Source organism: Castanea sativa, chromosome 6, assembly GCF_040712315.1.
Source record: "Castanea sativa cultivar Marrone di Chiusa Pesio chromosome 6, ASM4071231v1".
NCBI lineage: Eukaryota > Viridiplantae > Streptophyta > Magnoliopsida > Fagales > Fagaceae > Castanea > Castanea sativa.
Window position 1 is genome coordinate 47506467 of NC_134018.1, and position 72089 is coordinate 47578555.

The following is a 72089-nucleotide window of genomic DNA, read 5'->3' on the forward strand; positions in this document are numbered from 1 at the left end:
TAGCTGTGGCCGTCCATGCAGTCAGCCTGGTCCTTATAAGGGACGACGGCGGGGTGCAAAGACCGATCTATTATGTCAGCAAATCCTTGAATGAAGCTGAGGTGCACTACTTGACCTTGGAGAAGGCACTTTTGGCCATAGTCCATGCCACGTGAAAGCTTCCTCACTATTTCCAGTCCCACATTGTCGTGGTTTTGACCCAACTGCCTCTTAAGTCAGTGTTACGTAGTGCTGACTACTCCGGAAGGGTAGCTAAGTGGGGAACTATATTGGGAGCTTTTGATATCAAATACATGCTGCGCACCTCGGTGAAGGGCCAGATTCTCGCAGATTTGGTGGCGGAGTTTACTGAACCATTGTTGGAAGAAACTACGAAGGAATCACACATGGATGAAAAATCAGTTAGCATGATCATAGACAAAGGACCTCCGATTTGGAAAGTGTCCGTTAATGGGGCAGCTAACCAGAGGGGATCTGGTGTCGGACTTGTTTTGGTATCCCCTGAGGGAATTGTTTTCGAAAAATCTTTGAGATTAGCATTCTCGGTGACTAATAACAAGGCCGAGTACGAAGCAATCTTGGTCGGTATAAACATGGTGCGTAGGATGGGCAGAAGGGAAGTTCATATGTTCTCGGATTCTCAGTTAGTGGTCGGACAAGTGACGGGGACCATGGAGGCTAGGGATCCAAGAATGCAAGAGTACTTGACCCAGGTCAAACGTTTACAATCTGAATTTGATTCCTTTATCCTTTCTCATGTTTCTAGAAGTGGAAACACACATGCAGACTAGTTAGCCACCTTGGCAATGTCCTCGGCTCAGTGTTTGGCTAGGATTATCCTCGTCGAAGACTTGCTAGAGCCAACTCTGACCACTGCAAGTGCCGCCCGTATCCACCTGATAAGGCCTGGACCTAGTTGGATTGACCCTGTGGTATCTTTTCTGAAAAGCGACATTCTTCCCGAGGACAAGTCTGAGGCAGATAAGATTCATCGAAAGGTGCCTCGTTTCTGGCTGTCCGAAGATCAGAAATTGTATAAATGCTCCTTCTCTGGACCATATTTGTTATGTGTACACCCTGAGTCAACAGAGGCACTTTTGGAAGAATTGCATGAGGGAATTTGCGGAAGCCATACTTGGGGAAGGTCCTTGGCCCATAGAGCTCTAACTCAGGGATATTGGTGGCCCAACATGTAGAGGGAAGCTCAAGACTACGCAAAAAAGTGTGACCAGTGCCAAAGGTTCGCTCCTAACATTCATCAGCCTAGAGGAGTCCTTAATCCTTTTTCTAGTCCTTGGCCTTTCGCTCAGTGGGGATTGGACATAGTAAGGCCTTTTCCGAGGGCTATGGGAAACAAAAGGTGGCTACTCGTGGGGACCGACTACTTCACCAAGTGGGTCGAAGCTGAGCCCTTAGCAAATATTAGGGATATCGACTCCAAGAAGTTTATTTGGAAGAATATTATCACTAGATTTGGGGTGCCCCACACGCTTGTTTCAGATAATGGCGTTCAATTCGACAGCAGAGCTTTCAGGAAGTATTGCAATGACATGGGCATCATAAACAGATACTCCACCCTAGCCTATCCTCAGGGAAATGAGCAGGCCGAGACCGTTAACAAGGTCATAGTCAGTGGACTCAAGAAGAGGCTAGATGACGCAAAGGGTAGATGGGTAGAGGAGCTACCACATGTTTTATGGACGTATCGAACTACGCCGCGCAGATCCACTGGAGAAACACCATTCTCTATGACTTATGGGGCCGAGGCAGTGATACCTTTAGAATCTGGTTTCCCCACGCTAAGGACGAGTTCTTTTAGTCCAAAAAATAACGACGACCTCTTAGAGAAAAGCCTGGATTTGGTTGAGGAACGGCGAGAGGCCGCTATGGTCCAAATGGCTTATTATCAGTAGAAGCTTAAACGCGGGTATGATGCCCATGTGAAGCTAAGGCCACTAGCGCCTGGGGATCTGGTGTTGAGAAAAGTTGTAGGTACTGCCAAAAACCCCACTTGGGGAAAGCTAGGACCAAATTAGGAAGGACCCTATCAGATCATCTCTGTAGCAGGCATAGGGTCATATCGACTAGCCGATCTAGATGAAAAAATTGTACAACGCCCCTGGAATGTAAACAACCTTCGAAGGTATTATTATTAATAAAAAGTGCTTTTATCGTTCGTGATTCAAATTATGAATATGTATTTGAGTTTATCTCTTACAATTTTTAAGTATCAAACAGAAACTTGGTGATGTAGGGTCCTCGGACCACATACCTTGTGGAAATTGATATCTTATTAAGTATCAAACAGAAACTTGGTGATGCATGGTCCGAGGACCACATGCCTTGTGGAAATTGATGTCTTATCATTTGTTAAACAGAACCTTAGTTATGTCGGGTCCACAGTCCTTCTACTTTGGGAAAATTAACATCTTAAGTTACAATTTTTAAGTATCAAACAGAAACTTGGTGATGTATGGTCCTTGGACCACATACCTTGTGGAAATTGATGTCTTATCATTTGTTAAACAGAACCTTAGTTATGTCGGGTCCATAGACCTTCTACTTTAGGGAAATTAACATCTTAAGTTACAGTTTTTAAGTATCAAATAGAAACTTGGTGATGTATGGTCCTCGGACCACATACCTTGTGGAAATTGATGTCTTATAATTTGTTAAACAGAACCTTAGTTATATCGGGTCCACAGACCTTCTATTTTGGGGAAATTAACATCTTAAGTTACAATTTTTAAGTATCAAATAGAAACTTGGTGATGTATGGTCCTCAGACCACATGCCTTGTGGAAATTGATGTCTTATAATTTGTTAAACAAAACCCTAGTTAAGTTGGGTCCATAGACCTTCTACTTTGTTGAAATTAACATTTTTAAGTTACAAGTTCTAAGTATCAAGTAGGAATGTGGATATGCATGGCTCTCGGACCATATACCTTGTACAAATCGACATCGTACTTATCATTAAGACGAAATTTGTTTATGTCAGGTCCTTGAATCCTTTACGTTAGAAATATTAGCAAAAATCCATGTCATATTAATGTTGTGATGTTTATGAAACATTTTTGATCACTTTATGCCCCGAATTGAATTCTAAGTTAGGTTGTTAATTGTGCATTATTGTGTTACACACATTATACTCTTTAGGCATAACTTGTAAAGTAAGAGCTAAGCATGTGTACTGTTGTTATGGTTATGATAGTTCCAATATTGAAAGTGGAATTGATTGTTCCACTCATTCATTTCTTTTTGTTTGTGCTGATGAGAACTCTTATACTAAGAAGTACAAGTCAAATGAAGATTAAACCAGACGGTATTTCATTAATCACTTCTAATATACATTACAAAGAAAGTCTTTGTTACATAACAAGAAAAGGGAAAATTCCTAGGCTCGGCCCTAAGCTTTTGAAGGAGGGTCCTGCTCGGAAGTGCTGGCCGCTTTAGTGCTCTTCAGCTCTATTTCAAAGAAGGATTGAACTTGTTTTCCTTTGTTTGTTGCCACTGGTGGAGGGACGATAGGCTCGACACTTTGGCTCGCGACCTTCTCAGCACCTTCACCCTGTTCCTTCTCTTTATTGGAACTCGTAGGCTCTGTAGGAGCAGGAATGGGCTCTGGGATCACAGGAGGGGGCATGAAAGGTGCTGTCTCCAGGGTAAGGGCGACAGGAGGAAGCTCTTCTATCTCCTGTATGTTTAGGGGAAGCCAAATTTTCTCGGGCTTCTTCAGCTCGAAAGTTGAAGGAACCCCTGCTACATTTAAGGCTTCCCCCCAAACTTGCTGGCAGTATTCTCGGCACAGCGCGGCGAACTCCTCTGTCAGCTAGTCTTCTGTCGCCGCTACCCCTTCCTTGTAAGCAGCCTTCTTCACGGCCTCCAACGAGTCCTTGAAGGTGCGGGCCTCGTCCTTCATCTTGGCAAGCTCCTTCTTCAAGTCGGAGTGATCCTGCTGAGCTTTGGATAACTCTTCATCCTTCTGACGAAGAAGCTTGCGTTGCCCCTCTACCTGAGTCTTCATCATCTTCAAGCTGGCCTCGGCACCGTCCCTTTCCCTTTTTAGCTCCGCCAGCTGTGTGGTGAGCTTCTCATTTTGCGCAAGGGCCTGACCTAGGGACTTCTCGGTCTCCAACCGAAGCTCCAGTTCAACCCAGCCTTCTTTCGAGAATCCTCCACCCACTTCTCGGCAGCAAAGACTTCCTGGACGGCCTGTGACAAGATATCAAAATATCAAATGCATAAAAATGTCTCCTACAGTGAGGTGTGATGAAAAAAATAAGGTGAAGATAAGATTTAAATACTTACCAAGCCCAAGTCCCTTTTTAGCGAAAGGAACAGCTGGGACTGAGTCATCTTGTCCAGGGCTTCCATGTCCCTGGGCAGCAGGAGAGGACGTTCCAAGGCATCGGCCAGGTGGAGGGCATGACCTTGTTGGAACATCCTAATGTTGGACTGGCAAGAGATTGGGGCCCTGTCCAACTTAAGCTCGGGAGACCAGTTAGCCTGTGCACGGCGCACCTCGGCAAAGTCTCTGATCTCCCCACTTTCCACTGACAAGGCACGTCCCTTGCCCTTGTCATGTCTTTGTTGGGGTGGTTGTTGTTGTTGTTGTTTCTGCTTCTTCTGCCTCTCCCCATCAGCCTCCTCGCCCTCACCCTTCCTTTTCTTCCTAGGCTCCGCAACAGGAGGCTTAGGATTGGACAGAGGAGGGGGTGGGGTCAAGGACGGAGGGGCCTGTGACCCACTTGCCCCCTTTTTGGAGACTCTTTCGCCCTTCTTCTGCATCAGTCCCTTCAAGACGTCCATCTCTTCTTCTTCGGAGCTGGAGTCAGGGCGGGCGACTACCAAACCTTATGTCCCCGAAGTCTTGGCGAGCTCGTCCTCCTCGTCCGAGAGAATGACAAACGGGTTTCCTCGAGGCCTTTTGATGTCCTCGAGTTAAAACTGGTCTATCTCCTCGTCCAACGAGTGCGGCAAGGACGCTTGCTCTTCTTGGACGGTGGTTGTCTAGGAGTGCGCCGAGAGGGGAATTTCTGCGATAGGGTGTGTGTACAGAATGGTGGTGGGATCGTCGGGAAGATTGTGGTCGGAGAGGACGCCTGATCTTGCCACGTTTATCCTTCTACGTCGCTTATCCCCCGCGATGATTGCGTTTTCTATCTCCTGGAAGTCCATTGATATAGGATCGTATCCTAATATCAAGTGTGCTGCTCTCACTTGTAAATCTTCACTCACAAAGACTTCTCAGCGGAGGACACGATTTAAGTCGGCAACGTTGCAGAAGCTCAGGCGTGGGCGTACGTGCTGTTTATCTGTGAGAAGAGGCATCCGAGAAGACAAACATGGTCAAATTCGTAATAAACATAAAGACCAAAAGCAATAGTGTGCAATAAGAATTAAAGCAGTAAAGGCAGCGGGATTGAATCACGGGTTAAGAAATTTAACTCCTAAGGAGTCACACCTGGATCTCCCCATACGACTGGGCAGTGAGGGACGTCATGCCAGTTCCTTGAGGCGATGAAGTAGTCGTCCTTCATGCCCTTGTTGGATTTAGGCAGACAGGAGATCAGCCTGACTATGTTGGACCATGATTTGATGTAATATCCTACGTTTTTAAGTTTGTGGCATTAGTACATAAAGGCAACGTCGTGCCATGTGAGGTTTAGGCCCATTTGCTCTTTCAGAGCGCCGACACTACCTAAGACCCTAAACACGTTAGGTGCGCACTGGTTTGGGCATAACCTGTGGTTGTGAAGGTATTCCCTGGTCACATTTCTCATAGGGAGAGTCATTCCACCTTCTATGAAGGCAATCATTGGAATGATGACTTCTCCCGTTTTCCTAGTACCGCCTACGGCTTCTACTGGGCAATACTTTAGACCTACGTCGTTGGGAATATGGTACTTGGCCCTAAACCCTTCCATACCGGCGTCGGTATCAACCAGGCACTTAAATCTACCCATCTAGGAGAAGCAAAAATGCGAGTTTAAAGAAGAAAGAACTTTAGAGGGGAGCCGAGGATAGAATCCGAGAAGGAAGGAGTAAAGAAAAGCAAAAACTTACTAGAGTTGGTTATGCGGTTCTTCACGAATTTCTGGAGAGAAAAGGTGATGATTGATACTTTGATACGATTGATTTCTGCAGAAATGAATGAAGGCGCAGGTTTCCAAGCGTTTTGACGTGCGGGAGGCGGCCTCGAAATTGAATTTGTCCTGCTCAAATTTTCAGGGGGCAACTTGGACCGTTGGATGTTCATCTTACCGTTGAACGTGGGGAACTGGATGTAACTTGCGGTCATAAATGCGCGCGTTCCGGATTTTGAAGCGTCAGAAGCATTTTTCAGGGAATGAAAGGACCCATACACGCGGTCTACAAAGCAACTGGGAGGTATTCTGTTTGGTTCAAAACTCTATCTTTCTCCTCGGATGGGGGGGAAAAATAAATTTTTGAGGGGCTATTGTAGGGGGTAAAAACTCCCGAATAAACATTTGGGTTTTGGGCTTTATTGACGGGTATCAGTTTGTTTTTGGTTAAGGCCTCCAGGCCCACAAGTCAGTATGCACTATAAAAGTTCGAGGAGTTGTCCGAGGATGAATGTCTCCTCGGACTGGCCCGGCAATAACCCTGAGACTCGTCAAGAAGGTTAAAGGCAAAATTCTAGAAAAACTGATGGGTAAGAGGGTGATCCAAGCACCCTCTAGACGCAAGGATGTGATAGAAATATCTAGGGAAAAGGCTGCTACCTCCACATTAAAGACCCTGCATTTACCTCCCGGGCCGCATTAATGGGAAAATGACCTTTGAACAATAGAATTGAACCTTCCTGCTGTTATTTAAAGACTTCAAGAAGGTGGTGGATGGGACAAGTATCTAAGGGAAAGATTTGTATGACACGTGGATGAACAGTGAAGAGGAAGAAGTATATAAGGAGACGAGAGAGAGGAAAGAGAGAGGGATCGGCCCTTAAACTAAAAAGAGAGCTAAGAATTGTAAACTTTGGCCTAGAAAGAGAGTATTTATGCAAATCGTCCTCGGCTTACGTCCAAGGAGATCTATTTGTCATATTCGTTCATCATTTACACAGATTGTAACATTCTAGCTTGCTAATCAAACCTCCAACATTCCGAACCTAGATCTCAAACCCATACTCTACAAATTATATTGTATAAGGCTCATTGGGCCTGAGTCCAACATTCGTTTTAGGGTCCGGGTACAATTGTGCACTTACAAAAGTTATTTTTTGCAGTATCTAAAATTGTCTGACAAATTTTTTGTAAGCCATTACATGTTCAAGTAATGATTTTTTCATCAAATTGTAACACAAATTGAAGTCATACAAGAGCAAATCATGTAATGGTGTAGTTTCTTAATCAATTTAAGATTTTATAAATTTATTTTAGTCTACCTCACAAATAGGTAAGTTCCCTTGCATAGCACAGGTTAGCGACTAGTATATATATAAAACCGAAGCCTCTGAAACTTCCATAATTTTCACGCCAGCACAATATTTAAATATAATATAAAAAAATTTTAAAAAAAACATAAAAATTGATGCACTGGAATTTCAGCCACTAAGTAGTAATATATAAATCTCTTCAAACCTAAACCTGAACGTAAGGACTAAGGCAACATAGAAAGCAAACATCAAAGCGAGGGGAAAACTCCTTTAATTCGACATGGCCTTTTCTCCATGAAATTTTCTTTTTTCAATCACCAAGTTTCAATGTCTTTGTAATTTTCTCTTTTTAATCAGTGTTTTTCAGATTCATGGTGATGGGGTTGGCCTCTCTTCACAGAGATATTGATTTTTGTGATTATGTGAAAAGGACTTTGGGTTTGAAATTTTTTATATTTTGTTTGTTTTGCTTCTATTTCATAAACACTGCCTGCCAAAATCTGTTTCGTATTTTTCAATGACTTCTTTGGATCGCCTTTTCAATGGGTCTATTGAGTGGACTCATAATCTCAATGATTTTCGATAGATTATGCTATTTTACCGTGTTTTATTTTCTTTTGTAGCATGCAGCTTATCCAAATTTGGACAATTCCACCTTTCTTTGGTGTCTATGATGGTCATGGAGGTTAGCATATGGCTTTTATTTATTTTTCCATATTTTCCTCCCATATCATTACAAATTTCTTCCAATTAAAATTCCTTTTCGAATTGAAGTTTTTGTCCTTTTTTTGCTAGCGTTGGCATCTTTTTGGGAATTAATACATTCTTTTGGGCGATATTTAGATTTGCTTATGAATCTTAATTCATTTTCTTAGGAATCTAGATTCATGAGGTCTTGGTTGGCTATGTTGAAACACTAAAATTGTTTGGATTCAATAATAGTTAGGAAAAATTGAGAAAATAAATTCATAAAGTGCCGAATTGTAAAAAGAGTAGTAGCACTCACAAAAGGAACTTGTAATTTTTTCGAATGTTTGGATAAAAAGCTTGCAATAATTGAAATTATTCTCTCGAATGTAACCCATCTTTCTCTTATATTTCTCTATTGTTTAGTCATATATATATATATATATATATATATATATATATATTGTTTTGTTTCAATAATTTCTAAGTAATGAATCATCTGATTTTTTAAATATTTTTTTGTCTTTCAGAAGTTTTAATATTTGAATTTTTAAGGGTTTTTTTTTTTTTTTTTTGCAGTAGCTGAAACTATCTGACAATTTTTTTGTAAGCCATTGCACGTTCAAGCAATGACTTCTTCATCAAATTTTAATACAAATTGAAGTCATACAAGAGCAAATCATGCAATGGTGTAGTTTCTTAAATTTTTTACAAAATTATTTTAGTTTACCTCACAAATAGGTAGGTTCATGTAAATAGTACGGGTTAGCGATTAATAATATTAATAACAAAGTCCCACTGCTACTCTAGAAACAAAAACAACTTAATTAACAAAATAACAACAAATAAAATCCTAATTCAACTAGGAAAAGGAAAGTAATATAAAATATTTAAAAAATTATCTTCCACTCAATCAACTAATCTGATCAATTTCCTTGAGTTGAAAAAAACATGTTCTAGAGTTTTTAGGACAATATTCCATGATCTATTAGAACCCCAAATAATCATTTTAAAATGCTATTATTTTCTGCAAGACAAGACGAATCAATATGCTATTTATTAATCTTTTCACACTCATAATAAATCATATTGAATAAATTCTTATTCTTGACATTTTTTTGGGATACATAATGGATATTCTAAAGATGAATCCATGCATACATCTATAAAATACTCTTGCACACAGCTTGTTAAACTCTATTGATTCTTGTTCAAAAAAATCTTCCCAAAAATTATTAAGAATTTTTTCCATTAATCTTTCCAAATTCATACTAAGTTTATCACTAGCGAAATTTGAGAGAAACTCATCACCCCTAAGGAAATCATAATGTTGAATGTGTTTAAGTTCAAAGTTCAAACAATGGGAGATGGAAACTTCGTTCATCAACACCCCATCGATCTACACCTATTGAACTTCGAGAGAAACCCGTCAACCCCAATGAAATTGTGTATCCACACATAATGATTCTTGTACTATTGAATGATTGTAATCAATAAAATCAACAACCTTTTGTTCTTAAACAGAGGAAGCCTCATCATTGGTATTAGGTAACAGGATCACCTTATTTGTATATGACTTCGTCTCCATCAAATCCAATCTTGTCCCATTGACTATTCTCTTTAGGATAGTTGTCATAAATTGATGGATAGGATAATCCTAGTGTATGGCACCAAATCTTTGAATGTATTGATCCTCCTTTTCGACATTGCAATCCACCTCCACCACAACATAACACGGATTTGGATGACAGTTTTGAGGCCAATTTCCAACAATTAAGGTAGCGAGTTGCATTGACAGCGTATCAAACCACTTCTCCATTCATTGAAAGAATACCTCTAATTGTGTGCATTGTGTGTGCAACAACATACATTTACAATAACAACCTTTCACAAAACCTAAGTTTTACAAGAACACTAGGCTAGTAGAAAAAAGAATAGATAAAACCTCACAAAATAAAATTTTATAGTTTTATTAATAACAACTTAATATACTAAATACATTTGTGATTTAGCTTCTTTAGTGTAAACTACTTGTAGTTTAGGCAGCAAAAGCTTGCAACTTCGACACTGCTATACTTTCTATTCATCTCAACAATTTTAGTGTAAACTACTAATGAGGTAATTTTGAAAAGGTATCAAACTCGTTCACAATAGATAAAACTGTCAGGCTCAATGAACTCATCGGCCATACTTTACAATTAATGAAGAAGGCGACGTATATGCACTCAAAGCCGATGGCTCTGATCTTGGCTAGGGATGGCAATAGTTACCCGACCACGGGTACTCGGCTTGGCCTGACCCGATAAACAATAGCGTTGGGTTTGGTTTTTTAAAATAAAATCCGAAGCAGGTCCGGATTTTTGCAAAACACGGCCCAAACCCGACCTGCTTAAGACTAAAATTACCCAAAAAACCTACTATATATATATATATATACTTATAAACCCTAATCTCTCATTTCATACATACAGCCCAGCCACCCCACTTTCCTCTCCTTCTCTCTCACAATCCTCTCCCACTCTCGCTCACTCTCCTCTCCTCTGACCACCACAGCCACAACCAAACCTCACTCACTCTCCTCCCCTCTCACGGTCTCACCACCACAGCCCCAATCAAGATCAAAAAACAAGATCCAAGAAAAAAAAATTTCTTCACCGATGAATCATCCCAAATCCTCACCGCCGACAAGTCAAAACTCTCACCAATCGCCGATCCCACACCACTCCGTCAACAGCCACCGACAGAAGCCCACGATGTCCATTGCTAGCTACGGACTAACATCACATGAAGTTGTTGTTGCGCCGAGAGCTTTGTTTTCTTTTTCTCTATGTAAAGTGAGGAGAATTTGTCTTGTGGTTGGCTAGGTTTGCCATTATTGTGAGCCAAATTTGTTAGTTTTTTTTTTTTTTTTTTTGTGCTTTGTTGGTGGGATTTTTAGATTTGCTAATTTTTCTTCTGGGTTTGCAAAATTTCTGGGATTTTTTGGATTTTGGGTATGGGTTGGTTTATTAGATCTTGGCATCCATTTGGATGGCAAGAAAATAGCCAAGAAAATGTTGTAATTATTTTTATTTAATTTTTGGATTCATTACATATATATTCAATGATTACTGTGATTTTGGGTTTGCGAATCGTGATTTTCTGAGTTTGTGATTCTGTGTGTTTATGATTTTGATTTCTGGGCTGAGTATTACGGGACGGGGCTCGCGGGGCCCATGGAGCCCGACTGGGTAGGTTTGGGTTGAAAATAAAAACCCGTTTATTAAACAAGTCGGGTTTAGGTAACGGGTAGAGACCCGCGGGTCGGGTTCAGGCATAAAGAAACCCAACCCATTGACATTCCTAATCCTGGCCCGTCGACTCCTAGCAGACGGCATGAGAGCCTAACAACTAGAACATCCAGACAAGAGGGGAAGTGGACGAGAGTAAGCTAACAGGGATAAAGAAGCCCTTGACGGATCCAACATGGCTTTGCTTGGACTTCACGAATGAGTATATATAGAAACATCTTGTGCCCCACGAATAACCCTAATCAAGAGGATCTTTAAAAGGAAAAGATCTCATAAGATATGTGCATTAATAAGAATTTTCCCTACAAGGAAAGATCCTCTTTACCAAGGAATGAATGTCAACTCTAAACTACTATAAAAACCCCCAAAGCCCTCACGAACTAAGGTACGCATAATTCACCCCAGCTCTAGCACTCTAGAGTTGTGAAAATTCTCTGACTTGACCTTCAGATGGTATTTGGTCGGTACCACACTGGTACTCTTTATAGGGTCTTCTTCTTCTCTTTGTGTTGTGTAGGTCTTGTCTAAGGCACGTGAGGACCGTGTAGCTTACTGACGATTTTCAACATCTTCAGTTGGTGCCGTTTGTGGGAAGGAAGTAAGCCATACTGTCGCTTCCCGGACAAAAAGTTACATGGTACTTACTCGCTCAATGGCAACCACCACCAACAATCAAGGGGACGAACCACGTACCACCGCCCTCGAGAGACAAGTTCAGACTCTCACAGTCGCCATAGAGTGCCTCACTAAGCAAAATCATGACCTAGAGGAGCAACTACGCCAAAAGAACACAGCGCATAACACTCAGGAGGAGGACCAAGAAGGAACCAGTGCTGAGAGGAGGAACCAAGAGGGGCCGGAAGGCAGAAACGCCCAAACCAGGCAAGAACGACATGATACAAGTCGTGCATCTGCCGTAGATATGGCTCTACCACCGCACTTGGTAACGAAGATGCAGATGATGAAGGAACGGAGGGACTTCATGAAGAACGCCTTCAGAGGACGGGTATCAAGTGACCTTAACGAGTTGGTCCATCGGACGGGTTCACCCTTTACTGCTTCCATTACCTCGTTCCCCTTTCCGCCAAAGTTCTGCATGCCACAAGTAGAGGCTTACAACGGATCTAAGGATCCCTTAGATGACCTAGAGACTTTCAAGACCTTGATGCACTTGTAAGGGGTGGCGAACAGGATCATGTGCAGGGCTTTCCCCACTACGCTGATAGGGCCAGCAAGAGTTTTGGTTTAGCAGGTTGACACCCAACTCCATTAGGACCTTCAAGGAGTTGAGCGCCCAGTTTGCCTCGCACTTTATCGTGGGACATAGGTATAAAAATTCCTCTATCTGCCTAACGAACATCAAGCAACGAGAGGACGAAACGCTAAGATCTTTCATTACCCGTTTCAACAAAGAGGCCCTCTCGATTGATGAAGCTAACGACAAGATACTCGTGGCCGCATTCACGAGTGGATTACAAAAGGGTAAGTTTCTATTTTTCTTCTACAAAAATGACCCAAAGCCTATATTAGATGTACTTTACAGGGAAACTAAGTATATGAACGCGGAGGACGCACTGCTGGCCCGAGAAGAGAAACCTAAGAAGAGGGAAAGATAGGAGGAAGCGAGGCAAGACAGGGGCCGAAAGACAACAAGGACTGGAGACCGCCGGAAGGATAGGCTCTCTAAACCCCCCACGGGGAGGTTCAGAAGCTACACCCCGTTGACCGCCCCGATCGACCAAGTCCTGATGCAGATCAAGGACGAAGGATCCCTGACATTTCCCGGAAAGCTAAAGGGAGACCCTAGTAAGAGATCCAGAGACAAATAGAAGCTCTTATCAGACACATCTAATTGCTACGATTCTAAACAACAAATAGAAGCTCTTATCAGACAAGGAAAGTTTCAGAAGTTCGTCAGCAAGGAAAGAGCGGACCCACCACAAGAGTAGGTCGCCCAAAGGGAAAACAAACGTCCTAGGCCACTAATAGGAGACATAAGAATGATTGTGGGAGGCACTGCGGCTTCTGGCTCGTCCAAAAAGGCCCATAAGACTTACCTCAGGATGGTTCAGAACTTCCAGCTGACGGGCTTCATACCAAAAAGGAAGATGCTCAGGGCATGGATCGATAATCCCGTCATTTAATTCTCAGAGGAAAATGCTCAATGTCTCCACCATTCACATGACGATGCGCTCATCATTAGCATACGGGTAGGAGACTACAACACACACCGGGTCCTGGTTGACAATGGAAGCTCTACCAACATCCTCTACTACCCGGCATTCCAGCAAATGAGGATTGACAGAGAACGACTGGTTCCAACCAATGCCCCACTTATTAGATTCGGAGGGAGTGAAGTATACCCCCTCGGCGCAGTCACGTTGCCCGTAACGGTTGGTGATTACCCCTAGTAGATCACTAAGGATGTCACATTCCTTGTTGTCGACTACTCGTCCACCTACAACGCCATCTTAGGGCGACCTACCCTTAACTCATAGAAGGTCGTAACTTCGACCTACCACCTAATGATCAAATTCCCCACCGACTATGGAGTAGGAGAATTATGTGGAGACCAAGTAGCTGCGCACGAGTGCTACATAGCAATGTTGGAAATGGAGGATCACCTACAGACAATGAACATAGAAGAGCAACGAACGGTGGTAGAGCCTGTTGAAGGATTAGAGGAGATACCCCTTTATAACTCTAGGCCCAAGCGAACGACCAGGATCGGCAATCTCACTAGTCCGCCAAGCACTCACTTCATTCCTAAGAGAGAACCAGGACGTCTTTACCTAGAGTCATGAAGACATGCCTAGAATTGACCCTTCAGTCATAGTGCACAGGTTGAATGTATCGTCTACTTTTCCCCCTATTTGTCAGAAGAAGCTAGTATTCGCCCAAGAACGAGACCGAGCCATAGCAGAGGAAGTCCGTAAGTTGCAAGATGCAGACTTTATTAGAGAAGTTTACTATCCCGACTGGCTGGTCAACGTGGAGGATGTGTGTAGATTTTACGAACCTAAACAAGGCATGCCCCAAGGATAGATACCCTCTCTCGCGGGTTGACGTACTAGTAGACTCTACAACCCGACACCAGTTCCTGAGTTTTATGGATGCTTTTTTCTGGCTACAACCAGATAAAATTGGACGAAGCTGATCAGGAGAAGACTTAGTTCGTCACCAGCCAAGGCCTTTTCTACTACAAAGTAATGTCGTTCGGCCTCAAGAACGCGGGCGCGACGTATCAGAGGCTCATGAATAAGATGTTTTCCCATCAGATCAGAAGAAATGTCCAAGTCTACGCTGACGACATGCTTGTGAAAAGCCGAAGGGAGGATGACCATTTGGACGATCTCAAGGAAACCTTCGACACCTTACGCTCTTACAACATGAAACTCAATCTAAGCAAGTGTGCGATCGAGGTGACGACTGGAAAGTTCCTGGGATTCATGGTATCTCAGAGAGGTATCAAAGTTAACCCAGACAAGATCCGGGTCAAAATGGAGATGGCACCACTAAGGAATGTGAAAGAAGTACAAAACCTCAATGGTAAGGTATCCGTCCTAAATAGGTTCGTGTCAAGGGCAACGAATAAGTGCCTACCTTTCTTTTGCATGCAGAAGAAATCGTTTGAATGGACGGCCGAGTGTCAACAAGCATTCGAGGATCTGAAGGCCTACCTATCTTCCCCACCGTTGCTAAGTCCCTCCAAACCAGGGGAAGAACTGTTCCTTTACCTAGCAGTATCCCCAGTTGCTGTAAGTGCGGCCTTGGTCAGAGAAGAAGACAAGGTGCAGAAGCCCGTGTACTACACCAACCGGGCACTCCACGGTGTGGAGGAGAGGTACCCACCAATGGAGAAGCTCGCCTTCACTTTGGTTACAGTGGCCCGCAAGCTCGAACTATACTTCCAGGCCCACAGGTGATCGTCCTGACTGACAAGCCCCTACGGCGAGTAATGAGCAATCCCGAAGCCGCCGGACAAATGGCATTATAGGCAATAGAGTTAAGCAAATTCAACATACATTACTGCTCACATACTGCCATTAAGGTGCAGGTGGTCACTAACTTCATTGCGGACTTCACTAACATGAAAGGCTAGGGAGCAGAAAAGTATCCTCAGTGGAGTATACACACAGACGGATCGTCCAACAAACAGGCTGGTAAAGCGGGTATTGTACTTCATTCTCTAGAAGGGAACGAGATTGAATGCATGGTTCGTCTAGACTTCCCATCGACCAACAATGAAGTGGAATACGAAGCTCTAGTGGCAGGATTAAATCTCGCTAAAGCAACAAGGGCCACGAGTGTGGTTATTTATTGCGACTCACAGGTCATCACAAACCAAGTGAACGATGATTACAAATGTAAGGGTGAAAGGATGAAGAAGTACCTGGAGTAAGTAAAGAAAAGGGTGGACGACTTACATGCCAAGATTTTTCAAATCCAAGAAGAGAGAACGAGCAAGCCGACTGTTTGGCCAAGGCCGTGTCAGCAGAGCACATGATCACCTCTGGCAAGGTACTTTCCTTTGTTCAGTTTTCACCATTAATAGATGCCATCAATGTGCAGTCTCCTATTTGAAAAACAACACATTACCAAATGATAAGGAAGCCACAAGGAAGTTGAGGGTCCAAGTAGCACAATTCATTCTAATAAAGGACGTCCTGTACAAGAGAGGTTTCTCCCGTCCGTACCTAAAGTGCTTAAGCCCTGAAGAAGTGGACTATGTCATGAGAAAAGTTCATGAAGGAATCTGCAGGAACCACTCAGGGTTGCAGTCATTGGTACACAAACTAATTCGAGCTGAATACTACTGGTCTACTATGCAGAAGGATGCTCAGGCTTATGTTAGAGCCTGCGACCAATGTCAAAGGTTCAGCAACGTCATCAAACTGCAAGCAAAAGAGCTCATCCCAATAACAACCCCATGACCTTTTGCTCAATGGGGATTGGATATCATGGGACCATTCCCAATAGCAATGAGACAGCTAAAGTTTCTGATAGTCGGAATAGACTACTTCACAAAATGGGTAGAAGCTGAAGCCCTGGCCACTGTCACAGAGAAGAACGTACGAAGCTTCGTCTAAAGGAACATCATTTGTAGATATGGAATCCCTAGAGTCTTAGTCTCAAATAACTGGAAGCAATTCGACAATGACTCATTCAGGGACTTTTGCTCACAATTGGGGATCAAGAACCACTACTCCTCACCTGCCCACCCTCAGGCCAACGGGCAAGTTGAGGTTATGAACTGCTCTGCATGACAACAGGGGTCAATAATCAACTCCTAGATGAAGAGATGTAAACACTAGAGCTAACCCGCTCTGATACCACTTGTACATTTTTAGACCCCTTAACACAAGTTGTTTAACCTAATTATTTAACCAAGTGATTACTTAGATAAATTATTCAGATCTCGGTTAACACAATAATATCATGTCATATCATGTAAATAATGCGGAAAAATAAAGAACACAACAATATGATAACCTAGGAAAACCTAACCAGTAAAAAAATTTAGGGAGGATTTAACCTAGCTATTCTCAAGGTAAAAACAGATCCATTATAAAAGCATTGAAGTTTGTATAATAAGACTTAGAACACTAACATCCTATTACTACCTCGTGTAAAAAACTTACTACCACAACCATGTGACAGCTCCGAGTCCATGGACTACTTCTTTCCTTAATCTGCAGCAACCACAAGTTCACCTACTTGTGACTTTGAGACTCCACTCAAAGGTTTAATATCTTCTTTAAAGTTCTTTATGCAGCAACTGAAACAACCATCAAGTTCTTGATGTGAATCTTTATCTTGATAGTTTAAAATGTGTGTATGAAGGTAAAATCCTCTAGATCTCACAGAAAATTCAACACACAATACTTTAAAGACTTCTAAAACATAGCTAGGGTTTTTCCTTGTATATGTGAAGTAAAACACTTAACCCTACATGTCATATGGGCTTAGGCTAAATTAGAATTTCTACAGAAAATTTAACTTGCACGAGATTCGATCGATCGAGTCTAATTTTTGATCGATCGAGTCTTGCAAATTTTGACCAATAAATCTTACAATCACTCGATTCCAATTTTACATAAAAACACACTTTGAGCAAGCCTAAATCTAGACTCTATGTTTTGATCATGGTTTGCCAACATAATATATATTAAAGTTCTAATACATTAGTTTCCAAAGTCTTAGAGCCTAACATCATTAAATTGTACTTCACGATGATGTGTGTAGATTTTGAGGACTACGCACATTTTGGAGCATAATTAAGTGTTGAACGTACATTCGTACTATTAAATTGGAATTCTTGTCCTATTTGGGCATCAATAGAATAGTGCATGAAACTTTTATTATTCAACCAGAACATTACAATTCGAAATGGAGGAAATTTCACATCAAAGAGAGAAATTATCACTACAAGTCAAGGGGCTAATCACTAATTTAAATGCCCCCAACTTTAAAAAACCACAAAGAAAATTGCAAATATGCATAAATCAAAATCATAGAAAGAAAAAGAAACTTCAAGCAATAAGATTTGATAGAAATTGCTTTCTCCATAACAATCAAACTTTCTTTGGAACTGCATACGAAGATATAACTGATAATATAGCAGTGCACACGAACGCGAGGAGGAGGAGGCTAGCTGATGCATATGCCTTCTCATAAAATGATTTGTCAATAACTAGCCCAATTGCATCAAATGTTGCCTTCAAATCTACTGTAACTCCAAATCCTGCAGCAGCACCTGTGGCTAATAGGTACGATATAACCTATACACAAGTAATTTTGGGTCAGACTCTACTGCTCTTTCAATTGAATATCAAAAAAAAAAAAAAAAACACTTTGGATTATATTAACTATGATGTCTACCTGAGCAAACTCAACGTCATCACAAGGCAAAAAAAATAATAATAATTCGAGTTAAAATTCTGCCATGTAACGCTATGCAATTCAACCTCAACTTATTCTAGCAGGGCACTACTGTTCCTAGTTATCTTGTTTTGGACTTGTTAAGACTTAAGTAAAAAAGTACTGTATCTAATTTTCTTTTTGGGCTGAAAAAAAAAACTGTAAATCCTGACTTTTTAAAAGATCATGCATCTATTCAGCCAATAATAATCCTTAGAGAAACCAAGATTTCCATAACAAGATTGATGAAAAAGAAAATTGTGGAAACTAATATCATTCAGACACAAAAGAAATAGTTATATGATGATAAGAATTCCTTATCACATTTAGCAACAAAACAAAGCCCAAAAAAAAAAAAAAAAAAAAAAAAAACTATACCTTATCACCATAGAAGTCAAGTAGAGCGCCGCCATCCCCAGTTATTAAGTGATTTCCCTTTATAATGTGAAAAATTGAGAATGCAATTTGTAAGAGGGTATATACGACTCCAAAGACATTTGTAGCAAGCATATACCTGCAATAAAAGAATAAAGAAAAGGTCGGTTATGTATTATCAACTGATTAATTAGAGTCAATTAGGTATATTCTTTTTAATTTTTACCTTTTTTTTGTGTGTAGAATTATATGCTTTTTTATGAAAAAAATTTACTACAAAAACAAATAGGACAAAGGTTAGCTACAAAATTAGTTGTAGCCTTAAACTACAACCTAAGGCTACAACTAATTTTGTAGCTAACCTTTATCCATAAAAATATGTACAATAATGCTATATCTATAAAATTTTCACAACAAATCTTAATTGACATTCTATATATTAATGATAATGAACCTAGATTAAATATATAAAAAAATACTGAAAGTTTACAACACTTACCTGTAGGCATAAATCCCATTAAAACGTACTTTGAACGTTAGATCTTCGGTATATGCCGTTGCTGTATTGGTGGTAAGAACTATAAGTGATATAAATAAAAGAACAAAATTGAAGAATTTCAATAAAAGTGTGACAATACGCGAAGCTGAGGATGTTGGTGGTGCCATTCTCGACTCGACCAAAACTCAATATTCCACTCGACCAAAATTCCTTATGCTGGGATTGGCATATTTAGCTCTCAATTTATATCCAACTCAAGTCTTAGTCACTGCTGAGTTTGGCCTTATGACCAAGAATGCTGCCAAGTCCAACTAGCACCAAGTGCCCCCACACCAAGAATTTACTTTGAAATTCTGGCAGAGTAACGTACAAGAGCTGAAAGCTAAATTGTCGAAATAATTGACCCAAAAATTGTACGCACATATCACATATCTAAAAGGAGATCGATCATTGAGTCGTCATTGACCCATCCCCACTTGCGGTATAGACGTCTATAATTCCAAGCACCTAGAGCTAGAAATTAGAATTTTCAAAAAATGCTGTCGGTGCAATGAATGTTTTGCAATAGGTCAAGTGTGGAATAACGGAACATCTATACGTGTTGAATTTTCTAAAAAATAAAAATAAAAATATTAATTGCAAAGTCCTACTTCTACTATAGAAAGAAAAACATAATTGCTCCGCGACACTAACTACCGCATGCAGTTTTGGTGTTGGCGTATGAGTATATTCTCTTATCTCATCTCCCTTCCCTTATATATATATATATATATGTGTGTGTGTGTGTGTGTGTGTGTGTTTCTCAACAAAAAAAAAAAAAAGATACTCAGTGTTGTTGAGTCGTCCTACATCGGTGAGATGTGATATTGAGAAAGAGTTTATCACTTGCTCCGTGATACTAACTGCCGCATGCAGTTTTGGTGTTGGCGTGTGAGTATATTCTCTTATCTCATCTCTCATCCCCTATATATATGTGTGTGTGTGTGTGTGTGTTTCTCAAAAAAAAAAATACTCAGTGTTGTTGAGTCGTCCCACATCGGTAAAATGGTGTTGGCGTGTTGTTAAAAAAGTCTCACATCGGTAAGGTGTGATATTGAGAAAGAGTTTATCACTTGCTCTATAACACTAACTGCTACATGCAGTTTTGGTGTCAAAAAAAAAATATTAATTGATTTTTTTTTCTCAAAAAATTAAAAAAACATAATTAAGAAAATAAGAATAAATAAAATCCTAATTCTACTTGGAAAAAGGAAATAACATAAAATATTAAAAAAATTGTCTTCAGCTCAATCAACTAATCTACTCAATTTCCTTGGGTAGAGGAAAACACGGCCTAGAGTTTTTGTGACAATCTTCCACGAACCCCAAATAATTCTCTCCATATCTTATTATCTTCCGCAAGACAAAACAAATCAATATGCTACTTTTTTTTTTTTTTCTTTTCTCACTCATAATAAATCATATTGAATGAATTCTTATTCTTGACATTTTTCTCCGTGGTGGGATGCACAATGGATATCCTAAAGATGAATCCATGCAAACATCTATAGAAGCTAGATTGCCTTATGCACAAAGTTTACCCAATAACACTCTTGCACATCGCTTGTTCACCTCTACTGATTCTTGTTCAAATAAATCTTCCCAAAGATGATTAAGAATGTTTTCCATTAATTTTCCTGAATTCATACTAAGTTTATCACTAGCAAAGTTGAGAGAAACTCATCACCCCCAATGAAATCATAATGTTGAATGTGTTTAAGTTCAAGCTATGGGAGATGAAAACTTCGTTCATCAACAACCCATCGATCCACACCTATTGAATTTGAAAGAAACTCATCAACCCCAATGAAATCGTGTATCCACGCATAATGATTCTTGTACTGCTGAATGATTGCAATCAATAAAATAGACAACCTCTTGTTCTTAAACAAAGGAAGCCTCATCAACGGTATTAGGTAACGGGATCACCTTGTTTGTATATGACTTTATCCTCATCAAATCCAATCTTGTCTCATTGACTACTCCCTTTAGGATAATCATCATAAATTGATGGATAGGATAATCCTAGTGTATGGCACCAACTCTTTCAATGTATTCATCCTCCTCCTCGATATAGCAATCCACCTCCACCTCAACATAAAATGGATTTAGATGACAGTTTTGAGGCCAATCAAATCACTTATCCATTCATTGAAAGAATGCCTCTAATGGTGTGCATTGTGTGCAACATCATTGCTTCCATACACATTATCTGTGTCAACATGCCTTTACAATAACAAACTTTCACAAAACCTAAGTTTTACAAGAATACTAGGCTAGTAGACAACAAAATAGATAAAACCGCACAAAATAAACTTTTATAGTTTTATTAATAACAACTTAATATATTATACACTAGTCATTTAGCTTCTTTAGTGTAAACTACCTGTAGTTTAGGCAGCAAAAGCTTGCAACTTCAACACTGCTGCACTTTCTATTCATCTTAACAATATATTGAATAGAATCACTATTCAACTAAAAAAAGGGAAATAAAGCCTAATTCATTAAGGAAAAGATAAGTAACATAGAGTATTAAAAACTATCTTCCACTTAATCAACTAATATGCATCACTAGCATATTCAATACAACACCTAAACTTTCTTTGGCAGTGCGTAGGAAGAGAGAATTGACAATATAACGGTGCATAAGAATGCTGGGAGAAGGAGGTTAGCTGCAGCAAATCCCCGACTTAGATAGTTGTTGAAATGATCGTTTGATTTATCAATTAAGTGTGACTTTCCATCTATGCTAACACCAAGTCCTGCTGCTGCTCCACTGAGTAATAAGTATGATATAACCTGCTAAAGCTATTCAAGATTTCAAGGTCAAACTCTAAAATTAAAATATAACAAAGTTGTTGCATAGGGCTTTTTTTTTTCTTTTGCTAAAATAAAAGTTTTTATGGGCCATTCTTCGAAAGTTTATTACTAAGAGTAGGAAATTCTTTCAAATTGGTATAGAATAAAACTTTATCCATTGATCAAACAATAAGCTATGATGTTTCCTTTTTCTCTTTTGCAAATATGAAACTTGAAATGAGTAATGCCGACTTAAAAAAATTAAAAATGGAAGCTATTTAAACACAAAATAAACATAAAAAATCGAATAATTCCATGCCAAAATGAAATTAGCACCATAACAATATGATGATGGTACCTTGTCACCATAAAATTCAAATATAATGAATTTATGGCTCTCCATCATGATTTGGAAGATTACAAATGCAATTGTTTGCAAAATGGTATGTCCAATGCCAATGATGCTTGCAGCAAACATGTAGCTGCAATTTAACATGAAAAGTTAAATTGTTAATTTTGTTTTAGTAATCATTCCTGTTTTTTCATTGGAATGTATATTTCAATACCGGGTATTATTTGTGTGCCAATTTAGAATTACTGCTAATATATATGATAATTATTGTTGGGTCAATGGGCTCAAGAATATGTGTGGGGTTAGTCCAAGAGTATTTTTAGGGCTAAAGGCCCAATCCGAGGACACAGAATGGTCCAAAGATGTAAGAATGTCAACTCACAAAGCAATACTCATAGGTAAAAAGGTGATACCTGAACAAGTATATCCAAGAGGATAGTCCAAGGAAGATTATGTCATCGGCTATGTAAAGCCGAGGTAGGAAAGACCCTATAGGTAAGGGTAGTCATGGTAAATGTGGAAGATAAGAAGAAGGACAGTGAAATATCTAAGATAAAGCTGTTACCACCGCCCCACATTGAATGCTTTGCAACTGCTTCTCTGGCCACATTAATGGAGAAGTGATACTTGAGCATCAAAGTTTAGCCTGATACCTTCCTCCAAAAACTTCAGGGGAGGTCAATGAGACAAGTATCTAAAAAGCAATTGAACCCTTACGTGGAGGATAAGGAGAAGAAGAGGGATGATATAAAAGGAAGAAGGGACCTTCAGGAGAGGAAAGAGAGAAAAATAGACATTGTATACATCAAAATCTATAATTGTAACCTATCTTTGGAAGAGATTGAGGGAAATAAGCAAATTCATCCCTTGCTTATGTCCGAGGACGAATTCTGTCATATAAACTTTTCCTTGTTTGTAGTGTTTGAGTCGAGCCCATCATTTTTGTTATCCAATATCCCTAGAACCTAGATTACAAGCCCACTCTCTACAAATTTCATTGTATTGGGCTTTTGAGCCTATTCCCTTCTCACTATTGAGTTTGGACTTAAATTGTGACCCTAAAATTATAATAATAGAAAAGGGGGAGTTGAACTCTGATTTTTCTAAGAAATAAGAACAACTTTGGTTACAACACTCTTCCTCTCAAAAAAAAAGTTACATTACTCTTGATTATATATGTACATTTATAATACCAAATAAATTTACCTAAGTCTTCATCACATAGTTTTGAACAATATCAATCTATCAATTCAAATTCTAGTAATACACATTCTTAATATCATTATTATAGTATCCTATAAATTTATGATGGATCAAAGCTTAATATAATAGGACTATAGGAGAGCTTAATAACATTTATTTCAGCTTGTATACAGGCTTTATCGTTTAAAAGTGAAAGAGAGATACCCCTTGACTGAAATAATTCCAAATTAAAATACTTTTTTCTTCTTCTTATTTGGGAAAGAAAATACTTTCAATTAAGTGTACGTTATTATAAAATAAAATGATTTTTTTAGCCCAGTAAATGATATCGTTTCATGATAGAATCAGTATATTATTATATTATCATTAAAAGTAAATGGTAGAATAAATCGTCTATGTATAGAGCAAAAAAAAAAAAAACTAATGTTATCAACAACAAAAAAATAATAATTACTGTAAAAATAAATTAATAATGGACCATGGTAATCGAATTATAAAACTAATAATAATAATAATAATGGACCATGGTAAAGAAAATAGCTAAAGATAATTCTGCATAAATACTAGCGCAAAAATGATGATATAAATACTAGTGCAATAATGGTGATGTAAATGAATTTTTCAGTGCTTACTCATATCTTTCATACTTCGAGAAGATATAAGTTAGGCCATCTTGTTCATAGGTATTACCATTGATAAGAAGGATTACGAATGATAGTAATAGGAAAAGTAAAGATATGCCCCTCAACGAAAAAATAGCAATAAGAAATTTTTGTAGTGCCATCTTCGACTAGTTAAAGCTGTTCTATGCTATAAAATTGGGACCAATTGTCCTCACATTTTATATATGAGACTCGAGTTGAAGGTTGTGCCGTGCATCCACTTCCCCCTCGATCGTTACCTTTACGTAGTTCACCATGATCATTACGACAAACTCGAGGACTCCCCTAGAAATCATTGAAAAAGACAATTATCTATGGACAAAGCCGGCCCGTGATAAAACCAATTGCTCCTCGAATATTTAAACCCCCCCCCCCCCCCCCCCCCACTCCACTTGGCTTGGGGGCCATTTTTTCTCTCTAAAACTTTAAGCTTTTACCGCTCTTGCTTGCATCTCTTTGGACCATTCCATCTGTCAGGACTCAGGAATCTGTTTAGTTTCTTGTTGTTATCAATAACTAGCTTGTAACTCCATGTATATGCATGGATATACTTAAAGATATACAATAAGATACATAATATAATTCCTATATATATAATTTAAATACCACTGATAGTCATTTTTATATTTTGTTAACTCTTTAAAAAAATTTGTAAGGATAATATTAGGTATAAAATGTAAATTGTCCATATTTTGTTTATTATTATTGTGAAGCATTTTTTTTTTTTTTTAAGATTCATTTATTTTAGACTCTTTGATTTTTGTACTTAATAACTCACTTGGATGAATATTTATGATATGGTCTCACATTTGATTCTAAAATTAAGAAATAAAACTCTTTAAGAATAAATAATTTTAGATACATGACACAAAATTGGAACTCTAAGTTAGAATTCTAATCTGAGTTTCTCTCAGCTTTACCTATTATTATTATTGTTATTATTATTATTATTATTATATAGATATATATATATATAGATGACTTATAAATTTGAATTTTTTTAGTTATATGATTATGTTTTTTATGATTTATTATATTGGATTCTTCATTTTCTACACTAAATTAACTAATTTGGCACAATAATTTAAAATTTTAGATCAGATGAGACATGTGGAGCAAAATTAAACTCTAATTGAAATTTATTTTTTACACTAAATTAACTCACTTGGCACAAAATTCTAAAATTTAGATTAGATGAGACACATGACGCAAAATTAGACTCTATTTGAATTTCAATTTGAAATTTAGTTGGATTTTCTCTCTGCTTTACCTATTATTATTACTAGTATGAAACCCATGCTACTGTACGGGAATGGATATAATTTAATAAAATAATGAAAATAAATATATTGCATTTTATTATTTAAGTGATACTATTGGTTTTGTTTTTTTATTTTTATTTATTAATCATGAGTTTATTTATGTTTTAAAGACTTATTTTATTCATGTTTAATAAAACTTAGCATTATGCAATTTTTTAACAAATATTTTTATCATACAAAATTCTAATGAAAGAATGCTACATAGACATATATATTCAAGGTTGATTCATACACGGTACATATAGCTATGATTAAGTTGCTTTATCACAAACCATTTTTAGCAAAATATTTTAATCAATTAAATGTGAATCTCATAACGTGCATCTCATAACAATATATAACAATAGAATAACGTAAATCTCTTAAATAAAAAATTAATCAATTAAAAATCACTAAAATTATGAGCATAAAACGTAAAGACAAACAAATAGGATAAGTACTAATTCTTTAAAAGAAAACTTATAGTGAGTTGAGAAAACTACACAAATAATCCTTGATGTTTGAAGAATGATAGGATTTCAACTTCCTTTCGAAATTGGGTAGAGACTCGTGCTGATAACGTGTTATGAAAAAGAAAAGAAACATGCAACATCAATGATAGGAAAACAAAACAATTTTATAATTAAACAATAAAAAATATTGACAAAAAGGAAAGAAAGTATAGGCAGATGAAAGAAAATAAAAATGCAACATCAATCATAGGAATACCACAAAATTATATAATTAAACAATAAAAAATTTACACAAAAAGGAATTACAGTATAGGCAAATGAAAGAAAGCAGTAATCAAACTTTAGGAATGGTTGGAATTCGTTTTGCAGAGCATAAATCAGGACCATGAAAATTGTAAAGACAAGTACAATCGGAATATCTGGAGAACTTCTTCTTATATAAGATACAAAAATACCCAAATACATGCATCATTGATACCGAGATATTCTTTTGAAATTCCATAGCATTGATTGATGAAGAAGAAGGGAGTTGTATATTAAGGTGCCTGAATCAGTGTGGAAAAGGGAGGTGAACCTGAAAATACATGGGTGTGGAAAAAGGAGATGAACCTGAAAATACACAGGTGTGGAAAAAAAAAAAAAAAAAAAAAAAAGCACATCGAAATTACAACAAATAGAGGAAAGTTATACTCTAATTTCATATTTACATTGACACGTGGCACAATATAGATTAGAACTCTACTTTAGAATTGCAATTGGAGTTTCTCTCACCTTCACCTATTATATATATATATATATATATATATATATATATATATATATATATATATATATTTGCTTAAAATTAAAATTATAAGGAAAAAAAAGGTTTGACTTAATGACTTCTAGGAGGGCGGGGGGAAAAGTGAACTTTTACCAAAATCATGTCTTTTTAAAATAAAAATAAAAAGGATTTTACTGATGGATGAGTATTTGCATTAGTCAATGCAAAATAGAAAAAGTGCTTAATTTTACATATTTAGTCCCCAAAATCGTTTGTATCAGTCAAGTTAAAAACGTGTAAATTTGTAAAGTAACCATGTCAATTTATACTGTCATTATTCATTTTGCATATAGTTTTTATTCTTTATTTACATATCCTAAAAATGAAGAAAGAGAATAGATAATGGTTGTTGTGTGTGAAAAAAAAAAATTTAATCAAGAAAAATTAATATTTTAATGAAATAGAGTATAAAATATATAATTTGGCATGGGTATTTTTGAAAAGTAGTTGTATAAAATAGAAAAAAGTATGCTCTTATGTTAAAATAAATAGAAATTTTTGCACAAACTTATACAAAGGCTTTGAGAGAATTTATTAATGAACTATTTTAGGAAGCATTTTTATGAGGAAAAAAAAAATTACATTTTTATCAATTTCCTATAAAAGTAATATCAAAATTTTTCTAAAATAGTTTATTAATAAACATTTTAAGAGCACTAGTTAACTAACCCTTTTTTAATAAAAAAATCATGTCTCTTGGCTAGATTATGAGTTCTTGAATTCTCAAAAAAAATTGCATAGTGGTAGTACTTTTCTTATCGTGGAAATCGTTTTATTCAACGGCTTCTTTTAAAAGTGATGACCTTTGGCAAATGTTAGGGTTAACCGGCTTTGGCTAAATTTACATATGCTAGCTAAGTCAGCTCTTTAAAAATTACCATAAAATAGCTTTGTGATTTTTCACAAAGTTTAATTTAGTTTTTTTTTTTTTTTAATTGATAAAGCAGTAATTGAAAAAATTAATATTTTAAACCTTAGTTATATTAGTTAGAAAAAAGAAACATCAGCCATGACTTTACTAAATTGATTTAACACAATGGCTTAGAGCATCTCCAGCAGATTCTCCAAATTTTTGTACTGTTTGGAGAATGAACCAAGGAAGTCGATACCGTACCGAAGGCTGTACCGGTTTGGCCACCGGTACGATATATTTCGGATACCGGTCAATACCGGTGTACCGTTTCGGGTTTACCGCTATTTTATATATATATTATATACACACACACCAAAATCTCTAGAACCATGTTTATAAGCATATAATATTTCACTTATATTATAGTAAATATAAAAGTTTATTATAAAACATTACCTCAATTCAGAACAAATTATTTATAGTTTAGACTTTAATATCAATTAAAAGGAAAAAAAAAAACACAATATAAAAAATAGAAAGCTTAGTTGTTCATTGCATACTAAGAAAACAAATAATACTAATAAGTTAATGTAAATAAGTTACCATTATACTCTTAAAAAAATTCAAAAATTACAAAACTAAAAAAATAAATAAATAAAAAGCTTTTTTTTGTACCGGCCGGTATTGCCCGAAATTGGCCGGTATGGCCGGTACGCGGCCGGTATTTTTTCCGGTACAAAATAGAAGTGTACCGATACCGGTGCACTGGCCGGTATGGTATGTACCGGCCGGTACCGGTACGGTATTAACCACCCTGGAATGAACAGTGACATTTGGCTATTACCTACCCACTTTTTCAAATACACTTTCCAACAGATTATCTATCACATTCTCTATCTCATTTAAATATTATTTCTTCATTCATTCTTTATTCTTTTTTTAACAACTACACATCTTCCAACATTTTTTTATTCAATATCTGATTATTATAATAGAAAAAAACATTTGAAGAATGAATAGTAGCCCATCAGATTTGATGAGCTACTGTTCATTAGCAAAAAAACAAAATCATATATAGAGAATCCATTGGAGACCATTTTTATGGTCTCATTCTCTATTATAGACAATATTTTGCCTTTACCTAAGCTATTGGAGATGCTCTTACTACCGGAAACACTAATGCTGTTGACTTCGAATCTGGCACAAAGGAATAGAAGGCATGAGTGATGAGGAGCATAGGAAGTTCACGACTTCATGTAAAGCACTGAAAAAAAAAGGGCAGAGTAAATGACACCTTCCATCTTAGAGCAATTGCATCAATCTAGCTAAAAAATTTCGTCTATTTTATATTGAGAATTTACTTTTTTTATTTTACACGGTTACTTTCTAAAAACATTCACATCAATCTATTTATTTAAAATATTTATTGCAATATAATATTCAATTTTTCATTACTTTTGATAAGCCAAAAATGTATTGACCCCTTGTGATAAATTAAATAATTAATTAGCCAAATTAATTAATTAGGTTCAATTACATGCAACAAGCGTGGCAACACAAACAAATCACCAATTAACTAAATATGCAACGGAAATTAAATGACACGATGATTTGTTTATGAATGAGGAAAACCTACACGGCAAAAACTCCACTGAGTGATTTTAAGTTCACCACTCCCGAGAATCCACTATTATCAAAACAAACGGTTACAAGTAAAGGAATCTCAATACTTTATACCAACCTACAGTTGAACCCTTACCCCAATACCCAATTGAACTTGTTCTGTAGTAATAATCTCTCCTTGTATTGCACGGCTCCGAGTACGTGACTAACCAATAGATGCGCGGATCCTAGTACGCGATTTTATCACCAACTTGAGAAGGATGTTGGCTGCAAAGTTCTTCTGTTCTTTAACACATGAAGATCACGAAGTTGCTTGGTCACAAAACCCTACAATGTACAAACACAACAGCTTCTTCAAGAACTAGGGCAAATTAGGTTTCCGGTCACACTTGAGGAATTATGCTCTTATGCAATTGTGCTCTTAGCTGTACAACCTGATACGACCCTTAAAATAATCCTTATACATGTTTAGGGTTATGAGAAAAAATAAATAAATAAATAAAAGGCCAAACATACAATCACGGATTGGATGAAAATCTGAATTTCATAAACCTCAATAGATACCCTAACTATCGAGCAACTGTCAAGCCTCTGGCTGAAACAACTCTTTTAAACCTTGATAGATGCTAGCTGTCGAGCTTTAATAAACAACACTTCTTCACTTGTTTCTTAGATAGACTTGCATGGCTTTAATACTTGAACTTGAAACCTTATTTCTTGAAGCATTAAACACATCCTAGATCTACCCAATTACAAGTAAAGTGTATTTTGTCAAAGGATTAGCCAATATGTAAAATGTTGACATATGTTACTAACATTCAATCACATATGTCCTAACAATGTCCCCCTTTGGCAATCTGTGACAAAACCACAGCAAACAAATGAACATATGAGAGGAGTCATAAATCACTCAACTCATACTTGTTAAGTACAATAAAATCTATCCTAACACAAACTCTTGAAAAACTTTGCAAGAAGAGAGTTCATGGCAAGGAAGACTTTGACAACCTGTATTTCTGAAACACTTAAACAAAACTCATCAAAGTATCTTTGTGTGAAACAGAAATAAAAGATTGCATTCAAATAAATAAGAAACATGTGTATAAAGAGAGAAAAGAAACAACATATGGAGAAATAGGTGAAATAACATACATCGACATATATATAAACCAAATATAAGTACAATGTATGTCAAATGATCACAAGACCCATTTACAAGAAGAATGTATCTAAAATAGAAAGAAAAGAAAAAAAAATACATCAAAATCCTCACTACATCCCTCAAAAACATGAGCACGCCCCCTAACAAAAATCTTATATACTAACCCTCCCCTTATGAGTATGACTACTCTCATCCCAAAACTACTCCCATTTTTTGTCACGAATGACAAAGGGTAAAAGTATCAAGTAGATATCTCATCATCACCGGAAGAGCTAGCATCTCCATCCCCATCATCATCATCGTCATCAGAGTCACCATCGTCCTCGGATGCCTCAGGAGGAGGAGAGGGAGACTCTACGAAGCCACCCAGGCGAGCCTGTCGTCTGGTAATACGGCCAACACGGGTGTTCACCTGACACAACTCATCACTGAGAATGTCAAGGCGAGCATCCATGCACTAAAGCTGCACCATGATCGCATCAAGAGTCACACCACCCGCAGAAGAAGAGGGAGCGGAGGTGGATGGAGCTGAAGGAGTGGGAGGAGTTGTCGACTCGAACGTAGCTGCGCCTCGCTCTGTTTAATAGTAGCGGCGTCTATGGCACATATGACATGGAAGTGGTCGGAAATGGGAAAAGGAACAAAAAAATGGTGTAAAATGCTCGTGATAGTAGAAGGGAAGATAAGATTATCACAGGTCGTAGTATCCTTATACACATCTATGAAAGAAAGAATGAAATGAGAGGGAAAGTCAATAGTAAGATGCTCAATGAGGGATAACAAAAGCCGAGCACGGGGCTCTGTAATAGAGTTATAATGAGAGAGATGATACAAAACAAAGGTCATAACCATGTTAATGAACCTAGGACGTTTAGCAAAGGTCGAACAAGAAGTGAATTGAGAGAGGGAGAAAGAGAAACATGCAGAAAAGCACCAAATACAGTCAATATGTAAGAATATAGAGAATGTAAGGTACGTATGCATGAAAATGCACGAGCATGTGAAATGCAATAGTAAAAACATCATGGGCTCAACCTAATCCAAACCTATCAACACACAATTTGTTCCACAATGTAAACACACATTTAAAATGCGTGAAACATCGTTATAATGCACATATGATGCAATGCATGATATTTTAAGATCAAATATACAAAACTCATCCCAAAAATTTTGCAAAAACCTCTTTGATTTTGAAAAACCTCGAAATTTTCAAAAAATCCCAAAATCTAGGTCAGAATGCATGAAATGTATGATTAAAGGCTAGAAAAGAGATCATACCTGTGAAATATGCAATGAAGAGTCCAAAGAATGAGTAGGGAAGATGAAGAGGTTGAGTGAGAAGAGTTTATGAGTGTGAGAGAATTCTGTCTATCGAGAGAGATCGAAGAGAAATGAGACAGAAATCGCGAATCGCGTATATATAGAAGTCTCATAATTCTCGACAGATCGAGAGGTGTCGAGCTTTAAAAGCTTGGAGAGAAATAGCTATCGAGTAGCAATCCAGAGGTGTCCACAGCAAGAATGAGCTTAATGGATCGAGTGGCTATCGAGCAGCTATCAAGGAGATAGAAATTTTCTCGATGAATAGAGGAGCTATTGAGAAGCTATCGAGATTGCGATAAGAAAAAGTTGAAGAGCTTGATAGATAGCCTAGTTGTCAAGAGGTGTCGAGGAGCTGTCGAGATTACTTAAAAACTGTTTTTCAATAAGAGAAAAACACAAACATGAAGGCAATCAAACATGCAACTCAACCAAGAATCCAAACAACAATTTAAGCTGTCAAAAACATCTCTCAACAAGAAAAATGTCATGCATATAGATCCAAAACACACATACACACTAAACAAGTCTAACCAATTTTATATTTCAAAATAAGTTTAGACAGTTTAGTAAGCATACATTAGACAGTCTAACCAATTAATAGCTATCAAGCAGCAATCCAGAGGTGTCCATAGCAAGAATGAGCTTAATGGATCGAGTAGCTATCGAGCAGCTATCAAGGAGATAGAAACTTTCTCGATGGATCGAGGAGTTATTGAGAAGCTATCGAGATTGCGATAAGAAAAAGTTGAAGAGCTCGATAGATAGCCTAGTTGTCAAGAGGTGTCAAGGAGCTGTCGAGATTACTTAAAAACTCTTTTTCAAGAAGAGAAAAACACAAACATGAATGCAATCAAACATGCAACTCAACCAAGAATCCAAACAACATTTTAACCTGTCAAAAACATCTCTCAACAAGAAAAAATGTCATGCATTTAGATCCAAAACACACACACACACTAAACAAGTCTGACCAATTTTATATTTCAAAAACAAGTTCAGACAATTTAGTAAGCATACATTAACACATGTAAACCTTATGATGGCCAAATCACATTGTACCTGCACATGTATCAAAAGTAGCAAAGAATTTTGCGTGTTGTGTGTGAAAACATCACAAAATTACATAAGTGTCTCTATATTATGACAATTTGAGATATGAGTAAATCAATTTAATTCACACAAAATCATAACTGTTTGATGGAGACTATCACCTTCGAGGTACATCCTATAACTCCCACATCTCCTAGAATACACACTTGCAACCATGTTTTAAAGCATTTCGATCTTTTTGCTTTTAATTTTTCTTTGCATATTTTTTCTTTTATTAAGCATATCATGCAATGGTATATAAGAGAGAGAAAAGAAATACCCAATTATGTTAAGTTTTTTGACATTGCACTTTTACTATGCCGAAACATACCGATGTCATTTCAAGATTGGCGGGCAATAGTGGTGAGATGGTTATTTATGCATTTCTCTTAATATTTTTTAGTCTTTGCCATCAAAAAGAGTAATACGAGTATTAAGTATAAAAGATCACTTAACCTTACTCTTCACAAACACGAGCTACAAAGCTCACTTGCTTAGTTGTGCATAGAGATGCCCATTTAAGCTACAAAAGATACAAAGTTCAGAATACTTTTTTTCATTGGCCATTCAAGGTACACAAGTACCAATGTACACAAACACATACTGTTTTTATATTTTTTTCATTTTTCAATTTTTTTTATTTTTATGAATGAAAAAAGTAAAAAAAAAAACTGAAAAACAACCAAACAAAAACATGTCAATTAAAGCAATGCATAAAAACTAGACTGTCTCAACAAAAAAAAAAAAACACAAGTAATGCAAACATAACAAAAATAGGGAGAGAGAGAGAGAGAGAAAAGGTGACTAAATCACTTGGAGCCCTTTTCGTTCCACACCTTGGAAGAACCTTTCCTTTGAGCAAACTCTTAAACCGGCGGTGAGGGGGAAGAATTAAAACCGTTCAAGTTCGAAAGGAATATAAGGGCTTTGAGGAGATCTCCAAAAGGAGCAAGAGAGGACGAAAGCTGATTCTGGCTTCCCGACGAAATCATGTTGTTGCTCTGTTGAATGGCTAACCACTTATAGCAGTTAGGTTGAGTATGTCCAGCTGCGCCACAGTGATGACAAAGATGCTGCTTCTTCTCTTTGGACTTTTGAGCATTACTCTTCTTAGCCTTAGGGTTTTTGGTTTCTTTCTTAGCAAGCTTAGGAGGTGCTCCTAAGATAGATTTACCATTGTCTATGTTCTCACTAGCTATCACAGTTTTAGCATCATTATTTTCAAAATCAATATTTTTAGCATGAGAAACAAAAACAGTAGTACTAAAAGAAGTAATATTAGAAGAAGAAAAATCATACCCTAAACCGGTTTAATTGAAAGCAAATTTCTGCATGCTGAGCATCTCATCAAGTTTTGCACTTGAGGTCCTCTCCAACTAAGCTCTCACTTGGAATATTTCCGCCTCAAGCTTCTTGGTCTTCTCAGCCAAGAAATCGTTCTCAAACCTCAGTGCTTCAATAGTCTGATTTGCTTCATCAAAAATGTGGGGAGTTGTTCTCATTCAAGCTCCACATCACTGAACTTCTTGGTAGCCAACCTATACAGCTTCTCATATTTTTTCGAGACCTTAAAAACCCTAGGACTAAGAAGGCTACCTCTCAAAGGCCTAAACAAAAGAAGCAGCATCTTTGTCATCACTGTGAAGCAGCTAGTCATACTCGACCAAATTGCTATAAGTGGTTAGCCACTCAAAATAGCAACAACATATTGGCATCGGGAAACCAGAATCAGTTTCCGTCCGCGTTTGCTCCTCTTGGAGATCTTCTCAAAGCCCTCTTGTTCCTTTCAAACTTGAACGATATCAATTCTTCCCCCTCACCGACGGTTCAAGGGTTTGCAAAGAGGAAAGGTTCTTCCAAGGTGTGGACGAAAAAGAGTTCCAAGTGATCTAATCACTTTTTTCTCTCTCTTCGTCTATTTTTCTTTGTTTTTGCATTACTTGAGTGTTTTGCTTTAATATTTTAAGTCAGTCTAGTTTTATGCATTACTTTGTTTTGTTTTGCATGTTTTTGGTTATTAGTTTTTCAGTTTTAGTTATTTTGTTTTAATTCAAAAATAAATAAAAAAATTTGAAAAATTCAGAAAAATACAAAAACAGTGTGTGTTTGTGTATATCGGTTCTTGTGAACCTTAAAATGGCCTTTGAAACAGAGTTTTCTAAACTTTGTATCTCTTGTAGCTTAGATGAGCATTCCTATGCACAACTAAGCAAGTAAGTTTTGTGACTCTTTGTTTGTGATGAGTAAGGTTAAGTGATCTCTTGTACTTAACACTCATATCACTCTTTTTGACGGGAAGGACTAGAAAATCCTAAGAGAAAGGCATAAATAACCATCTCACCACTGTTACCCACCAATCATGAAATGACATCTGTATGCTTCGGCATAGCAAAAGTGCAATGTCAATGACATCTGTATGCTTCGGCATAACAAAAGTGCAATGTCAAAAGCTTAACATAATTGGGTATTTCTTTTCTCTCATTTGTATACCCATGCATGGTTCGCTTAATAAAAAGAAAAAATGCAAAGAAAATGAAAGCAAGAGGAACAAAATGCTTATAAATATGATTGCAAGCGTGTTTTCTAGGAGATGTTGGAGTTATAGGATGCACTTCAAAGGTGATAGTCCCCATTAAACAGTTATGATTATGTGTGAGTTAAAGCGATTTTCTCATATCTCAAATCATCATAACATTGAGACACTCATGCAATCTTGCGATGTTTTTCACACACAACACGCAATATTCTTTGCTACTCTTGATACATATGCAGGTACAATGTGATTTGGTCATCACAAGGTTTACATTGGTTGATGTATGCTCACTAAACTGTCTTAACTTGTTTTTGAAATATAAAATTGGTTAGACTTGTTTAGTGTCTGTGTGTGTGTTTGGGAGCTAAATGCTTAACTCTTTGTTGGTTGAGACATGTTTTGAAAGGTTAAAATGTTGGTTGGATCATTGGTTGAGTTGCATGTTTGATTGCATTCATATATATGTTTTTCTCCTTTTTGAAAAACTATTTTTAAGCCATCTCGATACCTTCTCGACACCTCTTGATACCTGGCTTATCTGTCAAGCTCTTCAGTTGAATCTTATCGCAATCTCGATAGCTTCTCGATCGATCGAAAAACCTCCTAACCTCTCGATAGCTTCTCGATCGATCAAGAAACCTCCTGACCTCTCGATAGCTTCTGGATCAATCAAGAAACATCCTGACCTCTCAATAGCTTCTCGACACCTTGTGGATCGATCGAGCTTCTGTTGTGTGTCTGATGTTTGGTTCCTCGACACTTCCTCGACAGCTAAATCTGTCGACGTACTTTTTCTCGACACCTATCTCGATACCTCTCGACACCTTCATGTGTCGAGATTTACTGAGGCTCTGTATATAGGTTCTGTGAGATCCGGTCTTCTTTTCTCTCGACCTCTCTCTCTCGATAGATTTGACTTCTCACCTCCTTTTTTCACTTTCTCTCACTTAAACTCTTTCCTTAAGGTTTCTTCAAGCTTTTTCAAGATTTTCTTCTCTTGGTAAGCTTCTTATCCTTCATTCTACATACATTTCATGTTTTGAAACCTAGGTTTTTATTCTTTTTGAAAATTTTTGGGGTTTTTCAAAATTGTTGAGTTTTTGTGAAAATTTGGGATGGGTTTTGCCTAAATGAGTTTCAAATCTCATACATTGCATTTCATCAGCATAATAACTGTATTATCATGCATTTAGATGTGTGCAAATTAATTGTGTGTTGGTAGGATTGGATTGGGCGGAGCCTATGATGTCTTTTATATGGCATGTCACATGTTCATACATTTTTCATGCATACATTCTTTCCTTTCAATATACTTGCTATATTTGAACTGTGTTGGAACTTTTCTGAGTGTTTCTTTCTTCCCTCTCTCTCTCTCTCTAGTTTACGTTAGTGCGTCAATGGTACCAAAACGTAAGTCTACTCCGGTCCAGAACCTTATGCGTTCTAGGGCCTCTTCGTCTTCTGATCTTACTCCCTCCTCTGTCAGGTTCCGTGATGAGAAAGCCCAAAAGAACTTCTAGGAGAACTTTTCTAAACAAGGTGTTCATTCGGAACACCAAGTTGTCTTGTCGAATTTTGTCGACACTGACCTTTCTGATGTCATTCACAAACGGGAATGGGAGTCACTGTATGACGTCCCTGTCACATGCCCTTCCGTGCTCATTTAAGAATTTTACTCCAACATGCATGGAACTGATACTTCAGTACCTCTTTTTCACACTCGCGTTCGAGGTACGCGTATAGTATTCACACCGGAGTTGGTATCCGATGTGCTTCATGTTCCGAGGGTTGCGCATCCTGACTACCCCGGTTGTGAGCGTCTACGGATTGTGTCCAAAGAGAAGATAATCTCTCCCTTTTGTGAGCGCCCAGCTGATTGGGGTGAGCATCAGTCTACATCATGTCGACCTTTTGCTAAAGGACCTAGGTTCTTAAACATGGTCATGACGTTTGTGTTGTATTCTCTCTCTCACTACAACTCTATCACAGAGCCTCGTGCTCGATTTTTGTTGTCCCTTCTTGAGGATCTTTCCATTGATTTTCCTTCACATTTTATCCTCTCTATCATAGATGTTTATAGGGATACATCTACCCGTGATAAGCTCATCTTTCCTTCTGCTATCACGCGGATCTTACGTCATTTTTTTGTTCCTTTTCCCTCTTTTGACCACTTCACCTTTATGTGTGCCATTGACTACACTATCGTTAAACAGAGCGAGGCCCAGTTTCGTACTAGGCGATCCGATTCGACAACTCCTCCCACTCCTTCGGCACCTTCTACCTCCACTCCCTCTTCTTCTACAGGAGGTGTGACTTTAGATGCAATCATGGCGCAGCTTCAGCACATGGATGCTCGTCTTGATACACTTTCTACGAAGTTATATCAGGTGAACACTCGTGTTGGCCGCATTGCTAGACGGCAAGCTCGCCTTGGTGGTTTTGTGGAGTCTCCCTCTCCTCCTCCCAAGTCATCCGAGACACCTATGGTTCCGACGATGATGATGATAGGGATGGAGATGCTAGCTCTTCCAGTTCTAACGAGATATCTACTTGACACTCTTACCCTTTGTCACTCATGACAAAAAGGGGGAGTAGTTTTGGATATGAGAGTAGTCACTCTTAGGGGGAGAGTTAGGTGATTTTTGTTAGGGAGAGAGTTTGTTTTTTAGGGATGTAGTAAGGATTACATGTATTTTTTTTCTTTTCTCTCTTGTTAGAAATAAATTGTTCTTTTCTCTCTTGTTAGAAATACATGTAGTTTTCGTGAGTGTCTCATGGGTAAGGCATTCCCGCAAAGTACTTGTGAAACTTTCTGTTTGGCAAAAAGTTGTATTTTGCTTTACCAAGTCTTTACCCACACTATATATACCCTCATTACCCACAAATTGTAATGAGTGCTTTTCAGAGAGAAAACCATAGAAAATACATTTGAGAGTTAGAGATTGTTATACCCACAATCATTTACACATTTTCTTGTGGTTTTCCTTAACTCCTACCTCTCCATCTCTATATCCTTGAGAGGTTGATAGCTCAAACACTTATCACACCAATTCTAAGTGTCAAGTGAGATTTTGCTATTAGGAAGCATTGGAAGAAGTCATTTATTGGCAGATGCAATCGAGTTGAATTGCAAGATCCGAAGAGTTAGAGAAGATAAGGTTCCAAGAAGCCAGTTGGTAGCAAGAGCTTGGAGGGCTCAAGTACATTGGGTGGACTAGGCTTGGAGGGTCTTTTGTTATTCATGTACTCCAACTTTATTCTCTAGTCGATCGATTTCGACTTGGAGGGTCGCAGAGAGGTTTTTCGCCGAGTTCTTTAGTTTCCTCTTCGATAATACGTCTCAGTATTATTTTGTGTTTGCATTTCTCTTCCCTACTCTTTAAGCTTTTCTTTTATTGTTGATATTTGATGAATATGGCTTAGGGTAGTGTTTACGGTTGTTTGCGCTTTATTACTCTTGTTCTGCACAAGCTATCTAGCTATAATTTTAATTTGAAAGTCTAAACAAGCTCTTGTATATTTACACAAATCCGAGCTTTCAGATGTCATCACTCATCACAACTCACAAGGCAGTAAATTTAAGTTGAAATTCTGCCCAAATTAACACCTTGCAAGGTTCAAGGCCATTCCAAGCCCAAGCTCCAATTCGAACCAGCCCATAATTAAAAACGCTATGCAATTCAACCAGAATGTATTCTAGCATAAAGCAACCGAAAGTTTACATTGTTTTCTTGAAAATGGGTCGAAATTCCACTGATCCTAGTTATCATGTTTTGGACTTGCTAAGTCAAAAAATATATAATTTTCTTTTTGGGCCAAACAAAAAAACATATATCATTACTTTTTCAAAAATCGTTCGTCTATTCAGCCAATAATAGGCCCTAGAGAAACTATATGATTGCCATAACAAGATTGAAAAAGAAAACTGCGGAAATTAACATCATTTAACACACAAAAGAATCAAGGAAGATGGATGAAGGGTTAAACTAGATTTATAGGTTGGGCTAACAACATTGAAGCTGAGCTGTGGACATTAAGGGATGGCCTAATCTTATACTTCCATTTACTAGTCCAAGCTGTTGAAATTGTGCTTGATACTAAATCTGTGATCTACCTTCTGTCAAACAATGAGGTATCTTTGGCTAACTATGCACCTATTATTGATGACTGCAAGAACTTGTTGAACCAGCTGCTCCTCTGGAAAATTCAACACTGCTACAGGGAGGCGAATGCTTGTGCTAATGCTATGGACAAGAAAGTTGTTTCCCTTCAACAAGAATTTTGTATTCTAGACTCTCCGCCTGTAGAGTTGTCTTACCTTTTAATGCACAACCTCTCTGGTCTTTTTTGTATTAGACTATGTAACACCTCTGCCCCTGTGGCTAACTCTTAGTTTCTAATATATATCCTTTTAACCAAAAAAAAAAATTATTAATATTATATGATAATTATACCTCATCACATTTAGCAACAAGGAAAAAAAGAAGAAGAAGAAGAAGAAGAAGTTTACCTTATCACCATAGAAATCAAGTAGAACGCTGCCATCCCCGCTTGTTAAGTGATTTCCCATTATAATGTGAAAAATTGAGAATACAATTTGCAAGAGGGTGTATGCGAATCCAATGACATTCGTAGCAAGCATATACCTGCAGCAATATAAAAATAAAGAAAAAGTGTAGTATTTCCAGTCTCAGCCACAAGAACAGCAACCACATTTTATTCCTAAGATTTTAGGTCGTTTATGATTTTAGGTGTTTTATCATTTTTTACTATTTTACTCTATGTGAAGTTATACTCTTTATGAATGAATTCAATACCAAAAAAAAATCAGCACTTACCTGTAGGCATAAACATTATCAAAGTGTACTTTGAAGGTTACTGTGGATATTAGAATTTCGATATGTGCTGTTGCTGTATCAGTGGTAAGGACTATGAGTGATATTAATAGGAGAACAAAATTGAAGACTTTCAATGAAAGAGTGACAATCAGCGAAGCTGAGGACATTGGTGACGCCATCCTCGACCAAAATCCACACCCAAAATGCCCTATATGCTGGACTGGATTTGCACATTAGCTCTCAATTTATATTTCATAACCCCAACTCAAGAAGCTTGGCCACTACTGACTTTGGCCTCAGCACCAAGAAAGCGGCCAATTAAGTACAAAGAATTTTTTATTTTTACTGAACAGGATTTTTTTTTTTTTTTTTTTTATTATTGCAAGAGACAGAATTGAAGCCATTAAGCTAGCTTTTGGAGGAGTTAAAAAGAATTCTCAAATTAAATTTTCAAACAAACTTTCGGTGAGATGATTTTACTGATTTTATCTCATACAAATTTTATAATAAATCTTATGATGGAATACTTTTGAAGGAGGCTCTTTCACACAACAAACTAATAGTAGACTTTCTGCTATCACATGTCACAACAAACTAGTAACATATCGTATTATCTTAACAAATTAATATTAAAACTTTCACCATCACAAGTCACAACATGCTATACTAATGCAATTAATCTCAAACCAAGTTCGTTATCTATACATATCAATCATGATGATTTGTCAATTTGACAAACAATCTCACAACTGCTAAACGAATTAGATTTTAATCCGAATGTGAACTCTTATGTGAAACGTAGGTTACTTCGATGTATGCTGGAATGAGATATTGTGTAATCAATACCTCAGTACGTTGGATAATCTCATATATATAAAGTGTTAAGAACAATATTCTTGGTGGCTACATGGCTTAGGTTTGTGCAAACAAAGAAGAGTCCACACTCTTGGCCTATCTTATAGTCTTTGAGGTGAAGATCAGGTGGTACAATCAAAAAATTGGTAAAGCTTTTCTTGTTTTTCAAGTTAGGTGCACCAAGGGTACTCCTCTCTCTCTCTCTCTCTCTCTCTCTCTACAATTTTTAGATTCATGCTTATTTGTGAATATTAAATATATGAAGTAGATCATAGATTTGTTTTCATTGCATATTGCATGCATGTGATATGATATATTTGATATCCAGACTCTCATATTGGATATTACCACCTTCATAGTTTAGGTAATTTACTGTCCTTAAAGTGGGTTGACAGAGAGGGGTGGATCAAAAGTGAAGGGGGTGATTTGACAAAGGTTGTAGGCTGTGGCAATGGTATTAATTTGGGAAAGGAGAAGGGCGTGGTGGTATGGTGGGTAGTGTAGAGAGCCTGGGGTGTTCTATTGTCTTACACCGTTTGGTGTAAAAAATGCGTGTTAAACATAGAATAGTTTTGGTTTAACAAATATTTTTATTTGGACCAAAAACCCAAAAAAATAAAACGGGTTCCCGAGATTTTTTATATCAAAACAAACACAACCTAAAAATAGACACTATTATTACCTACAAGATTTTAGGTTGTTTGAAAATTACGTATGTTACAAAAGTGTTTATACACTCAATCACAAAATCTCTCTAGAGCTTTCTCAAACTAATTCAAAGTCTCTTCTCATTAAGGATTTTGGGCCAAAACCACAAAATCCCTTAAGAGTAGAGCATATATACAGTGCTCCAACATTTATTCCTTATTAGAAAAGACAGCTTCCAAAGCAAATCAGAATGTGAAATTTGAATTAAACTCTAAATGAGTAAGAATTTGAGTCAAACTTAAACATTAAGTTGTATGACTTACATTCATGCATAAAATCTCAATACGGTTCTTAAAAACACATTAGTGAAGAGTCGAAAAATCGTTTATTAAACCATCTATGAATAAAAATAAAATAAACGAATTATAGGGCTAGCTGATGTGGTAAAGCATGGCTCTAATACCAACTAATACAACTTAGGCTTATAGAAGCAGAATATGTAACATACAATAACAACAATTATTCCACAAAATCTAAGTTCTACAAGAAAACTAGGCTAGCTAGTAAGCAAAATAATAGAGAAAACCTCACAAAAGAAACTTTTATTAATAACAACTTAATTAATCAACCCCGCCTTTACATCGAATAAATTTTCTTTGACAATGCATGGGAAGAGAGAATTGACAATATCGCCGTGCATACAAATGCAGGGAGAAGGAGATTAGCTGCTGCAAATCCCTTACTTAAGTAATTTTTGAAACTGTTGTAACTATCTACATCGTTGTTCATAACAATTAAGCGTGCCTTTAACTCTCTGCTAGCACCAATTCCTGCTGCTGCTGCACTGAGTAATATGTATGATATAGCCTGCCAAGGCGATTCAATGTCAAACTCTAAAATTAAAAATATAACAAACTTGTTACAAGGTTTTTTTTTTTTTTTTTTGCTAAAATAGTTTTTTTTTATTATAAGTAATGTTACAAGCACAAACTAATTTATAATATTTTTACAAACTGCTAATGTGACTTTAGTAATTTTCAAATAATTATTGGTAAACATAAATGTGATGTTAGTAGTGGACCCATATTAAAACTAATAAGAATTTGTTATATCAATAGCTTATAAAAATATTATAAAATAATTTATGACTGTAGTATTACTCTATTATTGTTATTATTATTATTATTATTATTATTATACCATGAGTGGCCTTATAAATGGTGACTCTTCTAAAGTTTAGTACTAAACTACTAATAGCAGGAGATACTTTCAAATTGGTATAGAAGAAAACTTTATCCTTTGATCAAAGGATAAGTTATGATGTTTCCTTTTTCTCTTTTGCAAATGTGAAACTTGAAATGCGTAACGCCAACTTTTAAAAAAAAAAAAAAATTTAAATGGAAGCTATTTAAACACAAAATAAGCCTAAAAAACCCAAATATTTCATGCCAAAATGAAATTAGTACGATAACAATATGATGATTGTACCTTGTCACCATAAAATTCAAATACAATGTATTTATCGCTCTTCATTATGATTTGGAAGATTACAAATACAATTGTTTGCAAGACGGTATATCCAATGCCAACGATGATTGCACCAAACATGTAGCTGCAATTTAACATGAAAATTTAAATTGTTAATTTTTTTTCAGTAACCATTCATATTTTTTCATTAGAATGAATATTTCAATACCGGCTATTTTTAGAATGAATATATATATTTAATAGTTACAATAATAAACAATGAGGATATGAATCTTGTTTTTCCTAATAAATAAGAGCAAGTTGTAACATTTATAAGTTATAACACTCTTGGGTTCCAGCTAGCTTAACTGGTAAGTTCTTTGATGGTTGAATAAGAGATCTCAGGAACGGACGCCATAGGTTGAAACTCTCTCAAAAAACAAATTATAACACTCTTAGTTATATAATTCTAATACCAAGTAAATTTACCAAAGTCTTCTTCACATTGTTTTTTATTTATTTATTCATCGCATAATTTTAAACAATTTCAAATTATCAATTTGAATTCTAATAATACGCCTTTTTAATATCACTATTATGGTATCCTATAAATTTATGATGGATCAAAGCTTAATATAATAGAACTATGGGATCCAAAAGTTCCACTCCTTGACGGAAATATATATGTAATTTAAAGTTATGTTAAAAAATTTTAAAATTTAAAATTAAAAAAAAAAAAAAAAAAAAAAAAAAAAAAAAAAGAAGAAGCTAGTTTAGCTAAGGATTTGGCTTGAGTTGCAGGAGTGGAGGTGAGCTTAATAACATTTATTGCAGCTGGTATAGTCTTTTTCGTTTAAGAGTGAAAGAGATACCCCTTGAGACCTTGACCAAAATAATTCCAGGATGAAATACTTTCATTTTTTTTCTTTTTTTTGAGAAAGTGAATACTTTCAATTAAGTGTATGTCGTTATTATTAAAAAATGAACAAAATTAAATAAATTAAATGACATCTTTACATGATAGGATCGATATATTATCATTAAAAGCAAATGGTAGAGTATAAAACAAAAGTAATAATAATAATTACTGTAAAATTAAACTAAATTAATAATGGACCATGGTAAAGAAAATAGCTAAAGATAATTCTGCATAAATACTAGTGCAGTAATGGTGGTGTAAATGAATTCTCCAGTGCTTACCTGTAGGTTCCCAGAACATCGAAGTAATACTTTTCGCCAGCTTCATAATAGGTATTACCGTTGTTAATAAGGATTACGAATGATAGTACTAGGAAAACTAAGGATATGCCCCTCAACGAAAAAATAGCAATTATATGAGATTTTGGTAGTGCCATCTTCGGCTAATCAAAGTTGTTCTTCTATCGTATGAGTGTATTCTCTTATCTCATTCTCATTCTCATTCTCCTATATGTGTGTGTGTTTATCAAATAAATAAATAAAAAAAGCTGTTCTTCTATGCTATGAAATTGGGACCAAAATATAGTTCTCATATTTATATAGGAGTTTATGGTTGTCCTGCACCCACCTCCCCCCTCGATCTTTAAGTGTAATTCACAGTGATCACTAGGTCAAACTCGACGAGTCCCCTACAATTGTACAAACCAATGAAAAAGACAATTATTTTTAGTCTAAAGCCGGCATTTGATAACAACTCGAAAAAATAATTCCCCCACTTGGTTTCTGCCTTCGTTAGCCCTTTTTTTTTTTTTTTACTATAGAAAATTCAGTTATCTTGCACGAATCTCTTTCGACTGTTTCAAATGCCTGGGCTCAGTTTAGTTTTCTTCTTGTGAGCCGAAATGGTTTGACTTTATTAAAAAAGAAAAGGAGTTTGAATTGGACTTATTAATTTGTTGAAACAAGTGAATTTCTACCAAAATCATGGCTATGACTAGATCATGAATTAATGAGTCTATGAATTCTCAAAAATCAAATAGATTCTCAAAAAAAGAAGGGAGAATTCTAAAAAAGAGTGACTTATAGTTGCATGATTGTTACAATTAGTCATTTTTATTCTTTTTCTTTTTTAAAAAAGTGATGGTCAGCGGCAGATGAAAGGCTTAGCCAAGTTTGGGTAAATTTACATTTAATAGCTAAGTCAACTTTATTAGCCACTAGTATTATTCCCGTGTAATGCACGACTTGGTGAAGATTCATATGTAATTTTTTTTTTTTTTTTAACTATTTTTTTAAAAAAAGTGATGGTCAACAGCAAATGAAAGGCTTAACCAAGCTTGGGTAAATTTACATTTAATAGCTAAGTCAACTTTATTAGCCACTAGTATTATTCCCGTGTAATGCACGACTTAATAAAAATTCATATGTAAACTAACTTTTTTTTAAAAACCGCTTTTTTAAAAAAGTGATGATCAGCGGCAAATGAAGGTTTAACCAGGTTTGGATAAATTTACATTTAATAGCTAAGTCAACTTTATTAGCCACTAGTATTATTCCCGAGTAATGTATGACTTGACAAAGATTCATATGTAAACTAATTTTTTTTTTAAATAAATGATATATTAAATAAATAGTAATAATAAATTAAAAAAAATTGCAAAGTTCTAATTGGTTAGAGTTTGGACTTTATCAATGTTTATCTACTTTTATATTTGAAAATTCTCTTTGTACTTTATGTTAATTTTTTAATATGAAGTATGGAATGAGTTTGATCATTCCTATTTAAGTTATGTTTAATCTATGCTCTTGCCACAATACAAACAATAATAAACAAAATAGTTTTTCAATACAAATTTTTTCTTAGTGATAGTCTAATTAAAAAAATCAACACACTCATACATACATACATACATACATACATACATACATATTGTCCGGTTAATTGATTGCCTTTAATAGGTTAATGAACCATTTTAGGGAAGTTTTGATACTACAAAAAAAACTATAAAAAAAAAATAACAAATGTCCTTAAAACATTCGTTTACAAACTCCATCTTTTTAATCATTCTCAAAAAAAAATAAAAACAAAACAAAATTAAACCAAAAAAAAGACTTAATCTTCATTATAAAAATAGGAAAATTTTAAATCTTCATCACCCATATTATAATAAATCATTTAAAAAAATAAAAGAATAGAGTGAAACTTTATCCACACCTACTTAAATAAATGTAATACAGTAACAGTATGAACTAATCGTTATTTATTTATTTAGTTATAGAAGACTATGACCCAATTGAGCTGGTATTTCATGCGTAAAGCGCATGAGATCAGCCTCTCACAAGCAGGTGGACCACACACATTATAGAAAAGTATGACCCAATTGAGCTGGTATTCTCATGCACCCGCTAATATACCCGGTGAGAAGCAATAGTTTAATCGAATGTCCCCGAGCACCCCTGGGTCCATTTTTCTTTTCTTTTTTAGTTTTTATATATTTCATTTTTGCAGTTGGGTCCCCCTTCTAAAATCTTAGACCCCTTCTTCTCAATAAGCCTAGTTAGCCTCACCCAAATAGCAATTATCCAATCTAAAAACTTAATAAAAACAATAAAAATATTGACAATGGTGATTATATTTTAGAAAGAAAAAAAACTATTTTACCACCAAAGAACCAAAAAATCATGTGTTATTGGAGAAACTAAAACTAAATTTTTTGCAACTACAGTAAACTAGTATAAATACCAGTTAACTGTATCAAGTTGTTAAAAATAAAATACAATTTTTTATTAAAATATTATATCTCTTCCTTCAATTTAAAAACTCAAATTATCTCTCTTCCTTTATTATTTTAATGAGTTGTTTATATTATTTTAAATGAAGTGATAAAAAAATAAAACATTTTATATAAAGTGTATTGTCAAGTGAGGTGATAAAATATATAAAGTAGTTTCTTGAGGTGCTAAAAGCTAAAAAAATTAGTATCATCACTGTGAATACTCTAACTTCAACAACAACAAACAAAAAAAAAATCATAGCCAACCTAGTATTAAAAAATTAAAAAAAAACATTACTTTGTTTTTGTTTTTGTTTTTGTTTTTGTTTTTGTCTTTGTTGGTAAATTATTGCATCTTAATTTATTTAGAAACAACAATTTTGTGTATTTAAAGTTTTTTAATACTATATGGATGCTTGTTTTGAGTTTTTTTTTTTTTTTGATACTTTAGCCCCCGTTAGCTTAAAATCCTAGGTCCGTCCCTGCCGAAGAGATAAGAAGTAATAGTTTTACTTGAGAAAAAAAATACTCCATTTATTAAATACTGTTACTACTCCAAATATATATATATATATATATATATATATATATATATATATATATATATATATATATATATTGTTACTACTTACTACATTTCAATCTAGTCCCGCTAGTGGGTTCCATTTAGTTCTACTAGTAAAGTTTCTGAAGGTTGAATAAGAGATCTGGGGTTTAATCCTCACCTATACCAAAATCTAATTGGTGTCTTGGTCTCTATAAGTTAAAACTTAAAACCCTCTCCCAAAAAAAAAAATCTAGTCTATCTAAATTGAATTATTTCAAGGGTGAGGCTTGGATCTGGTGTCCAGTTACACTAGACTCGTTGAGATTATAACACGTGTTCACTTTTGAATACATGTCACCATTTTAACGGGTCCAGAGCACTACATGCATAGTAACTAAGCCTCACCCTTGTTTCAATTTACTTCTTTTCGTTTGTAATTGCTTCAATGTTATTCTAAGTTCTAACCATCAAAATTGAAACTTAACCCATCAAATTATTAGCGGCTTCAACATCATAACATAGGCCCAGCCCAAATCGCTCCCTCTCTTGCTCTTTGTCAACCCTCCTAAATATATTTGATCATGAACTTTGATGGATCAATGCACCCGGCCGAAGCTAAAAGCATATGAGCCCATTGGCATCCAATTCTTTCTTAAATTTCAGGCACAAACCACTGAGGAATAGGCCCAAGTTGTAAAGTAGCAACAAGTCGCGGCAGCAGCTGCCCCTAGAGATCCAACTTTGGTTTCACTTGAGCACTTTCGTAAACAAGCTAGGGCCACCTATGGCTATGTGAGGTACTACTGATCCATTTGAGGCTAAAGCATGGATTAAGAAAATAAAGAAGCTCTTCACTACCATATATTGGCTCGGCCGGTCTAACTAGTAAACCTGTGAATTAGTACCTAAGTCTCCCATTGTTTAATTAGGCCACTTATACAATTGAACCTATAAAACTTAATAAATTTTTTATTTTATTTTTATCACAACCTTTTTTTTTTTGAGAATCACAACCTATGCAACTCGAACATGCTGTTTGCAACCCGTCAGTCTGTAGTTTTAAACAAAATCGCCTTTAGGGATTCATGGGAACACTGTTTTCTAAACTTGAATCATAATGAAAACAAAATATTTTATAATGAGGTTGGTGTTAAATTTTTTTTTTTTTTTTTTTAAGTAAAAATAGAGTTTGAAGTTTAAACTCATATCATTAATCCATGGGACTAAAGTAGCTAAAGACATAAGTAGGAGTTTGAGATATGCTTTTATTTCTAGAATTTTAAGACATGTAATGTAATAAGATTTTAATTAGAAAAAACTTAGATACAATTTTATCAGATATTTTTATTTTATGTTTTCTAGTATTCTTACTTATGAAACCTCAAGTTTGAATTATATTAGTTGGCTAGTTTTTATACTTAATTTTAATTACTAATTTTAATTTGCTTTTTTTTTTTAATTTACATATTTATTTTATGATTCTTAAAAAAAATTATATTTATTTAATTTTTATTTTCATTTAACCCTATAGTTCGACTGGTGACTCCATTATTGAACTAATAGCCTAACCCTTACATTAGATTAACATCTTTGTCCAAATTTTAATAACTATGTATGCGTCGTATTTTGGGATCAAATTTTAAGGGGAATAATGCTATATACTATATAGCATTATAAGCAGTTTCAAAAAAAATATATATAGCATTGTAAGTCGAGTCTTTACTCTTTACACATAAATATTATAAGTTGAGTAACAAATTTTTTAAAAAAATTAATTCATTTTATAGTTTAAATTACAAATTGTTTAAAATACAAATTGTTTAAAATTTTATATAATATAATATCTATTGTGGGGGGGTAAAAGTGCTTGAATATGCGTTTGGATTTTGGGCCTGATTAGTTGGTACAAATCTGTTCAATCAGGGTCTCTAGGCCCACAGGTCAATGCGCACTATAGTGATCTGAGGAGTTGTCCGAGGAGGAGTATCTCCTCGAACGGGCCCAACAAAAGCCCTGAGACTTGCTAAACGGTTTAAAGGCAGAATTCTGGAAGATCTATTGGAAAAATGTGTGATCCAAGCACCCTTTAGGAGCAGAAACGTGTGAGAAATATCTGAAGAAAAAGCTGCTAATACCGCATTAAAGGCCCTACATCTACCTCTCTGGCCGCATTAATGGAGAAATTACCTCCGAACAGTAAAATTCAGCCTTCCAGCTATTACTTGAAGACTTTAAGAAGGTGGTGGATGGGACAAGTATCTGGGAAAAAGATTTGTGTTACACGTGGATGAAACAGGGAAGAAGAAGAAGGATATAAGAAGACGAGAGAGGAAAGAAGAGGGGGATCTCTTCTTCTTGGTTGAAACCTAAAAGTTGTAATCTTTTACTTAGAAAAAGAAATACTATACAAATTGTTCTCGGCTTACGTCCGAGGAGGTTTTTTCGTTACGTCCATCTATTACTTGCATAGACAGCGACATTCTAGCCTGTTGATCAACCTTCCAACATCCCAAACCTAGGTTTCAAACCCATACTCTACAAATTTCATTGTATAAGGCTCTTTGGGCCTGAGCCCATCACTTGTTTTTTAGTCCAGGTACAAATTGTGCACTTACATCTATAATATTAAATATAAGAAATAAAATTTTTACTATAAAATAAATTCTCTCCATAAAAGACAAATATAGTGAGATAATTAGTATTTAACTCTACAAAGTGGATTTGTAAGACAATATGATCTCTGCAATCTAACAAATTAGAGGCTAATCAACTTAAAGATTAAAGTGAGACATGACACAAGTTAGAAAAAGCAAAAAAAAAATTAGGACCCTCTTATTCGTAGGATATAGAGTAATTAATTAATGTTAAAACTAAAATTTGTGGAAAGAGTCCTCATGGGCCTCTCATCTTACTACACCTTCACAGGAAGAAATTAAAGCTTTTTTTTTTATGTTCCTTAATTACGTGACAAGAGCTACATCCACATATATAATTTGCATATTATCTATCACAGTCAAAGTTCGTGGGCGAATATAATTATTGAAAATAGAATCACAAAGGTTGAGGATGCCCGGAGCTAACGGCTACTTTTGCAACGGCTCTATTACTGTTACAAAGACAAATGACAGCGTTTTGAATTAATGAGGCACGGCGTCGTATTTGGTCTCAATCTAATTCACGCATGCCACATCACACTTAAACCAGGCGATGTCATTTTGATGATCCAGAAACTCCTTCAACTAAGCTTGAATGCTGGGCTTCCTCTGTTTTTCTTCCTCTTAGGTGCTTTGTTATAGTTCTAATCTAGATATTTATGGGTGATGTATAGCTGTAATATTTCTGTTAGTTAGTTAGGAGGTTGTTAGAGTTTGTTAAGTTGGAATCTTCCAGAACGGTTACCAACTGTGTAATGTATAAATAGAGAGTGTAGGTGTTGTATTCATTTTTTGCAAGCTTAATAGAAATCTACTTTTGATTCTTCATTTCTCTCTCTCTCTGTTCCAACAATCCGCCGTTGTTAAAACAATCAAACTTGCTTTTCTTCATGGTATCAGAGCCGTTAATCCATGGCCTCACCTACTCCTACAAGTACTACTCCTTCACCACCATCACCACAAATCACTACTCAAACACCTTTGCCATTGTTACTACTCTCCAATATGTCAAACTTGATGTCAATCAAGCTTGATTACACAAACTATATTTCATGGAAGCACCAGTTAATCACAATACTGGAAGCTTACTCTCTAGTTAAACATATTGATGGATCAACTCCACAACCTAATCAATTTCTTCTGGATGCCCAAGGGCATCTATCCTCAAGTGTGAATCCAGAGTTTCATACATGAAAAATCAGAGATAAAGCTCTTCTTTCTTGATTAATTCCACTCTTACTCCACAAGTTTTCTCTCTTGTGGTTGGAATCACTTCTTCAAGAGAGGTATGGAACACTCTGGAACAAAGGTTTACATCAACCTCAAGGGCAAATATTCTCAACCTGAAGTTAGAACTCCAAAGTCTCAAGAAAGGTTCTAATTCAGTTAACACCTTTCTGCAGAAGATTAAGATTGCTCGTGATAAGCTTCTTGCAGTTGGAGTGGTTGTGGATAATGAAAAACTCATTTGTATTGTTCTTCGTGGTTTGCCAAAGGATTTTGCTCACTTTTGTTCAGCAATTCGTACCAGAAGTGAACCAATTACCTATGAACAACTTTCTATCATGTTGCAAAGTGAAGAACAGGCCATGACAGAGAATTTTGACAATGTTTCACATTCTCTGGCTATGTTTGCTTCTAGCAACAAGAATTCCAACAATCCTCAGCCACATCATCATGGTGGTTCTAACAGAGGAAGAGGAAGGAACAATAGTCATAGAGGTAGGGGTGGAGGAAGATTCAATGGTAGTGGTGGAGGTCCACACCAATTTTACACACCTCAGCCTCAACAGAATTATAATACGTCTCAGACTACTCAATTGGGAGCTGCTCAGTTTGGAGGTCAAGCTCAGTTTGGAGATCAAGCCATCAAGAATGAGAGCCCTGTCTGCCAAATCTGTGGAAAGGCAGGTCACATTGCTGTTGACTGCTATCATAGAATGGATTTTGCCTATCAAGGCAAGAATCCACCAACCAAACTAGCTGCAATGGTTTCAGCATCTAATGCAGCTTGAACCAATTGTCAAGATCCTTGGTTGGCTGACTCAGGAACTTCAGATCACTTCACTGCAAACTTGAACAACTTATCTGTCCAGTCACAATACAAAGGCTCAGAACAGGTCACAGTTGGGAATGGGCAAAACCTTCCTATTAATCATATTGGTAATGCTTCTCTCTCTACCAAATACCATAATTTTTTGCTTAAGGATGTGTTACATGTCCCTAGAATAGCAATGAACCTCCTTTCTATTCATAAATTTTGCTTGCACAATAATTGCTCCTGTCATTTTGATACTAACAAACTTACCATTCAGGATGCTCCTACAGGGAGAATCATTTACAAGGGATTGAGTGAGAATGGGGTTTACCCAATCTATCCAAAGCTCTTCAAAACTCCTTCTTCATAGTCTGTGTCTTCTTCATCTGCACAGTTCAGTCACTCCTCTTCACAGCTACACAACTCTACTTTTGCATCTTTTCATGTACAGAAAACACATAAGTGGTTGCTATGGCACCATAGACTAGGACATCCTAGTGACAATGTGCTTAGAAGTGCACTTTCTTCTCTTCCTGCATCTAATTTTTGTAATAAATCTGCTTCTTTTTCGGATAGTCGTTATAAGCACTGTCTTAGTGGTAAAATGCACCAGTTACCTTTCAATAAATCTGATTTTGTTGCTTTTAAACCCCTTCAACTTGTGCACAGTGATGTATGGGGACCAACTCCTATTACTTTTGTTAATGACTTCAAATACTATCTTGTTTTTGTTGATGAATTTTCTAAATTCACTTGGTTGTATCTCCTTAAACATAAATCTGATGTGTTTGATGTTTTCAAGTATTTCAAAGCTTATGTTGAGAATCAACTACAAAACTCTATTCAAATTTTGAGAACTGATGGAGGGGGTGAGTTTACTTCCGCTGCCTTTCACAAATTTTGTTCTACTCATGGTATAATACATCAAATTTCTTGCCCTCATACTCCCTAACAAAATGGCACAACTGAGAGGAAACATAGGCACCTTGTAGAGTGTTCTCTCACAATGCTTTCCCATTCATTTTTACCCTTGTCTTACTGGTCTTATGCAGTGTCCACAGCCACCCACATTATTAATAGACTTCCCACACCTTTACTCAATCTCAAATCACCATGGGAAGTGTTGTTCCAATCTAAACCTGATCTACTCCACCTTAGATCCTTTGGTTGCACTTGCTTCCCTCTTCTTAGACCCTACAATAAACACAAGCCTCAACCTCATACCAAACCTTGTATATTTCTTGGTTATCCTACTCATTCTAAGGGTTATATCTATCTTGAACCTAGCACTCATAGGATTTATATTTCTAAACATGTTCTCTTTAATGAAACTGAATTTCTTTCCTCTCCCTCATCCAAATCAGATTTAGACTTTCCTTCTCCCATATCTTTATCCTTCAATTCTTGTTCCATCAATCATTGGTTGTCTTTTCTCTCTCAATTACCTACTTGTTCTTCCTCTCCTATTGATTGTCTTGCATCCACTCCTTCTACATCTGTCTCAGTGTCTCCCTCCCTGCCATCTTCATCTCTTCCTACCCAATCCACCTTACCTGTGTCTGCAACATTGCCTGCACCTGCACTTGATCCATCCCCTTTACCTGACTCTATTCCTGCCCCCTTCCTTCTGTTAATGTGCCTATGCCTGTGCCTGTGCCTTTTGTGATTGCTTAGAATGTTCACCCTATAACCACCAGGTCTAAGGCAGGTATTTTCAAGCCTAAGGCCTTTGGTGCTACTTCATCTACGAAAGCTTAGATTGATTATACTGTTACTAAGCCTCCCACCTATAAGGTTGCTACTCAATATTAGCAATGGTGCAATGCCATGAATGAAGAATTTGATGCACTCACCAGACAAGGCACTTGGGTTTTGGTTCCTCCTTCACCTTCTCAGAATGTTGTGGGTGGTAAATGAGTCTTCAAATTGAAACATAACAATGATGGTAGCATCAACAGGTACAAGGCAAGACTTGTGGCTAAGGGGTTTCATCAATAGTATGGGATTGATTTTGATGAAACATTTAGTCCTGTCATCAAACCTCCCACTGTCAGACTGATCTTATCTCTTGCTGTCCAATTCAATTGGCCCCTCAGACAATTAGATGTTCGAAATGCCTTTCTTCATGGTTTGTTGAAGGAGGAGGTCTTCATGGTTCAACCACAGGGTTATGTGGATCCAACATTTCCCAATCATGTTTGTAAGTTGCAAAAATCTCTCTATGGTCTTAAATAAGCACCAAGGGCTTGGTTTGAGAGATTTTCTTCCCATCTTCTTCATTTGAGCTTTATAGCTTCTGTTGCTAACTCTTCTCTCTTCATTCTAACGCATGGGAAGTTTTTGGTCTACTTGTTGGTATATGTTGATGATATTGTGCTTACTGGCAATAGTCCTTCCTTCTTGCAATCTCTAATTCTTCAATTGAGCTCTGAATTTGAACTTAAGGACCTTGGTAATCTTCACCACTTCCTTGGGTTACAAATTACACGATCTCATAATGGTCTTTTCCTCAATCAGACCAAATATGCTCATGATCTTCTTCAGAAGCACAATATGCTCTCTGCTAAGCCTACTAAGACTCCTTGTGCCCCCAATCTCAGATTGGTTCCTGCCACAGGTTCCTTACTTGCCAATCCTCATTAGTATCAGAGCATTGTTGGGTCTCTTCATTATTTGACCTTCACCAGACCAGACCTCAGTTTTGTTGTGCATCAAGATTGTCAATTCATGTATTCTCCTTGTGATGTTCATTTGGTTGCAGCCAAGCGTATTTTGAGGTATGTGAATGGGACTCCCAATTTGGGAATTTTCTTTAGGCCTGGTCCTTTGTCCCTTTCTGCCTTCTCCGATTCATATTAGGCTGGTGATCTGTTTGATCGTCGCTCTGCTACTGGTTTTTTGGTGTATCTTGGCTTCAATCCCATCACTTGGAGTGCTAAGAAACAAGACATTGTCTCTCGCTCTTCCACCGAGTCCGAGTATTGCACTCTGGCCACCACTGCAGCCGAGCTGTGTTGGATTTGCTAGGTGTTGAAAGATCTTGGCATTTTCCTCTCCTTTGCTCCTAAACTCTGGTGTGATAATGTCTCTGCCCTCGCCATCGCTTCAAATCTTGTCTTCCATGCTCGCACCAAGCATGTGGAGGTGGATTATCATTTTGTGCGTGAGAAAGTGCTTCGCCGAGATCTTCAAGTTCGTTATATTGCCACAGGTGATCAGCTTGCTGATATATTTACAAAGAGTCTCTCATCTTCTCATTTCCTCTATTTGCGCTCCAAAACCATGGTCTTTGTTGACCCTTTGGTTTTGAGGGGGGATGAAAATAGGATCACAGAGGTTGAGGATGCCCAAAGCTAACGGCTACTTTTGCAACGGCTCTATTAATGAGGCACGACGTCGTATTTGGTCTCAATCTAATTCACGCGTGCTACATCACACTTAAACCAGGCGACGTCGTTTTGATGATCCAGAAACTCCTTCAAATAAGCTTGAACGCTGGGCTTCCTCTATTTTTCTTCCTCTTAGGTGCTCTGTTATAGTTCTAATCTAGATATTTATAGGTGATATACAATTATAATATTTTTGTTAGTTAGTTAGGAGGTTGTTAGAGTTTGTTAAGTTGGAATCTTCCAGAACAGTTACCAACTGTGTAATGTATAAATAGAGAGTGTAGGTGTTGTATTCATTTTATGCAAGCTTAATAGAAATCTACTTTTGATTCTTCATTTCTCTCTCTCTCTGTTCCAACAATCCGCCATTGTTAAAACAATCAAGCTTGCTTTTCTTCAATTATAACACGTATATAATTAACTAATAATTAATTATAGTCTAATTTAATTTGTTTGCTTAGTGGCATCCATCCCATAAGTCGAGTAAGTGCACTCCCAAGCCTCCAAATGGAGATTCCACAAAAACATCACAAAGTTATTTTGAAATTAAGACAACATTTTTTTAAAAACCATTTTTTTTTATAATTCATATATTACGTACCCGTTTGGATAGTGCTGAAAAGCACTATCCCTGCATCTGCATTTTCTTTTTCTTTTCTTTTCTTTTTTTGAGAAATGCATTTCAGCAAAGCCAATGCACTTCCAATAGATCTCGTGCACTGTTCACAAAACCCACAAACCTCTTTTTTTAGCAAAACTTTCATTAAAAATGGGTCCCACAGTACTATTCACACATTTAAAATTTATTTTTCTACAGTATTTTCAGTTTTCACCAAAATAAGCAAAATCCAAACACACCCTACATGTATTTAAGGTTTTATTTTTTTTACCTCCATTCCATTTAAGTATCTATTCTTTTCCTAAATCATAAATATCAATATTATAATAAATTTTATATCCACAATATTTTTACAGTACTTTTACAATAAATATTCTTAAGTGGTAGATTGTTACTACCTGTTACAAATGTGTAAAAAAAATTAATGATGAGTTTAAATTAGAACTAATAATAATTTACCACTTAGGTTTTGTTGTAAAAATATTATGAACATAACATTTCTTTAATATTATTGTCTAATTAGATACAAACTTTAGACTCTTGGCAACCAATTTTTCTTAATAAATAAGAGCAAGTTTTAACCTTGTGTTACAACCAGGTGGTCGATACCGTACCGGTACCGGCCGGTACATACCGTACCGGCAAGTGCACCGGTACCGGTACACTTCTATTTTATACCAAAAAAATAGCGGCCCTACCGAACTGAAACACAAAATGCTGTGTTTTTTTTTTTTTTTTTTGTAATTATGGCAGTTTTTGTCTCTAAAATAATCAATAATGAAAGTATTTTGTAGATAATTTCATTATTTCACCTAACCTTTGATCTCTCCAATTCTTTTACTTAATTTGGATTTGGTGTTTGAATTAAGAGTTCCATTTTCTTCTTTTTTAATTGTTTTACCTGCATCAATTCTAATATCTAGTTGATCTTTAGATTGTTGTATCAATCAGTACACAATAGTTGAAATGGAAGGTATTTATGAGACTAAAAGTTGGAGAGTCTGTGTGTGTATGTGTGTGTGTGTGTGTATTAAATATATAAAATAGCGGTAAACCCGAAACGGTACACCGATATTGACCGGTATTCGAAATATATCCTACCGGTGGCTAAACTGATACAGCCTCCGGTACGGTATTGACTTCCTTGGTTACAACACTCTTGGTTATATATGTATATTTCTAATAACAAATAAATTTACCTAAGTCCTCATCACATAGTTATTTATTTATTCATCGCATACTTTTAAACCTTATCAATTCAAATTTTAATAATACACCTTCTTATTATCATTATTATAGTATTTATGATGGATCAAAGCTTAATATAATAGGACTATGGGATCCATATTTTAGAAATCTTGGTGCAAAAGTGCATATTGCATGTTATCCTACACACAATATACTCTCTTAAGTAACGTGGGACAATTACACTTTTTTTTTTTTACAAACAAACATGCACACACAAGGCAGAGAAAAATGAGTTATAATACAAAGGCACACCACAACTCCACTCTCTCCTCTAAAAGTTACCATGGCTTTTGAGTGGAGTTATGGTGTACATTGTGTGTTTGTTTCTCAGAAAAAAAAAATAATATATATATATATATATATTGCATGTTATCCAAAAGTTCCACTCCTTGACAAAAATATGTAATTTAGAGTTATTTTTTAATTAAAAAAATAAAAATAAAAAAGAAGCTAGTTTAGCTAAGGGTTTGGCTTGAGTTGCATGAGTGGAGGTGAGCTTAATAACATGTATTTCAGCTTGTATATAGTCTTTATCGTTTAAGATTTGAGAGAGATACCCCTTGACCAAAATAATTCCAGGATGAAATACTTTCTTTTTTTTTTTTTTTGGTAAATTACACTTTACCACCCTAAACTATACATCATGTTACACTTACCACCCTAAACTATACGAATGCACACTTACCCCCGTAAACTATTGCCAATGTAACACTTTGCACCCCACCGTTTAATTAGCTGTTAAGTTGGACAGAAAACCAAGTCAAAGACCAAACTACCCCTGTCATTCTCAGTCAAATATGTAGCTCCCTAGAATCCCACTCTGTTTCACCGATTAAAAAAAAAGCCAACTGAAGAAGATAAGAAAATCCAAACAAAAATTTGAAACAGTCAAAACCTATATATAATTCAAAACCATTTGATGAGATGCATAGAATCTAAAAATTAAAGTTTAGCAAAAATTATGCAAGGACCCACCATCTTCACCGTTTCCTTAAGGTCCTATGGCACCCAAAAAAAAAAACCATAAATTGAGATGAACATCATACCCAGAAATTTACATGAAATCCGAAAAATGAAATGAACATCAAACCCATAAATTAACATCAAACAACAAACTTAGAAAAATTACATCAAACCCACAAATTTACAACCTAGAAATAAACATATAGAGAGATCAAGCAACAAACCCACTGAGATGAACAACCCATAACCCATAAGCAGCTCCTTATTTCAGTCATCAACAAACCCAGACCCCACAATCTCTGCTTTAGTCATCCACTTCGTCAATGGCCAAATCTGAAACATCACACTGAGTTTAATCCCACCCATTCTTTTAGACCCCTCCACTAGTGTTAATACCCTTTCTCTCACCACCAAGTCACTGAGTTGCAAGGCCAACAATGATGGCTTTCATGACTCGATTTCAAAAAGCTCGATCTGGGCTCACCCATTTCATGGCTTTCATCTCTTCAAAAGCGCCACTTAAGACTCACAACCAGCAACGTGATCGACTGTCGTCAAAATTTTGTTTGGATTTTCTTATCTTCTTCAGTTGGCTTTTTTTTTTTTTCTTTTTAATCGATGAAATAGAGTGGGAGAGACTAGAGAGCTTCATGTTTGACGGAGAATGACAGGGGTATTTTGGTCTTTGACTTGGTTTTCTGTCCAACTTAACAGCTAATTAAACAATGGGGTGCAAAGTGTTACATTGACAATAGTTTAGGGGGGTAAGTGTGCATTCTCATAGTTTAGGGTGGTAAGTGTAACATGAGGTATAGTTTAGGGTGGTAAGTGTAATTTCCCCTTTTTTTTTAGAAAGTAAATACTTTCAATTTTTTTTTTTTAAGAATCAAATACTTTCAATTAAGTGTATGTTATTATCAAAAAATAAATAAAAATTAATTAATTAAATGACATCTTTTTTTTATATACAAGATAAAATTTTACTCTAGCCTAATCTAAGTGTACATATGTGTGTGAAACTCTCTTTTGAAGACTCAAACTCCGATTTTTGCCCCTCACACTCCACAAGCATTTACACTTGTGAAGTGACCACCACACCAAGAGTTCATGGCGGTAATGACATCTTTTCATGATATGATCGATATATTATCATTAAAAGCAAACGGTAGAGACAGTAGAGTATAAATCTTCTTTGTATAAATCAAAAATAATAATAACAATAACGGTAAAATTAAACTAAATTAATAATGGACCATGGTTATCGAATTATCCATAAAAATAATAATAATGGACCATGGTAAAGAAAATAGCTAAAGAGAATTCTGCATAATTACTAGTGCAATAATGGTGGTGTAAATGAATTTTTCAGTGCTTACCTGTAGTTTTCAACCTTCTCGAATTGATGCTCTTGTCCAGCTTGTGTATAGGTATTACCGATGTTAATGAGGATTACGAATGATAGTAATTGGAAAAGTAATCAAATCTCCCCTCAACGAAAGAATAGTAATATGAGATTTCGGTAGTGCCATCTTCGATTAATTAAAGCTGCTCTTCTATGCTATGAAATTGGGACCAATTGTTCTCATATTTATATATATGAGTTGAAGGTTGTGCCCTGCATCCAATTCTCCCTCGATCTTTAACTGTGATTCACAGTGATCGATATTCACTAGGTCAAACTCGAGGAGTCCCCTACAATTACAAACCAATGAAAAAGACAATTATTTTTAGTTCAAATCCGGCACTTGATAAATAACTCCCCCACTTATTGGTTTTTGCCTTCGTGGGCCATTTTTTTTTTACTATAAAAAACTTAGTTATCTTGCATGAATCTCTTTCGACTGTTTCAAATGCCAGGACTCAGTTTAGTTTTCTTCTTGTGAGGCGCAATGGCTTCACTTTAAAATATTATTTTAAAATTTTTTTTGAATTGGACTTCTATGTGTATGAACAAGTGAATTTCCAACCAAAATCATGGCTTTGAGTAGATCATGAATGAGTCCACGATAAGGTGAGAATTCTCAAAAATGCTGATTTATAATTTCGTGCTGACCTGTATGTTCCAGTTAGTTGTTTTCATTCATCGGCTTGTTTCAAAAGTTATGACCATCAACAAATTTTAGGGTTTACTAGCTATGGCTAAATTTACATTTAATAGCTAAGTCATCTTTATTAGTTATTTGGGCGAAGAGTTTTGTAAATTAGTGATATTATCTTTTTTTAATTTTGTTCGATTAACAGGAGTATTTGTTAATGAACCATTTTAAGAATGTTTTAATATAACTTTTATGAAAATTAGAAATTATTAAAAAAATCTAACAAATGCCCTTAAGACATCCATTAAAAGCATTTACATTAAGAGTGGTATAAATGCTTAAATGCTTTTTAGCAACTGAAACCACAAAAATCTACTCCATCAAAGATGCTATATGCTAAAAAATTTGACATCTTGTTACAGTGAGCTCTCATAGACGAGAACGCACTGTGACAACAAGTTATCATTTTTTATTAATTTCTTTTTTTCTCTCTCTCCCGTGCTTGTCTCCGTCTCAAGTCTCTTCTCTCTCCTTTCTCACTTCTCATCTGTCACACCATCTCACCCGAGCTTCTTCCTCTCTCTCTCAACATCTAAGCCAACTCTTTCACCATCTTCTTCCCTAAAAGCCCACAAGAAACACCCAAACATCCCAACAAATTACCCAAAAACTCTACGAAGAAAAACCTCATAGAGACCCTCAAATTACCCTTTGTAAATCATATCCGACTACAGTCGCACAAAAACCCAACCAGAAAATCAACACATACAAATACCCAAAACCTCACTAAAAATACCCAAAAAATACAACAAAAAAAAAAAAAAACCAAAAAACAAACACAAACACAGAAAAACAGCTTCCAAAACCCTGAAAATCAATCCTAAAACTCCATCTACACACACCACCGAAAATAGCCCTAAAACCCAGCAACAAACCACTAAAAAACCCTTAGAATCTCATTGCAAATCCATTGCTAAGATCGTGTGCGTTAGTTAGGTTCCGTTGTGGAACGGAAAGGCTTTGCCTCCTTTAGATCGAAAGGATCAAAGTTTAGGGAGAGATAGGCTCAGATCGGGTTTGAATTCGAAGATAGAGTAGAGAATGAGGTTGTTGAGTGTCGTGGTTGAAGGTGATTAGCTTGAAAAGCTTCGGTCATGGAGGTTTAGAAGGAGAGCTTAGTTTTAGAGAGAAGGTTTTTAGGTATGAGAAGGTTTTTAGGTCGAGAATATGGAGAGGATGAGATTTAGGGTAGAACCACCATGGAGTGATAGCATTGATGTTTAGAGACGGAGTTTGGTGGTCAGTCATGGAGCACGGGTTTGAGAGCAGAAGATTAGAGAGAGGGAGAAGGTTCTAGATCTGTTAGGTTGAGAGAGAGAGAGAGAGAGAGAGAATTAAAAAATGAATAAGAAAGAATATTTAAATAAAGTGGTAAAAAAAATAGAATTTTTGATGTTGGGTGTATTGTAAAATGGTGTATTAAATGCTATAAAGTTAGTTTTTTAGATGTTAAATGCTAAAATTTTTAAAACCCTTGATGTGAATGCTCTAACAACATCCATTTTCTTTGTCATTCTCAAAAACAAAACAAAACAAAAGACCTAATATTCTTTATAAAAAGAAACAAAAGTTTAAATTTTTATCTCCCATATTTTAACAATTAAATTATTGAAAAAGAATAGAGTGAGAATTTATCCAGACCTGCTAAAATAAATGTAATAGAATGACTCAATCGTAATTTATTTATTTATTAAAATGGCATGACCCAATCGTATTTGACAGAAAACATTTCTACTAATATATAATGTGGGAAGCAATAGTTTAATCGGAAGTCCCCAAAGATATAAGAAGAAATAGTTTTACTTGGAAAAAAAAATACTCCATATATTAAATACTATTACTAAGTTTCAATCTAGTCTCTCTAAATATGGGTTCCAGCTAACTCAATTGGTAAAATCTCTAATAATTGAATAAGAGATTTGAAATTCAATCCCTACCTACACCAAAAATTGATTGGTGTTTTTGTCTGATGATAAAGAGTTATCATCAGAAACGGACGCCATAGGTTAAAACTCTCTCTAAAAAAAAAAAATCTAATCCCTCTAAATTGAATTGTATCAATTCACTTCTTTTCGTTTTTAATTTGCTTCAATGTTATTCTAACCATCAAAATTGAAACTTAAACAACCCATCAAATTATTAGCGGCTTCAACATCATAACATAGGCCCAGCCCAAATTGCTCCCTCTCTTGCTCTTTGTCACCCTCCTAAATATATTTGATCACGAACTTCGATGGATCAACGCACCCGGCCGAAGCTAAAAAGCATATGAGCCCATTGGCATCCAATTCTTTCTTAAATTTCAGGCACAAACCACTGAGCAATAGGCCCAAGTTGTAAAGTAGCAACAAGTCGCTGCAGCAGCTGCCCCTAAACCATCTTTAAGTTCCTAGAGATCCAACTTAGGTTTCACTTGAGCACTTTCGTAAACAAGCTAGGACCACCTATGGCTATGTGAGGTACTACTGATCCATTTGAGGCTAAGAAAATAAAGAAGCTCTTCACTACCACAGATTGGCTGGGCCGGTCTAACTAGTAAACCTATGAATTAGTACCTAAGTCAGCCCAATTAGACCACTTATACCATTGAACCGGTAAAACCCAATAATTTTTTTTTTTAATCGCAACCTATGCAACTTGAACATGTTGTTTTCACCCCGTTAGTTTGTAGTTTTAAACAAAATTACCTTTATAGATTCATTGGAAAGCCGTTTTCTAAACTTGAATCATAATGAAAACAAAATATTTTATAATGAGGTTGGTGCTAGATTTTTTAGTTAGGATAGAATTTCAATTTTAGACTATATTATTAATCCATGGGACTAAGTAGCTAGTTACATAAGTAGGAGTTTGAGAAATACGTTTTATTCCTAGAATCTTAAGATATGTAATGAAATAAGATTTTAATTAACAAACTTTGATACTATTTTATCACGTTTTTATTTTACATTTACTTGTGAAAACTCAAGTTTGAATTGTATTAGTTGGCTAGTTTTTAAACTTAATTTTAATTACTAATTTAAGTATGCTTATTTTTTTAATTTACATATTTATTTTGTGATTTTTAAAAAATATTTTAAAAATTTTCATTTAACCCTACAATTCGACTAGTAACCCAATTATTGAACCTATAACCTAACTCTTACATTGGATTAACATACCTATCCAAATTAAATAACATGATGTTTTGGAATCAAATTTTAAGGGAAAAAATGCTATATACTATTGTGGGATGCAGCAGTTTGGTAAAGTAGCGTTGCCACGTGTCGTGCTATACGCCAAGGAGGCAAGGGCAATTCCGAGAAGATCCCACTCTCGGATGGGGGGGCCACGTTAGCAGTACGCCACTAGAGGAGGACATACTATGGAGAAATGGGCTAGGAGCAAGGGTTAGCCCTAACATGCTAAGGGGACAGTGGCTGCCACCCCCATTTAATGCATTCCATCAAACCTCCTGGCCGCATTTATGTGGAGAACACCCTTAAACAGTGCTACCTTGGTTGTCACATCTCACAGGAGTTCTGGAAAGGTGCCTGATGAAACTAGCACTTGAGTAGTGACTTACATGATCAACAAATGGAAGGCCCGAATCATCTAAAATGGTCTATATAAGACAAAAAGTCCCCTAGAGAGGAGGGATCGAAAAAATAGCAGAGAAAAACACTGTAGCACAAAGAATTGAAACTATAAACAAGTCCTATAGTGATATATTCAAGAATCAGTCTCCTCAGACTGAGCCGAGGAAAATTTTCTTGCACAATATTGTGGTTGCCTTTTGTCTTTCCTGGTTTCCTTATTATTTTTTGCCCATAGTGAACGTTATCTAACCCATAAAAGCCTAGTCTTACAACCCGCTTTCTACAAATTCATTGTGTTAGACTATTTGAACCAGGGTCCTCTAATCGTTTGGGCTCAAGAGCTAAATCCAGTTCCTACAACTTTATAATTATATGAAGCTCTAGCTGACTAGGCTAAGTCACTTAGGTACAAACCATTAAAGGGTCTTCACTCTTTACACGTAAATATTATAAGTTTAGCAAAAAAAAATATAATAAGTTAAGTAACAAATTTTTTATTTTAAATTAATATTTTATAGTTTAAAATACAATTTGTTTAAAATTTTATATAATATAATATATATAATATTAAATATAAAAAATAAAATTCTTACCGTAAAATAAATTCTCTCCATAAAGACAAATATAGTGAGATAATTAGTATTTAACTCTACAAAGTGGATTTGTAAGACAATATGATCTTTGTAATCTAACAAATTAGAGGCTAATCAACTTAAAGATTAAAGTGAGACATGACACAAGTTAGAAAAAGCAAAAAAAGGTAGGGCCCTATTATTCGTAGGATATAGAGTAATTATTAGTGTTAAAACTGAAATTTGTGGAAAGAGTCCTCATGGGCCTCTCATCTTACTACACCTTCACAGGAAGAAATTAAAGCCTTTTTTTTTATGTTCCTTAATTACTTGACAAGAGCTACATCCACATATAATTTGCATACTACTGGTCTATCTCAGTCAAAGTTCGTGGGCGAATATAATTATAACACGTATATAATTAACTAATAATTAATTATTGTCTAATTTAATTTGTTTGCTTAGTGGCATCCAATAAGTTGAGTAAGTGCTAAGGTCCGACACTCCCAAGTCTCCAAATGCTGCCTGCTGGCACGGAGAGTTCACCCAAAATATCACGAAGTTACTTTGAAATTAAGACAACATTTGTTAAAACCTTTTTTTAACATATAATTATGTATTTAATCCTTATTCTATACATAATATTTTAATTTAGTTTTTAACATTTCAATTGTGTCAATTTGATTTATAACTGTTCAATACCGTGTCAATTGAGTCTCTGCCATTAATTTTTAGATGAAAATTGATGACACGTCTATGGCCAAAATAAAAAATTAGCTTTTGTTGATGTAGCAATATACTAAAATTTTGTTTTGGTCATTTTTCATGTTATTAATTTTCATCCAAGATATAACGACAGATACTAAATTAATACGACATTGAAAAGTTAAGAACTAACTTGACACAATTGAAAGGGACCAAATTAAAATATGGTGTAAAAAATAAAGACCAAATATATAGTTTACCAATACATTTATTACAACATGAAAGAGAGGTTTTATTTATAAATTTCTTTCTTTTTTACCTCCATTCCATTGAAGTATTTGAATATTTTCCTAAATCATAAATTACAATATTATAATAAATGTTATATCTACAATATTTTTACAGTACTTTCATAGCAAATATTCTTAAGTGTTAGACTATTATTGTTTGTTACAAGTGTGTAAAAAAAAATAATTTTAATAATGAGTTTAAATTAGAACCAATAATAGTTTACCACTTTAACTTTGTTATAAAATTATTGTAAAGATAACATTTTTCTAAAATTATTGTCTACTTAGCTACAAACTTTAGATTCTTGGCAACCAATAGTTATATTTTATCTCTTTTAAATAAAAACAAATAAAATAAAGGTTTTGGATATGAGTATGACTCGTCATGGATGGAAATCAATGGAATGGGATGTCTAAAATTGAGTGGAGATTTATAATATCACTCTTCAAGAAGATATATGCTTACTAATGATGGCATTCCAAGATTAAAATTGCTTCCCACTTTTAGTTTGTTTGGTTAAGCTTATTTTCCTTAATTTATTTTGTTTAACATATAAGCTATGTAAAGTTGTACTTCTACTTAAAAAATTAAGATTTTTTAAACTTATACATAAGCTTGACAATTTAAGCCTATAAATTTAACCTAAATCAACAGACCCTACAACTCTACAAACTACTACATATATATGAGACTTACCATAAACATATATCGCTTTAAGACTTAAAAGCACACATTACTCATCGGGAAAGTGGATTAAAATGAACGATCTTTAGCTAGATATAGATTTTATCCCAATGGCCTCTTTGATTTGATTGCAAATTATGTCTTTTTCAAATCAAAAATTGAAGATGAGATGCCCCAACATTATAAGATGATAACGGCCAAGCAATATATTGGCTCAATTAATTGAGCCAAAAAATCATGCTCTTCGAATGTAAAATAATCGAGTTTAGGCAGAACTACATCTCTCTCTCTCTCTCTCAGCTCTAACTTTTGTAAAAGCTACATTTGTTTCCTTGTTATTGGATTGGTCTTCTCTCTCACTTTTATAAAGGCTATGTTTCTTAGTTATTGAGGCTGGTCAAACATTTCTCTCTCTCTCTCTCTCTCTCTCTCTCTCTGTGCATATGAAGACATGGATGGATATATATTGGAATTAGTGACATGACACTGAACTAGCTAGGAAGCTATGGGTTTGAATGAAAATTAGTGCTTCATTACGAAATCTTCCATTTACATTGTTGTTGCATTAGATGATAAAAATCAACCATGCACCCAATGTAATCTTAGAGATTACATGCGCGCATGAGAAGAGACAAAGCCATGCAATTTCCCAGTGATATACATGCAACATGCCTGTAAGATAATATTATTAAATAATGATTAGTGAAAGGAAAGGGAAAAATGATTTCCACCATGCTTGACCACTATAGACTATAGACACGAAAAAATTGGGTTCCACCTCATCCCTAACAACACTATGTTTGGCATTTTTGTGGTTCGAATTTTCTCTTTATTTTTTCTTCCCCTAAAGTGGGACAAAATGAAGAATGAACTAGCGTTTTTCCCAAAAAAAGAAGGGGAAAAAACATTAGTGGTTAATTACCTCAACCCTGCTGCTACTTTTATTATCAACAGCTTATCACTATTTCTAACATAAGAAATATTTGGTGTACTATAAAGTTACACTCTTTTTTAAAAAAAATTAAACTATAAAGTTATTCTTGGGGTATTATAAATCTTACAATGAAACAGTTTTTGTTGATGTGACTGCTGAATTATTAAGATATATGCATCACTTAGATTCACCATAGGAATTTAGATGCACACACATGGAGTAGCAAGCATGCTGAATACTACACATTATATTTGATATCATTACATGTAAACCTTATTAATTAATTTGTAATATTAATTGACAAAAAATTTCTCCTTTCCATTCATGCATAATGTTCTACTTTATACTCTACCAAGTTACCAACTCCAATATATTATGTGTCAATTTATTTTTATTTTAAATTTTAGTTTTTTAATTAAAATAAGATTTTGTTAACACATTTACTATTAGTAATAGGAAAATACTAACGAATACCCTTAGAATATTGGTTAATAATTTATTTGAAGAAAGTTTTTATTGGAAAAAAAAAATTAATATTTTGACAGTTTTTTTCATTTTCTATAAAAGTGGTGTCAAAACTTTCCTAAAATAAATTATTAATCAATACTCTAAAGATACTCGATAGCATGACCCTTAATAATATCAAAATTACAATACAACACTATCACCCAATGTAGAGGTCGTAATTAATGATATTGACAGTATCACCATTGCTATTACATTATCATGAATTCAAGAGACCATGTAAACCTAGTCCATCTATACTTAAAAGGGATTAATTATATCTTTTATCCCATCCAGACAAACATTATCCCTGGGCATGAATATTAATTGTGAAGAACTTCACCATTAATATTCATGTTTCCAACTGCAACCATATTAATGTTAAGACTTTTTCCCTATGCGCAGTAGACATTGGATAGATTAATCACATAAATCAAATAATAACCCAAGCCAAACACCATCAACAACGTGTTTCACACAATGAATTCCAAATCCGAAAAGAGAAGGATATTGAGTCAGAATAAACAGTTAAGCATGATACTTTACAGTCCAATTATAGTTTTTCCTTTTCTTTTGGTGCATGCAATATATATATTTTCCTAGTCAGGATTCTAGAAATGATCAAGAATCTACCACGTCTATGATTGAGCACATGTGGAAGAACGTGAGGCCAGAGAACCAAGAAGAGCATAGATTGGAATCAAAGGGAGAGAAAGAGAGATTTGAAGGACATCACAAAAGAGAAAGCTGCCATGGAAACAGAGAGAACATCTTCACGCCTATACATGTGGGCATCAACAACAATACATTACATACACACATAATAAACAGCTTGGAATTCCGCGCTGAGACTTTCTTCTTCTTCTTCTTCTTCTTCTTCTATTTCTCTTTTTCCCAACTTCTTTTACTTCTTTTTATCTCATTCCCAATCGACAATTTCGGGATCCAATCCTATCAGAACTCTCCATGACCAACCAACAAAGAAAACCATCTTCACTGTAGAGAGAGAGAGAGAGAGATTTGCTTTTTTGACAATACTGTGACTGCTTTATTCCGTGTTAGTACTTAGTAAACAACTACCCTTGGTTATTGCAAAAGCAAATCCACAGCAGATTCCATTCTCTTAAAAAATAATAATCCCATTAGAATTACAATAATGGCATAATAATAATCCTAATAAGCAATAATGACAAATTGGACTTAGGTAAAGAAGGAATTTTTTTTGTTCTTGTTAAGCTTTTGACTCCTTTGGTTCGGTCATAGGTTAGCTTCCTTACAACTTACAAGTGAGAATCCCTATTGGTGTCTTTGCATGGTTTTAAGTGGGATTTTGGCGTTTCTTCAACTATATCTTTTACATTTCTACCACTCTCATTTCACATACAACAAACAAGTACGAACTCTCATTTGGTCAAAATTTCTTATAATTAGATCATCATTCTAGTCTCTTCACACAAAACAACAAAATAATTACCTCTCATAATTCTAAATACAAATTATTGCTAAACCCTCACGCACTTCCACACTTGGTCTAAAAGCATGGAGCACAACGTTATATTTACTCCCAACTGTTTTTCTTGGGAGGGTTAATTATTACTAACCTCAGGTAAAATTCCTAAAATTATGAGACCAAGACATATATCTAGGAACTTGGAATTGCCTCAGAGATGATTAATAAAGAAACTGAGAGTTCTATTGATGATGGTGAAGCAAGTCATCCATGACCACTTTCATGAGCATGAAAGATCAAGCAAAAAGCATTGAACCATTGAAGGCCAACCAGAAAAGGAAATTTTGAAAACTGTATTAGCTTATAATAGAATAATGAAGTAATTAATTGCATAGATAAGTGGTTCAACCCTTTTTCTAAGGGTATTTATCTGCATAATTTGTGTAGGACTATGACATTGTGGGGAGAGTCTTACACGTCATGAAAGCCAAAGCATGAGGACTGACTTCTTTGCCACTTTTTGGAAGATGGCTTTGGTTGGATCTCACTGCCAGATTGGTACTCTATATGCCATGAATTATTAATACAAATGCTGCTCAAGAATTAAATGAATGAGAGAATCTTCAACAATATGAACCACGAATTTTCAAATTAAATCTTCTCTTCAACATTCTAGTTGGGAACAAGAAGTCTTGGTGGCATACTATTATTCAAATTAATTAGTCAAATAAGTTCCACATAGTGGTAGTTATTTGCCTATTATTCATCTCACAAACAACGAAACTAATAGTTCCTTTTCACAAAATAATAGGATGGAGGGTACATCATAGGTTTAAAATCCAATGGATACCTTGTAACTTACCAATAAAAAAAGTATATATGTACAGAGAAAAAAGAAAAGCCGGGTGTAGAAAAGCCAAACGGACACATTTTCACATATCGTCTCAAGGAAAATCACTTAGTACACCGTGCATTTGATCAAGTTATGGCATTCTAGCCTTTCATGTCAGATACCAGACTCAATGAACACACTCCTACTTCTATAAACATAAGCATAAAATACGAGAAAAAAAGTACACAGCAGCAAGAAAATTCAGACAAGAAGCCTACCATTTCTAAGTTGTTTGAGCAGATAACATGGAATAGATCAAGCCTTCCCATTTCACCTTCTTAGATTCTTTGTTTTGGAAACTTGCCAAGTTAGGGTTGTTGAATGAAACTTTAAGACGACGATCAATACTCTTTAGTGGAACCTGTATTAATTTAACCGGGAAAAATAGAAGGCAAAGATTTGGTGGGGTTTTGGAGGTGAAAACAAAGATCAAAATCACAACATATGGCTGTTGGAAGAAGAAGTGAAACCAGACAGATCAGTCCATGCATTGCTACCAGCCCAGTATTGATCATTTCCAGAAGTACCCAAAGGGTTTCTTGACAAGTTCAATCTATGACTTTCTTCCATTTTCACTGAAGCTATCTGAGAAACCCCAGAATCCATTGGCTTAGACCGGAGCTGCCCAGCTATTCCTACATAGCTTGGCGGCTGAACATTTTCACCATCGAATTGGAATAACCCAATTGGTGGTTCCAAATTGGTCAAGAAAGGAAATTGCTGCACTTGTTGCATTCTCCACTGCTCAGAGAGGCCAGTTGATAAACCACCACCACCACCACCACTTGAACTATTACCAATTTGAAATTCAACATCGCCGCCACCACTACCACTGCCTGCTGCTGCTACTGGATGCTGAAATCCCCCAAAATTTAAGCCAATGTCCCCAGAACCATAATCACTAAGATGATGCAAAGAGGGCAAAAAGGGCAACTGTGGTGGTGGAGGAGGGGGCATGTGGTTTAACATATCATTATTGTTGCAGCAATTGGAAGAAACTGTACTAGTGGAGCTAGACCCTGCTTGGTGACCTGTTGTAATAGGAGATTTTGATCTATTGCTTTTGCTCCTTTTGTTTCTTCTACAACCGCCCCCAACTGGCACGTTCCTTAGTGCACCTCCTCTAGTCCAATAGCGCCGACAGGTTTTGCAAAAGTGACGAGGCTGGGTGAGGCTATAGTTGTTGAAGTAGCAAAACTTAGTATTTGTTGATTCGCATCGAGGGCATTTGAGGGCTGCCTCAGGCTGCGGAATCTTGGCTAGCCGAGCTCTATCAGTCATGGAACCTGGCCTAATTGAGCTTGAGCCACCACCACCACCTCCGCCGCCACTTCCACTTCCAATAGTTGGAAGTGGCGGCGGAGGTGGGAGTTGAGTATTCTCACTTCCACCTCCAGCAGGTTGATGAATATGATTTGGTTGCTGTAAAATTGAAAAGCTAAAAAAAATCAAATACCAGGTATATTCAAGATATAAAAAAAGGATATGGGAATATCTATCTTTTATTTTTAGCTTTTTTGGTGAAGAAGCTAAGGAAAAAGAAAAATTTGGAAGAAAACCCTTACCTGATGCCAGTTAGGTGGATCCAGATAGACTGGAATGGATGAGAAAACCATGGCTCTTAATTAGAGCTTTCTCTTTTTCTAAAGGTTGATGGGGTTTCTTTTGGAGATGTTGGTGGAGAATCACATCAATAAGGGAGTGTAGTTGCAGAGAAAGAGAGAAAGAGAAAGAGATCAGAAGGAGACGGAAAGATAAAGGAGGGGCTTGTTATTTATTTTGTTCTTTGTTCTCTCATTCCCCACTCTCTCTCTCTCTCTCTTTTTGTTTTATTAAAATTTTTAGGGTTTGAAGAGGAAGAATAAGTTTCTTAATCTTGAAGCTCCTTTTCTTTTCTTTTTTTCCCTTTTTTTAATGCTGTTTTACACTGCCCAAAAAAGATTACTGGCCATGCATGGAGAGAGAGAGAGAGAGAGAGAGAAACCCTAGTGAAAATTTATTTGAATGACTGAAT

At 35.8% G+C, this 72089-nt stretch overlaps 4 protein-coding genes across 5 annotated transcripts; all 4 read right to left on the reverse strand.

Moving 5' to 3' along the window:
- Window positions 1-17705: 17705 nt before the first annotated feature.
- Window positions 17706-19391, reverse strand: LOC142640967 (CASP-like protein 4D1). The gene is made up of 3 exons (XM_075815312.1): window positions 19174-19391; window positions 18678-18813; window positions 17706-18160 (listed from the first exon to the last, which is right to left on the reverse strand). The coding sequence occupies exons 1-3, from the start codon at window positions 19338-19340 to the stop codon at window positions 17954-17956; spliced, it is 510 nt and encodes a 169-aa protein (XP_075671427.1). The 5' UTR covers window positions 19341-19391; the 3' UTR covers window positions 17706-17953.
- Window positions 19392-21804: 2413 nt separating this feature from the next.
- Window positions 21805-40428, reverse strand: LOC142639122 (CASP-like protein 4D1). 2 transcript variants are annotated; one of them, XM_075813230.1, is made up of 3 exons: window positions 40250-40428; window positions 39922-40057; window positions 21805-22011 (listed from the first exon to the last, which is right to left on the reverse strand). In XM_075813230.1, the coding sequence occupies exons 1-3, from the start codon at window positions 40426-40428 to the stop codon at window positions 21805-21807; spliced, it is 522 nt and encodes a 173-aa protein (XP_075669345.1). The 2 variants fall into 2 exon arrangements, 1 of the variants encoding a protein (XP_075669345.1); XR_012845129.1 differs by lacking the exons at window positions 21805-22011; window positions 40250-40428 and adding an exon at window positions 39639-39819 and having other exon boundaries at window positions 39922-40006.
- A 1723-nt stretch (window positions 40429-42151) lies between these two features.
- LOC142638188 (CASP-like protein 4D1) lies at window positions 42152-44688 on the reverse strand. The gene is made up of 3 exons (XM_075812203.1): window positions 44420-44688; window positions 43241-43364; window positions 42152-42619 (listed from the first exon to the last, which is right to left on the reverse strand). Exons 1-3 carry the CDS (start codon window positions 44572-44574, stop codon window positions 42389-42391), a joined length of 510 nt encoding a protein of 169 aa, XP_075668318.1. The 5' UTR covers window positions 44575-44688; the 3' UTR covers window positions 42152-42388.
- A 25353-nt stretch (window positions 44689-70041) lies between these two features.
- LOC142638621 (dof zinc finger protein DOF3.6-like) lies at window positions 70042-71875 on the reverse strand. Its single transcript, XM_075812668.1, has 2 exons — window positions 71641-71875; window positions 70042-71497 (listed from the first exon to the last, which is right to left on the reverse strand). The coding sequence occupies exons 1-2, from the start codon at window positions 71689-71691 to the stop codon at window positions 70511-70513; spliced, it is 1038 nt and encodes a 345-aa protein (XP_075668783.1). The 5' UTR covers window positions 71692-71875; the 3' UTR covers window positions 70042-70510.
- Between the last annotated feature and the right edge of the window lie 214 nt (window positions 71876-72089).

Excerpts from the sequence above, each read along its gene's own strand:
- LOC142640967 (XM_075815312.1), bottom strand. The coding sequence starts at position 19,340 with ATGGCACCACCAACATCCTCAGCTTCGCGTATTGTCACACTTTTATTG. Across the intron at positions 18,814-19,173 it reads AATGGGATTTATGCCTACAG|GTATATGCTTGCTACAAATG; the intron begins GTAAGTGTTGTA and ends CTTTTATTGCAG. Across the intron at positions 18,161-18,677 it reads TTGACTTCTATGGTGATAAG|GTTATATCGTACCTATTAGC; the intron begins GTATAGTTTTTT and ends ACTTGTGTATAG.
- LOC142639122 (XM_075813230.1), bottom strand. The coding sequence starts at position 40,428 with ATGGCGTCACCAATGTCCTCAGCTTCGCTGATTGTCACTCTTTCATTG. Across the intron at positions 40,058-40,249 it reads GATAATGTTTATGCCTACAG|GTATATGCTTGCTACGAATG; the intron begins GTAAGTGCTGAT and ends ATATTGCTGCAG. Across the intron at positions 22,012-39,921 it reads TTGATTTCTATGGTGATAAG|GTTATATCATACTTATTACT; the intron begins GTAAACTTCTTC and ends TAGCTTTAGCAG.
- LOC142638188 (XM_075812203.1), bottom strand. The coding sequence starts at position 44,574 with ATGGCACTACCAAAATCTCATATAATTGCTATTTTTTCGTTGAGGGGC. Across the intron at positions 43,365-44,419 it reads GATGTTCTGGGAACCTACAG|CTACATGTTTGGTGCAATCA; the intron begins GTAAGCACTGGA and ends GTTAAATTGCAG. Across the intron at positions 42,620-43,240 it reads TTGAATTTTATGGTGACAAG|GCTATATCATACATATTACT; the intron begins GTACAATCATCA and ends TCGCCTTGGCAG.
- LOC142638621 (XM_075812668.1), bottom strand. The coding sequence starts at position 71,691 with ATGGTTTTCTCATCCATTCCAGTCTATCTGGATCCACCTAACTGGCAT. Across the intron at positions 71,498-71,640 it reads ATCCACCTAACTGGCATCAG|CAACCAAATCATATTCATCA; the intron begins GTAAGGGTTTTC and ends TCAATTTTACAG.